Here is a 72,089-nt window from a genome sequence, read left to right as displayed (position 1 = left end):
ACTGGGTCAGACCAAAGGTCCATCCAGCCCAGTATCCTATCTACCGACAGTGGCCAATGCCAGGTGCCCCAGAGGGAGTGAACCTAATAGGTAATGATCAAGTGATCTCCCTCCTGCCATCCATCTCCACCCTCTGACAAACAGAGGCTAGGGACATCATTCCTTACCCATCCTGGCTAATAGCCATTAATGGATTTAACCTCCATGAATTCATCCAGTTCTCTTTTAAACCCTGTTATAAAAACAGGGGCTGTGCTTTTGATTCCCTATCCAGCAGCTCAGGGATTGTAAACACTAACGTTATGGCTGCTTCCTTCCTGCATTGGTATGCTGCTTCCTGGTGTATCCAAGCAGGGGCAACCAGAATCTTTTACTAAAATCCAGCCTCACATATTTTAAATTGTGACAGTGACTTTCACCAGATTAACTACATTTGAAGTTGCAGTCTGTGTTTATGGTGTCACAATTAGTTTTTGCAAAGAGAATTATGATATCACAAAGAGACTAGGACTCCTGTAGGACAATGGTTGATGAATTCTTGAAGAATAGAAGTACTGTTTTCATGCAACTATCCCTAGTACTGAAAGAAAAAGAAAAAATATCAAAAATCTTATTTGTGAACTGAATATTTTCTAAATAGAATTTACAAAATTTCTAATGAGAAGTTTGCAGAGCTTTAGTAAGGAAACATTTTTAAAAATCTGGTTTTGCTTCATACATTGGTAAAAGAATACTTAAACCTTACCAAAAAATAGTCCAAAGGTCAGGTTTCATGCTATATGAATATATTTCATGCATTTGGAATCTTGCCAAGAGTAGCTTTAATTTGCACATCACACTTTCCCCAAGATTTGCTGTTCATTGCTTTTGTAAATCAGTGCTTGTGGTTTGCTTATTTGAAATTAATCTTCCAATTTTTCTCCTTCTCAGATCCCCTTTAGATTTTTGTAGCCTCTCTTCTTACTGGTCAAAAATCTTGTATTAAAAAAAATTCCAGATGGGACTGCTAATTTCATGAATGTTAAATAGGAGGCTTGTGTTTTATCACTTTCCAATGTATCTGAAAAATCAACTATGAAGGAAGTAAATCTTGAGAGAGTAGGACCCTCAGCTGTTTATTAAATAGTCAATAAAATGAGTACTTCCCAAAACTCTTGAGATTATGTTAAAGGATATTTTAAGTTCATCTTTACAGGGTTTAGTTTAAAAAAAAGCTACCTGTTAAAATCATATTTAGTTATATTGCCGGTGTTTGGTCACAGTGTCATTTATGATGTAATTTCTACACTTTTTCCTCCAAGTGATATTCTGTAACCTGTATTTAATTCATCACAAAAATGAAGATTAGAAAAAAGTGAACTACTCACTCATGCACTTCAGTGTAGTCTCTCTGAAGGCCTGAAATCTGTTTTGTAATTAAACTGAATCATGTATTAGCATAAAAAGTTACTGATGGGATTATCATTCTAGTAGCTATGCAGTTTCTATCTCATAGGTAGGTTTGTTAACATGATATACAAAATAATATAAAAATGGAGTGAAATGATCAATTTATTCTATTTAAGTTTATGTGAAATTACTTTGGAACACTAAATTGTCATTATTGCTATAGAGTAAAAATAATTTTCTTACTTTTGGAGCCTATAGATTAAATTAATACCAAAAACAGATATTAAATTCTTCAAATCAAGTGATGAGTTACAGCACACTATTGCAACAGTTGGGGAGAACAGGATGGAGCTATCCCATGCCACTAAAAGGCTTAGCATATTAATAGCCCTTTGACACTATCAGTCATTCAACTGCAGGACTCTGCCATACAGAAGAATAGACTACTCAGTGGCAACAGGAAGCACTGGCAAAGCAAAAGTAACATTAATTCCCTGTTAAATGAAACTGAACTATTGTTTTGAGATACATCATATATGAAAACAGTTGCCTACTTAGGGTAACTTTCTGTTACATTTTGCTTAACTAAGATAGTTTATCAAATTTAATTTCAGCAAAGATATTAGTATTGCAACACAACTACAACCATTTAAACTCACATTTAATCTGAAACAGAAAATGGAAGATCCATATAAATCTTTTTTTCCGGATCAGTATATCAGGGCATCCTATGTGAGTTCAGTTTTAGCCAATATAAACAGTTAAGTTATTCACACTTGACTCTTTTGATTCAAACATTAACATGTCAAAACTAAATCAGGGAGGATATAATTGATCCATGTGTTGTAAAAGCAAGACAGGCACGGGGGGAGAGGGGCAGAGGGGGAAGCTGGTGCCGGTGGATGCTCTGCACCCACTAATTTTTCCCCATGGGTGCTCCACCCCGGGAGTCGGTGCCTATGCCAGACCATGGATGTTGCTGCACCAGGGAGTGCCGGATTAGAGAGGTTCAACCTGTACTTTTTCTATTCCTGCTTCTCAGTGGAGCAGTCACTCAGGTGACAGATTCATTAGGTTGTAGAATTACATAATCTTTGCCCCCTGCTAATTTTATGTATGTATTTATTATTTCCCCTCCAGTATTTAGTCTGGTTTCTAAACCTTATTTCACCTACTATCTTTTGTTTAAGTCATTGTTTCAAAAGGGGGAAATATTTATTTCGGGGAAATTACCTTTTTTTCCAGGAAGGAGGGAGAAACAGGTTTAAATGAGGGAGACTTCAACAAAGAGATTTGTGCAATCCCTATTGTGTCTGTGTACTCTTCCCATCATTTCAGATAATTTAATTACAAACAAACAACCCATCTCATTGAAATTACTATTCTCACTTATTTTTTGTTCTTATGCCATCTAAGTATAGTGGAAAAAACAGACAACTCTAATACTGTAATCTAAGTTACAAATTTATTTTTTCTTCATATACAACATACTAAAATGTCACTATTACGCTCACATTTGCTTCTTTGCATTTTTATTTATGTTTGAATGCCCTTCCTAATTTTCATTTCCCATTATAGTTGTATATCAGTTTTATATTGGGAAAGAGAAGAGTTAAAATATCACACCACTGTAATAAAATTGCCCTGGTAAGATGTACATATTTCAGTGGCCACAAAAATTGTTATGAGAAACATTACATAGGGATATCAGAGTTTTGTGTTGGGGGCTGGGGGGGAGAGGGGGAGGGCTGTGGTGTTTTGGTTTTTTTTTAGCTTATCATTTAGCTTACCTAGTGCATTTCCCAGATGCTTAGTTTCAGAGCCAGCCTGACAAAATAATGGTTGTTTTAGCTTTTCCTGAACAGTAGCTCTGTAACAATAACATGGAACTAATAATTTTCAGAGCTTTTTGGTGTTTCCAACAATTCATAGTAAGCCATAAAGATTAATTTTTGCATTGTAATTTTCCTGCACGAATCGTCTGCCCAGGTTTCCATATGGTTTTAGTTTAATGCCCATGAATCTTTACCTCTGTTATTCCTTGCTCCCTTTTATTGGAGTTCACTGGAGGAAATGCTATTAGATGTTTCCTTTTTTGCAGGAGAGGTGGTTGCCTTGAGAAAAGGGAACACGTGATGAAATATAAGAATACATTTCTTAATAAAATGGACACTATATTTAAGTTCTCATGAGTTTGGACTACAGAGAGAGTCATGAGACTTCTAAAAGATAACACAGACCTCCAGAAAAAAATCCTATAATTTTAATTTCCCTAGTTGGTTCTGATCTTTAGATATGGGAATCAATTTATATCTATTCACAGGTGGCTCTTTAAAGAAAAAGGTCACCATTAAAAACAAACTTTCCCCCCTGTTGTTATGAAATAAATACCAGAGTTTTGCAATAATTGAAGTATCTTCTTTATTCACAAATTCTGAGATTCATAATACACAAGTGCGACCAATGTCACATAGTATAGGAAAAATGCATAAGAATTCCCATTTTACATTCTCCCTCCCTATTCCTGTGCCTTCCAAAACACTGGTTACATCTATTTCAAAGTGTTGAAACCTTATATTCTGTGGCTATAAGTGTTCAGTCTCTAACTTAGAAAAAAGTCTGCTAATTGCAAAATTATAAAGTCCATCCACAAAATCAACAGATCCCAAGATTATCTAATGAACATGATAGTTTTATCAACAAGGAAAATGGTTAACTCACCAACAAAACACAGTTTCTGGGATTCATATTCAGCTTTATTTATCCCCTACTGATTTACTACTAATTCGGAATTTCAGGATTAAAGTAAGAAACTTCCTTTTCCTCTACTTTGAGCTCTGCCTGGAACAATAATCTTTATAACCATCTCCATCAATATAACTTTCTCCTTTAAAGGTCTCCCCAAAAGGGGAAAATTCATGGTTCAGTTCCTAACTTTACTGTGATTTGTCTGTCACCTCACCAGATTCAAAATCTTCCATCACAATTAGGACTTCTGTATCAAGCTTTCCCTTTCCTTGAATGCCCACAAGGTTTTGCAAAGATGGCTTTTCAATGAGAAGACCAGGGACAAGAGGATGAATTCCACAGAAAGCCAGATTTGGTGAATGAGTGTTACTTGCAGGCTATTGTGCTGGTAAGTAACATGTTGGGAGGTAATCACTGGATATTATGGTCTTTCTTAGTGTCTCATCTACATATCAACTTCATGGGACTTGAAGCCTTTTTTACTAAAGCTTTCAAAAATCTGACTTCTGGGTGTAGATTTCTTAGTATGGCCTACATTTCTGCCATTTGATATGTTAGCCACTTGAATTATGTAAAACAGTCTTTACCCCTGAGTCAGCAAAGAAAAGATTTAGTGTTTGGATGTCTGCAACATCCAATATCAGCTAAAGCTGAAATACTCTTATGCAAAAATACGCTCTAAACACAGACTTTCTTAGGAATGTTATTATTCGCAAGTTTATGTTACCCTAGTCCAATTTAGTTCTCAGTTTGGTATTATTCTTTCCCTTTTCAACAAATCACCAGCAGCCCTTTCTTTGGCACAGGCCATCCTGCGTTCCTACAGTGAAATTAGCAAGAGAGGAGTCATGGGGAAGAAATCTCAGAAGGATTCCCTTGCAAAATATCTGCCTATCATTCCATTGAGGGGAGGGAGGATTTTTTTCTCATTCTGCAGAATAGGCTGCAGCGTGTGTCCACAGATATCCAGGAGCGTGCGCAGATCCTGAAGGTACTCCTCTGTGTGAAAGCCCTATAGCTTTGGAATAACTCTGGCCCCTGACATCCCCATCCTGTCATTAGGTCTTAACTGCAGAAGCACTACCATGGACTTCCCATACCCCATCTGCCTTCCAGAAAGGGTGGGTAGAGCTGGCTGAAAAAGTATTTTATTTCCATGAAAAATGTTGAAGAGAATTAGTTTTTATATTGTTTGGTTAAAATTTTTGTGCAGAATTTTTTGGGTTTTGTCAAAAAACAACCCCCCCCCAAACATTCTCAGTTTCCAACAACTGAAACACCAAAAACATATAGCTTGTCAGCTATTAAAAACATACTTGTTTGGGGTTGGGGGGAATAGCTTTTTGTAAGAAACCCAAAAATGTAGACAAAAATGAAAATTTACTGAAAAAAATCCATTTAATCCAAAAGCCATTTTTTCTTTAAAAAAGTTTTCATGAAAAAGTTTTGGCCAGCTGTAGGGATGGGTGTGAGCTCCATGGAAATGACAATACAGCCACTGGCTGTATCTTCCTAGGGCCTCTGGAACATTCTCCACAGGATCTGGAGGAGATGGGGATGGTACCACAAAGGCCATTGACCCCACCTCCCAGCAGAAGGGGAGAGATCTATGTGCCTAGTGCCTCCTCCATCCAGCAGGAAAACAATTAGGTCTTTGTTTGGAGGCAATATCCAGACTCCAGACACAGTTATAGCAAATGTCTTCTTTCAGTTAGTTCCAATGGATTAATAAATAAATCTTAGTGGATCTTAATTCTAAAACTAACCTCACAAATTCAACAATAAACTGTGGAAATATGCTGGTTTCCTTCGTATCACTTCATCTTTTCTAGGAGGGCCTCATATTGTAGCTCCATTTGGAAAGGCTAAACCCATTTTCTACATACGTAATCCAATCGAGTAAGAAGCTGTAAAGGCAATAGTGGAATGATGAAGTATTTTCATCACAGTTGTCTTAATCCTTAAATTATTTTGTGTATTATATTATATATATATTTTATATATATATACATATATTATATGTGGGAAGCTATCTATATATATATATATATATATATATATAATATATACATATATTATGTAATATATATATGTATGAATATATATATACATATATTATATATGGGAAGCTATCAATATATATATATAATATATACATATATTATGTAATATATATATGTATGAATATATATATATATACATATATTATATATGGGAAGCTATCAGCTTTTTCTGGCCTTCTCTGTCATATTTGGTTTGGAATTTGGTGTCTAGATCCTTTTTGCAATGCAGAAAGGATAAGTTTAAATTCACCCTTTTAGGATGAATAATACAATGAATGTGCGTAAGCAAGATACAGTCTTAGTCTTAGTTTAATGATGGTACTGTGGGTATCCTGATCCTCTCATAGTAAAATATAAAAGTGAAAAGGTGTCTGGTCTTGTGCTGCTGTCCCATATCTCAGGTACACCACCTGAAGTGACTTGAGATATTGTTCTGCCCTAAGACTTATCTTTTACACTGGATCCCTTGTACCAGTCTTTCTCAACCCGGGGCACATGTGCTACAGTGGTACACAGAGGTCTTCCAGGGGGTACATTTACTCATCTAGGTAGTTGCCTAGTTTTACAGCAAACTACATAAAAAGCACTAGCAACGTCAGTATAAACTAAAATTTCATACAGACAATGACTTGTTCATACTGCTCTATATACTATACACTGAAATGTAAGTAAAATATTTATATTCCAATTGATTTATTTTATAATTATAGGGTAAAAATGAGAAAGTCAGTAATTTTTCAGTTATAATGTACTGTGACACTTTTGTATTTTTATGTCTGATTTTGTAAGCAAGTAGTTGTTGAGTGAGGTGAAACTTGGGGGTACACAAGACAAATCAGACTCCTGAAAGGGGTACAGTAGTCTGGAAAGGTTGAGAGCCATTGCCTTATACAAAGGGACTGCAAAAGCCCCAATTTTGTATTCTGTGCTCCTAGGATTAATTCAGCCTGAAGGACATCTCATTCTTCAGCCTGTGCTATGTCCGTTGACATTTTTAACTGACCAACCATCTTCCTTGAAGTACAGAAAACTCACCACTTCTATGGCACTTTCACTGTATATCTTCACTGCAGAGTTAGCCTGGGCTCTCACCCAGGTGTTGCCTTTAACTCACCTCCCACACACTCACAATAACCTCTCGCCGAATTTTAACGGTGCTGTCACCCGGGGCAAGCTGGCAAAGCTGAGGATATGGGTTACAGCCTTGATTCCACTACTCAAAGGCTGGTAACCCATCCACTTTGCAATGAGGATACAGGCTAAATAATCCTCATCCTCTAATGCCTTCCCACAATTCCCCCCATATGCCCAGAAGGACAGACAAGTTCTTCCGCAATTAATTGGGAAAGAATCATAGAGTGTCTCAACTTACTGCAGCACAAAGAACCATGGGATATGCCCCCAGAAGTCCTAGCAACACATATGGGGAAGCACAGCACCAGTGAGGCCGTAGAAACTCAAATAGGGCTTTGCTGTGTGGCTGGTCGCACCTAGGCTATCCTGGGTGCAGATCACCCATAGAATTATAGAATCATAGAATATCAGGGTTGGAAGGGACCTCAGGAGGTCATCTAGTCCAACTCTCTGCTCAAAGCAGGACCAATCCCCAACTAAATCATCCCAGCCAGGGCATTGTCAAGCCTGACCTTAAAAACTTCTAAGGAAGGAGATTCCACCATCTCCCTAAGTAACGCATTCCAGTGTTTCACCACCCTCCTACTGAAAAAGTTTTTCCTAATATCCAACTTAAACCTCCCCCACTGCAACTTGAGACCATTACTCCTTGTTCTGTCATCTGCTACCACTGAGAACAGTCTAGATCCATCCTCTTTGGAACCCCCTTTCAGGTAGTTGAAAGCAGCTATCAAATCCCCTCTCATTCTTCTCTTTCGCAGGCTAAACAATCCCAGTTCCCTCAGCCTCTCCTCATAAATCATGTGTTCCAGTCCCCTATTCATTTTTGTTGCCCTCCGCTGGATGTTTTCCAATTTTTCCACATCGTTCTTGTAGTGTGGGGCCCAAAACTGGATACAGTACTCCAGATGAGGCCTCACCAATGTCGAATAGAGGGGAACTATCACGTCCCTCGATCTGCTGGCAATGCCCCTACTTATACAGCCCAAAATGCCATTGGCCTTCTTGGCAACAAGGGCACATTGTTGACTCATATCCAGCTTCTCGTCCACTGTAACCCCTAGGTCCTTTTCTGCAGAACTGCTGCCGAGCCATTCGTTCCCTAGTCTGTAGCGGTGCATGGGATTCTTCCGTCCTAAGTGCAGGACTCTGCACTTGTCCTTTTTGAAGCTCATCAGATTTCTTTTGGCTCAATCCTCTAATTTGTCTAGGTCCCTCTGTATCCTATCCCTACCCTCCAGCTTGTCTACCTCTCCTCCCAGTTTAGTGTCATCTGCAAACTTGCTGAGGGTGCAATCCACACCATCCTCCAGATCATTTATGGAGATATTGAACAAAACCGGCCCCAGGACAAACCCTTGGGGCACTCCACTTGATACCAGCTGCCAACTAGACATGGAGCCATTGATCACTACCCATTGAGCCCGACAATCTAGTCAACTTTCTATCCACATTATCGTCCATTCATCCAGCCCATACTTCTTTAACTTGCTGGCAAGAATACTGTGGGAGACAGTGTCAAAAGCTTTGCTAAAGTCAAGGAACAACACGTCCACTGCTTTCCTCTCATTCACAGAGCCAGTTATCTTGTCATAGAAGGCAATAAGATTAGTCAGGCATGACTTGCCCTTGGTGAATCCATGCTGACTGTTCCTGATCACTTTCCTCTCGTCTAAGTGCTTCAGAATTGATTCCTTGAGGACCTGCTCCATGATTTTTCCAGGGACTGAGGTGAGGCTGACTGGCCTGTAGTTCCCAGGATCTTCCTTCTTCCCTTTTTAAAGATGGGCACTACATTAGCCTTTTTCCAGTCGTCCGGGACTTCCCTGGATCGCCATGAGTTTTCAAAGATAATGGCCAATGGCTCTGCAATCACATCCGCCAACTCCTTTAGCACTCTCAGATGCAGCGCATCCAGCCCCATGGACTTGTGCTCATCCAGCTTTTCTAAATAGTCCTGAACCACTTCTTTCTCCACAGAGGGCTGGTCACCTCCTCCCCATGCTGTGCTGCCCAGTGCAGTAGTCTGGGAGCTCACCTTGTTCGTGAAGACAGAGGCAAAAAAAGTATTGAGTACATTAGCTTTTTCCACATCCTCTGTCACTAGGTTGCCTCCCTCATTCAGTAAGGGGCCCACACTTTCCTTGACTTTCTTCTTGTTGCTAACATACCTGAAGAAACCCTTCTTGTTACTCTTAACATCTCTTGCTAGCTGCAACTCCAGGTGTGATTTGGCCGTCCTGATTTCACTCCTGCGTGCCCGAGCAATATTTTTGTACTCTTCCCTGGTCATTTGTCCAATCTTCTACTTCTTGTAAGCTTCTTTTTTGTGTTTAAGATCAGCAAGGATTTCACTGTTAAGCCAAACTGGTCATCTGCCATATTTACTATTCTTTCTACACATCGGGATGGTTTGTCCCTGTAACCTCAATAAGGATTCTTTAAAACACAGCCAGCTCTCCTGGCTTTCCCTTTCCCTTTCCCTTTCCCCCTCATGTTATTCTCCCAGGGGATCCTGCCCATCAGTTCCCTGAGGGAGTCAAAGTCTGCTTTTCTGAAGTCCAGAGTCCGTATTCTGCTCCTCTCCTTTCTTCCCTGTGTCAGGATCCTGAACTCAAAAAGAAAAGGAGTACTTGTGGCACCTTAGAGACTAACCAATTTATTTGAGCATAAGCTTTCATGAGCTACAGCTCACTTCATCGGTTGCATCCGATGTTCTGGCCAGGATAAACTTCAGAATTGTGAAAAGTAGTTTCCTTTAAACTCCTTGTGTGGAAGGAAAGGAGTACTTGTGGCACCTTAGAGACTAACCAATTTATTTGAGCATAAGCTTTCGTGAGCTACAGCTCACTTCATCGGATGCATACTGTGGAAAGTGTAGAAGATCTTTTTATATACACACAAAGCATGAAAAAATACCTCCTCCCACCCCACTCTCCTGCTGGTAATAGTTGGGCCCAACTTGATTATCATACACATTGTAAGGAGAGTGATCACTTTAGATAAGCTATTACCAGCAAGAGAGTGGAGTGGGAGGAGGTATTTTTTCATGCTTTGTGTGTATATAAAAAGATCTTCTACACTTTCCACAGTATGCATCCGATGAAGTGAGCTATAGCTCACGAAAGCTTATGCTCAAATAAATTGGTTAGTCTCTAAGGTGCCACAAGTACTCCTTTTCTTTTTGCGAATACAGACTAACACGGCTGTTACTCTGAAACTTGTGTGGAAGGGATCTCTATCAATGGTGATGGCCATATGAATTGTGTTTCCAAGTGTACTAATAACAAGTTCACTTCTTGTTATACAAATAATAAGCTATTAGTGTATTAATTGAGTACATTAATATACTTGCTCTCCCCCACCCTGATTCCACCTTCTGATTTTCCAAGAAGAATCTCCCTAGTACAGTGTTAATAAAGTATGGAACAGTTGCCTATGCATTTGCTGGAAAATTAACATGCATATATCATGTACAACTCATTTGTGGCTTTGATTCATTTCATTCCGTCACCCATAAGTTATGCAGTCAACCCCTAAACCATAAAAATAAGTATCTCACAGTCAGCATACTGATAAAATACAGTGTTGTCACTTTAAACATATGAAAAACCTGAAGATTCCATAGCACCCTCACCCATTAGTGGGTCATGAACACCCACTACACCGCTTTTGGTTACCATTCTAGATTCATTTATATTTGTGGAACTTAGGCCCAAGTACACTTCCCAGTGTCCAGCCCAAGTAGCTGGAGTGGACAGTGGGAGGATGCATACTTAGCAGGAAGAAAAGGAATTCTTATCTTAAGGCCACTTACTGATTGTGGAACAACTCCGAAGCAGGTCCCACTGCCTTCGGAGAAGAAACAGACAATGCACGCAATACAGTTCTTCTGGGCTGCCCAATCCCCCCACACCCAAGGCAATGAACTTCAATCCCTGCATGCCCCATTTTTCTATCTGGCCACTCCTACCCTTGTATTGTGGAATTGCACCAATTCCAGTGCTTTGTTTTCTGTTGTAATGATATATTGCAGCATATATTTAAATGTGGTTTGGGATGGGAATTTATTCATGGATATCACAATTCACAGGATATTAGGATTCACAATTTCAGAGAAGTAAGTCCTGTGCACACTAGTAAAGCTTTAAGGACCTGATTTCCAGAATTACGTGCATATTGTTTTGCACCTAATTAGCATGAGAAGTCACTGCGGCTGAGTGTGCAAATCAGCTAATTGTACATGCAAATTGCTATTTGTGTGTCTAACTGAATCTTTAATTACTCAATTTTCATTTGCAAATTAGGCATGCATTTTTGCATGTGCAGCTGCAAAAATTTGAACTTGAGAACTTTACTGCCTGTTACAAAAGCAGTTTTCAGAATATCAAAATGTCACTGCAAATTCAACTCTTCCCCTTCTCTGGGTCATTTATATATATTTTAAGCACATAAAATATCATAAAAATTTTCATAATCACAATCATCAAGACAGAGACTGGGTGAGCAGATTTTGTGCTTGGTCTGTTACATTTTGCAGACTATTTTGTGAGACTACAGTAAAAGTCTATTGATATGCTCTTATATGATTTGCTACTGTAGTAGAAAACAAAGCTGTTAAAACTTTATAAGCATCCATGGCTTCTTGGTCTTCAGAAATAGCAAATCCCAAATGTCATCTTGGGTTTTGTGGCTCCTGCAGGACCCAGAAAATATTGAACACAGGTCTGGTCTACACTTAGGTAAAAGTGCTACCAGATTCAGTAAAACTGGTAGAAGGCACTTTATAGTGAAATAGTTTATTAGCTTAATTATAGCTTAATAAGCTATAATTTTATAAGCACTTCATACTGATATATACAGCTGACTACATTAGAGTTGGGAGTTGCCACTTTAATTATGCTGCATAATTAAAGCGGAAAAACTTTTAAGTGTAGGCAAACCTTGGTTTCATGGAGCTGCAACACTTTTACAGAGATAGTGCTCTCTACACAGGCATAGCAGTTAGTGTTACCAACTCTCACAATTTTATTACAAGTCTATTATATGTGTTTTTCCTTAAAACACCAGCTCATGGAATGATATGATTAGGTGAGAATCTCAGCTTTCATTTAAAAAAAGAATAAAAGGTTCCAGCAGTCATGATTTTGGAGACAAGCTTGACAACATGAACCTTAAAGCCAACTCCCCACCAAAACCCCAGAAGGCAGTCAAAATAACCCAAATTTTTTTATTTTTAAAAATCTTATTATTTTTAACTCAATTTCATGATTTCTGGAGCTTGACTCATGATTTCTGAGCACTTGTGTTTTGGCAACACTGAGAAAATTGGCTGTTACAATGCTCTTTTAGCATTAGTTTGAAATATGGAGATTCTCGGTGGTTCAGATACAGTTGAATAAGACAGAAGTGAGCTGTAGCTCACGAAAGCTTATGCTCAAATAAATTTGTTAGTCTCTAAGGTGCCACAAGTCCTCCTTTTCTTTTAGTTGTATAAGATGTATTTGTAATAGGATTACTACAGATATGCATTAAAATGTATGTCTTTGAGGATCAGAAGCCTCTGTCCTAAATTGTAGCTGCACTGCTCTTAACGGGGTACGTTGAAACAGACATACATATCTATTTGTGATGGTACCTGATTAACTAAAACTGTCTTGTTTAACTCTGTGCAGAGCACTAGTTATTGACATCCTGGCACTAGTAGATCTGTAGAAAATTTTATGAGTGCAATATATCCTATGAACTTGCTGGAATGAACAATGCTCATGAGCCTCCTCGCATGCCTTGCCAATAGGGGACTGTCCGCCTATATGTGATTGTACACATCTGCTAACTCAGAGATCTAAATGCAAAATCCAGTGCTCAGGGACATCAGGTGGATATCTGATACTCTCTAGGGAAGTTACAGTCCATAAACCATGGATTATTCATATCCATGCAGGTTTATTTCCACTTGTGACAGCAAAAATATGGATAATATACCTAAATCAGTAATCCGTCCTGGTATTTCAATGTAAGTAACTAATAAGTTAGAAACAGTGACATGTCACAACCAAAAATCAGCTTGTGATATGCCTGTCACTTTACTGAGGTGACATGCTACACATTACAAAATGTTTCAGTAGAAAAAAGGACAAGAACATTTTATTGGTGGGCTACGCATGCTGTAATTTGTGACTGTAATGGTCAGATATAGGATATTAGAAATGAGTCAATATTATATCTATTTACTATGTAGTTTTAATATAAACATGCTTGAGCTCTAGGCTCGCTAGGTAAAGTATTCAAAACTGCTTAAGTGACTTAGGAGTCTAAGTACCATTTTCAAAAGTGTCTTAAGAAGGAATTTAGGAGTTGATGTGTCATTGAAAGCCTAAGGGCCAGATATTTAAAGGTATTTAGGTGCCTAACTGTGCAGATAGGTTCCTAAGCACTTTTGAAAATCCCGCTAGGTGCCTAGCTGCATCTTTAGGTGCCTAAATATCTTTAAAAATCTGGCCATCCATGCCTAAGTCACCTTTGAAAATGGGATTTAGGCTCCTAAGAAATGTAGGTGCTTTTGAAAACGTTGACACCTGACAATAATTAAACTCACAATCCCTAAAGAGATATCACTCACAATAAAGCTAACACATCAGCCAGTAAATACAGCAGCAGAACAAAACCCGTCCCACTTTATTCAGAACTCCATGTGTTCAGCCTTCCCCAGAAGCCTTCTCTGATAGATGTGGGTCAGATTTTCAAGCACAAATACCCACACAGATATTGCTTTGTGCAGATGTTACCCTTGTCTTGTATTCTCACTGTGGGATAATTACATGTTTAAAATGGGTATTGAAAAATGTGGCCCTCCATTTCTTGCTTATTCATATGTTGAATGCTCTCCTTACATTTATTAATCTTACACAAAGGTGTTCACAGTTATTGTGTGCCAAAAATATAGCTCTGGAGACACTACTGTTCCCCACACATAAACAGTAAAACAAACAGAGGAATATACAGTGGAAATTGTGTTGTCCTTAGCAATTAACCACTTATAGCCTAATCAATTCCCCTCCTCTTCCTTAACTCCTATTGTTCTTTTCTCCCCTCCCACCTTCTTCCTCTTCTGTTCTTTCCTTTTTTTCTTCTCTCTCTTCTGCTTCTTTCTTTTCTTTTTTTACTTTTCATTACTAGAGTGCTGTACAATGGATATATATATATAGTAATAATTAATAATACCTAGTTTTTTATACAGCACTTTTCATCAATACATCTCAAAGCACTGTATAAAAGGAGCTCAATATCATGACCCACCCTCATTTTACAGATGGAGAAACTATGGCACACAGAGGTGATATAACTTGACCAAGAACACCCAGAAGGCCAGTAAATAGAACTTTGGCATCCTAAGTACCAGTCCAGTCCAGCTGCAGTCTAGCCAATACAGTTAACTAATAGCAAATGTGCCAGTAGATGGCACTCAAGAGTATTTAGCATTGTTCACATCTTTTCTGGGAACAATAAAAATTGTGGCTTCCTCTGTGCAGCTCTTTACATGAAGCTTGTATGTTTTTAATCTCTTTTTCTGCTCTCCCCTGTTTGACCTTTCTTCCCTTTTCCTCTTTTTCTTCCCTTTTCCTCTTTTTCTTTGCCCTTGCCACACTATCTTTTCTACTACTTCTCTATTTCTTTGTCTCCCTCACACTCTGATTTTCAGGTCCCTCTCCTGTCCTCATTTTTTCCCCTTATGCCACTTTCTTTTTTGGCTGAGAGAAGAGACAGTATGAGAACAGCCTTCTAAGAAGGGTGTCCATTAGCTTCCACTAATTGTTCAGAAGGGAGTGCTCTAGGTACTGTACAATATACTCCTTAGGGCTACTCTGGTGAGTAAGGTGGGCAGGATTTGGCCTCAAACGTCTGATGTCTTTAAATTCCTAAGGATATATACCTGATCTTTTAGTTCTAACAAAGCACTGTAATGTGCCACCAAATTATAAACAGGCGGGCTGGTAATGTATTTAAAAACAAAAATAGTGTTTGCCTCAGGAATGGGTCCTGCAGCCTGTGCACCACATATTTTTTCAATAATACGATAAAGACTATGCTTTTTAAATTATTTTTGATTTACAGTATCCATGTGGATGAGCTCAAAATGCAACTGAGCATGTCTCCAGACAGATTAATTTTATTATATATAGATTTCCTTTATAACTAAGCAAAATGTAAACAAGAAGTGGACATGGGCTGTAAAGTCCAGCTCTAGATGCAGCCATTCCTCAGGTTTGGAGGGGTACAGATTTGGGGTTCCACATAAGGCCCTCTATAGATATAGCTCCAACTGCACACTTCAGATCCAGATAAACTACTTTCAGCAAGTTGGGAGTGAGGGTTTAGATACAGGCTTCTGGTCTGGGCCTTGGTTTGATTCACCCCAGCGGACGCACGTGGATGCAATTTGCTATATTACACTCAGTGGAACACAGCTTTCAACTGCAGCTGAGAATGCCTGGGACATTAAATGAATCATCACAGCTCCCAGACATACTGTTCTGCCCCATCTACCCTACCAGTCTTACACACTTGGTGGGCTTTGTTTGGCCACCAATCTTTGGGATACCTGCTCCACCTCACACCCTGGAATAGGATTGCAGGCAGGTTGAGTCACTGCACACTACTTAGGACAAACTTTCCACTGCCACAGACCGCAATCTGGGCTCTGCTTGCAGAACTTAAGGACTAAATCAATCCAATATTTAAAATGTTTAAAAAGTAGGAAATCGACATGACTAGCATTAAATTAATTTATTTCTTTGAAGGTTGGATTGGGATGTGCAATTTATTTTAGTCCCTCCCCCCTTCTCATGAACTGAGTGAGAATGTTAATAATTTTAAGTCAAATTCCAAAAGAAGAAATGATGAAACGTTCAATTTTGAAGTCTTAAGCAGATGACATATTTGTAGTATACATTCACTACAAAATTAAGTACAAAATCCCGTTACTCCATGTGCAACAGTTTGTAACTTGGCTCCTTCTTTATTCCATCCATTTCATAAGTATTGCAGTTTTGATGGGGCCAGTGTGTAAAATAGAATTTTCAATTGCCCTGCTTAAACCATCTATCAGCTGAAAAGTATTGTGTGAAACATTATCCATTATTTCTCAAAGTGTCTCTCCTTGTTTTCTTTTGCGGTCTTTGCTGTCCTGACCAGTTTAGGTCTCATTCATTATTGCCTCTCTTCCACAATTATTTTCAGACTTAACAAATTTGTAAAATTGAACAATTTCCTTATTTTAAATTACTTATTTCCACTACTTGGTTTCTGTCATAAATATAAAAGGACGGGTAAACACCTTTAAATCCCTCCTGGCCAGAGGAAAAACCCTTTCACTTGTGAAGGGTTAAGAAGCTAGGATAACCTCGCTAGCACCTGACCAAAATGACCAATGAGGAGATAAGAAACTTTCAAAGCTGGTTGGGGGGAGAAACAAAGGTTCTCTCAGTCTGTGTGTTGCTTTTGCCGGGACCAGAGCAGGAATGCAGGTCAGAACTCCTGTAAAGGGTTAATAAGCAATCTAGTTAGATATGCGTTAGATTCTGTTTTGTTTAAATGGCTGAGAAAATAAGTTGTGCTGGAGGGAATATATATTCCTGTTTTTGTGTCTTTTTGTAACTTAAGGTTTTGCCTAGAGGGATTCTCTATGTTTTGAATCTGATTACCCTGTAAGGTATTTACCATCCTGATTTTACAGAGGTGATTCTTTTACTTTTTCTTCAATTAAAATTCTTCTTTTAAGAACCTGATTGCTTTGTCATTGTTCTTAAGATCCAAGGGTTTGGGTCTGTGTTCACCTATGCAAATTGGTGAGGATTTTTATCAAGCCTTCCCCAGGAAAGGGGGTGTAGGGTTTGGGAGGATTTTTTCGGGGGGCAAAGACAGTTCCAAGCGGGCTCTTTCCCTGTTATATATTTGTTAGACGCTTGGTGGTGGCAGCAATAAAGTCCAGGGGCAAAAGGTAAAATAGTTTGTACCTTGGGGAAGTTTTAACCTAAGCTGGTAAAAATAAGCTTCGGGGGTTTTTCATGCAGGTCCCCACATCTGTACCCTAGAGTTCAGAGTGGGGAAGGAACCTTGACAGTTTCTTTGCCTTTATTTATTTGTTTATATTTTAAAATACAAATTGGAACTCAATTTTGTGTTTGAATTTAAATGTTCCGTTAACAGTATGCAGAACAATGCATGTATTAGGACTGGCTGGATCCTGCATTCCTTGCTCATCAAAAACTCAGAGTGAAACCGGTGGGACAATGGGCTATATAAGAATGCAGGACTAGGTCCCTAAACTGTAAGGAAAAGAAATGTAAAAGAAAGAACACTTTATGTTTCTCTGTGAAAGTCCATACTTCATCCTTTTGTTTGTATTCAGCTGCTCTTGTGGAACGGTGCATGCACATTTTTCTAGTAAGAATTGTTTATTATCAGTTAGTTATTTCTCCTTGATCTTGGAGTCCCCAAGATTCAGGAGTTAACATTGATTTTATTTTTAACCCTCATTCATATAGCACTTCAGTTTAACTAACAGTTTCCCATTTAGACACCATGTTGTCACGTGCGGGTTTGAGGAACAGACTTTCCCTCCAAGTGATACTCACAGTACTTTTCCCTTAAATTTGACATAGAGTAACAACATCTTTGTCTGCTGGAATATTTGAACATGTGATCTTCCCTCTGTGTCTGAAAGCTTGTTTTCATTGTCAGAATACTATACTGTCATCAGTCTCACCTTTGTGCTCTGCCATCTGTCTAAGGACCTGCTTAGCTACATATCTTGCCCTGTGACCTCTGTTAGCAATGTTTCTAATTCAGAAGTCAAATGGTGGCATATTTTAGTATCTTCGAAGCCATTAAATGGAATGTTTTTACACTGGCTATCCTTTCCTAAGTGGCATTCTTCTGGTTCCAGGTGCCTCTTAAATAAAAAGTGATGGAAATTTAGAATCAATTTGCCTACATGAAGTTCAGCAGAAGACTGATGGAAGCAATGTTTGTTTGAATACAACATTCCATGGTGCTAAGAGGTCCATTTGGATCCTAATGGGAAACAAATTAAAATTGTGCTTATGAATATAATCGGCCAAATTAAGAGTAAATTGACCATTCAAGCTAAGGATTAGATCCTGCCATGTGATACAGTGTTTGGTGCAAAATCAGACTTCACAGGAGAACAGTGATTTCTTAACATGCAGCCTTGCTGTGCAGCTTACATTCAATGTCTGGTGTTTCCTGAATTACCTGGAAGAGAATTTAGGCCAAAAATTTCAAACCTAAGTTAGGTTTCAGAGTAGCAGCCGTGTTAGTCTGTTTCCGCAAAAAGAAAAGGAGGACTTGTGGCACTTTAGAGACTAACAAATTTATTTGAGCATAAGCTTTCGTGAGCTACAGCTCACTTCATCAGATGCATTCAGTGGAAAATACAGTGGGGAGATTTCTGAATCCCCATTTAAACACCTCAATAAAAATGACACCTATTTTCAGAAATGCTGAATATCTACAAATCCCACTAGAATCAAGGGGAGATTTAGGTGCTTTTCATACATGAAAATATGAATATGTGAATTAAGAAGCCTAATTTTAGGCACTCACATTTGAAAATTATAGCCATTTTTAAAAAACGGATTATCTTCCAACTTTTTAGCATCAAAGTCCAAAACTCCCCTCTGTTTTCTGTCTTCTGACACATTTGGGGGTGTTCTTCAATCTTATGGCAAAATTCAAGTAATCCATTTGAAGATTAGGAAATCAAAACAAGATATTTATAAATTACAAGAAAATAAGCTATGCAACATGGCTTTCACCCCAAATCAATCTCAGAGCTGAACATCATGACCTTGAGTGACTTAAATACACCTTCGGTTTCATGCCTGATCTCTCCAGTATGTGATGTTAGAAAAGCTTTATTGGCCACATGGGTGGTGGGTGAACTGCAGGCTCAGGGAGGCTAGCCTCCAGCCCATCCCGACCCTTGTGCCCAAGACTGCACCCCTCCTGCTCTTTCCACCACCGGAGCCCAGAGCCCCCCAGCCCTGGAGCACCAGGTAGGCGGGTGACAAAACCCCCAGCCCCGAAGCACCGAGCTGGCAGCGCAGCCCCCAGCCCCGGAGTGCCAGGCAGGCAGCACATGCACTGGCTCCAGCTGTCCACAGTCCCTGGCTGCAGGCTGGCCACTAGCCCCCAGCCACAGCCCCCAGCCCAGGGCCCAGGCCACAGGGGAAGAGCTGCAGAGTGCTGGGAAGCAGGAGGGAGCATGGGGGGCGGAGCATGGGTGGAGTCACACAAGGTTGTTTGGGGAGGCTCAGCGTCCCCCGGCCTTTGATACCCACCGCCCATGATTGGCCATATTAGTCAGGAGAGGTGAAGCCATGAGTTATTCAGGTCATCCCAAATGAGTGCTAACAAGGCCTTCTTAGCATCAAACACCATTATGCATTTATGTATGGAAGAAATGTTATTTTAGAAAATTCAGCGTTTTAAAAGTGTTTACTAGTACTATTTTTTTTTCATATCCGTCTACCTGCAAAAGCTGTCTTAGTGATCAGGTAAAGGCGGGCCTCTGAATTACAGAGATATCAAAATACAAATGTAATTACTGCCTCTTTACATCAGGGAGTTATGAATTTAAAGTCTGATACCTTGTGAACGCTCAGGTCTTCAAACAAATGTTATGTTTCAGCAGAAAGCATGGACTCCTATCTCTTCAAAGTGATAATGTACTGATGTTTCTAGCCTTGGTTATTCATGATATGTTAAAATGTCATGGTCTAGAATACAGCACTGTATATTGAAATTTAATTTCACCTGATTCCCACGTGGAGGGAAAGAAGGAAGCATTTTCATGTCAGATTCTTTTATAATTGAAAAAAGCTTGGCCGCTGTTTGAAATTTTTTGAGAGATTTGGAATATCTGGCTGAGGTGGATTAGTGAGCAAAGTGCAAGGAAAGAGGCAAAAGGTGCTACCGTATTATATGGTTCTTGAATTTATCCCATGGATGTAGATATAAGAAATATATTTCATGTTTAGCAAAACCACTCACACTTACAGTCCCACACATATACACCTGCACACAAAAACAAACATGGGCGCCTGATACTTATAATTAACTTTCTCATGGGCCAAACACCTCAAATTTAGGGTCCTAAAGTTAGGTGCCTAAATCCAAGAAGTAGCGTGATATTGTTTAGGTGACAAAATATGGATTTAGAAGCCTAACTGCAGAGATCCAAGTTGTACATTTTGGCCCTACTGACTAAAATTGCATAGTCAAACTTTAAGACACCCAGAACTAGTAGCCAGCCACTTTTGAAAATTTGAACCTAAGTGACTTTCCCACAGTTACTTTGTGAGTCAATGGCAAAGATGAAACTAGAACCAAGAAGTCCAGACTTCTGCTTCATTACTGTAACCAGTAGACTACACTCTCTCTGATTATGTTCAGTCAAAATTCTTGTTTAAAACTAAAATAAGAATATAGTCTTTTTATTTTGTCTTGTCAGAGGTGAAGTAGGATGCACCTTAACTGAATTTCCAGAGAATTTCCTTTCTCGTCTCTGATCATTCTAGGTATCTATTTTAAACATTTACTTCTCCTTATATTATCATGCTTTTTTTTCTTGAGAGGTTACAGATGTAAGAGTTTGTAATGATTACATCATTACATGACTAAGGTGTCCACATGTCAGGCAAAAATGTATGAGATATAGCTTTATATTTTTCTTCTTCGGCGATTAGGCCTTTTGCCTTTCTCTTCTTAGTCAGACATTGTTTCTGATTGAGTTCCCTCCCGCCTGCTTTTCTTTTCCAAGTGATATTATCTTCAGTGGAGCAAAAACCTGCTCACCTTACTAGCACCCTGCCGCAGCCTCCATCTTCTGAAAGGACTATTTGTCTGGATAAAGTGGAGGGGGGAAATATCTGCTATTATTTTTAAATTCTACATTACTTAAAACCAAAAACCCATCATTTTTTATTTCTTAATTTACAAAAGGAATAATTGATATGTCCCAAACAAATGAAAACTATTCTCTAAATTAATCCTAAGAGCAGGGAAACTGTAGAGCTAAAATATTATGGAATATAGGGGACTATTGGGGTGAGCAATGAGATCAGGAACTGGCTCTTAGTTGTGATTGTATTTGGACAGTGAAGACTTAAAACCATTGAGCCAAATAATTCTCTCAGTCCCCGATTCAGAAAATTGCTTAAACACATGCTAAAATATATTCCTATTCAGCAAGGCACTTAAGCATGTGCTTAGAATGGGGCCTTAGTTGAGAGCACAATATAGTCCAGTGAAGTTACTTGAAAAATGGATTCTGGTCCATGCAATACTAGTGGAAATTACCATTGTTGTTTTTTCCTGCTCAGTTCATTGAATAAAGTTTACAGTGTTCTGAATATATACATTTTATGGATATCCACCAGGAGGATAAGATACTGGATTAGCTCATTAAAGGAAATCCCCTAGTGAACTTTACTTCTGAAAGCAAATCACCTTCCAGAGATACTATGTCCGTTGCATTTTTTCCCCCATGTTCTGTGATTATTGTTCTGGTTCTTCTCTTTAACTTTTGTTTGGTTAACTTGAACACCTTTGAGTGTTTGTGTTTGTCACAAACACAAGTTCCATCACTTGACTAGCGATGGAGCTTCAACTCAGTGCCCCAGTAACATGGCATGGATCTGAAACTTAGTAGGAATGTAAATAGATAGTCAAACCATCCCAGAAAGATGCAAATTAAAGCAGTTCAATTAATGACAAACCTATCTCATTACCATAGAGAGAAGTTAAAAAGAGATATCTATTCTCATTCAGAAGTGTATACGGATTTACAATTATTTGCTGTCAGTGCACTGGCGACACTGATCAAGAAAATGTATTTAGCAAGCTGGAATTATAAGTGTTGTGGATACTGATTTTCAGTTGAAAGCTGTGTCCTTGAACAACTCCACTTCATCCCAGTGACATTCACAATTCCCTTTCCCCTACCACTCTGTATAACAGGGACAAATCTCCCCAAACCCTTTACAACCAGTAATTGAGGTCTGCACACAGGGAAAATTCAATTTTTTTCTATTGTGTTCACTCATCATTTATTTACAAATACACATTATAACTTTTATATACATTGCACATTTACATGGTAGAAAAGTACAAAACTATATATTTAAATGAATTTATATTTAACTCACCATGTTTGAAAATATAAAATTGCATCAGAAAAAAAAGTATTATGAAAAGCAAGAAACTTGAACTGATAAAGCTTTGATACACCTTTTTAGTGACAGTTTAAAAGAACTTTAAAAAGTGGTATTGCAGGACCATCTTAAAGGAACCACCTGATAAAGCATTTATGTAAGTTACAAAAAATAAAAAAGAATAAGAACGTTGTTCTCATTATTGTTAGCCATGTAGTTATTAACAACCTTCATAATTCAATTTCTTTGGGTCCAGAATTCTTATAGTACAGTATAAATGCTCAGCACACTGAGAGCATGTCAGTACATGAAGTGATTAGAAGCAGAGAAAAGTTAAGTGGAAGAGGTGTCCTTAAAGATTGCCTCACTGCACCCAGAAAGTATATTTAAATCAGCGCCTTTTGGTCAGTCAAGATTCCTTGTAAACAAAAACCCGAGGGATCATTTATGTACAGAAGGGGCAAGAAGAAAATCCAATAAATAAACATAACAGAAACTGACATGCAAGTTTGTGAAAGTGGAGAGGAGTTAACAGCAGTGAAAAGAAGAGATGAGAGTCATATGGGTAAGCTCTAAGGAATGGACTTTTATAGTTTACAAAAAAAAAAAGCTTTACTTTACAAGCAAGAGACCTCACAATAAATAACACTGCTCTTCCCGTAACGAATAAATTTCTTCAAAAAACAAGGTGTACAGTCAACCAGACATTTTATGTATAAATTATAAAACATGACACAGTATAAATAAATGTCTACAAGACTCAACTATATGTATACTTTTCTTTCTCCCCAAAATAAATAAGCATACACTTATTTACAGTATGGACATTGATTTCTTGCCCAGTGGCTGTTCCAATAGTGATGGAGGTTTTACCACTCTAGAATGGAAGATATAGGAAAGTTGTAGTCCGGGTCTTCATCTTCCTCTTCTTCCTCGGGGTCTTCATTAATGGCTAGATGGGGGAATACAGGGGAGCTGTTGTTTAAATAAGGACAACAACAGCGCAGAAGCAGCTCAGTGCATGTTTTCAAAGCCCTCTGAACAGCCATAATACAGCGTTGCATTTTACGTGACTTGTAGTGAGATGCTCTTTGGCATCTGCTGTTATGTAATATGGTTTTTTATACATAAGCTATGAAGTCATAATTGCAGAAAGTTCTGAAGAATCAATGGCTCAGGTTTTATTGGCAGATTCCTGAAATCAGATAAAAAGCGCTCTTGTGTTCTAGGTTTAACTGCTTTGTGTCCTTCATTCAGAGTTAGTAGAGGCAACTGCTCTAAGACAGCAGCCCATGTGCTAACAGTAAGCTTGGTTTTTTGGATGGAGTTAGGATATATCCAAGTGTTAATAAAGCAAACAGCGAAGCACACACAAATTAGGAAAAATAGCTAGTATGATGCTCTTAGGGCAACCCCTTGCTGATAACATGACTTTTCCTCAAAAAACAGGTATCTTGAAAGTGTCCAAGCCACAGACCGTTGACTATCTGTTGCAATTTACCAATCACACACATGTGTATAATATATATTATATATATATTTCTAAGGGAAAAATCTTTAAATGAAATTCTCATTTTTAAAGGCATAAGTCTTCATTACCTAGGGATTGCCTTCAGAAGCCTTAAATGTCTGCAAGGTTTAAAATCTCACTTACAGTTGCAAGATCCAGAGTGCTTTACTTCTAAAAGCACACCCATGGAGCAGGCTGCTTCTTTCATGGCACACTCGCTTGGGTAAGTAGTGTTATCGCTGGCACAGACTGCTTCATCTGACTTGCTTTCAGGGCACAGCTCATCACAGAGGGCACATCGACCTCTGCCAACCTTGAAATCCCACAAACATTTCTTCCCAGCACTGCACTGGATATCTTCACAGGATTTGGCTTCTAAAAATACAAGATACCAGAAATGAGTAAAGCAGAATCTCTCTTCTCATATATCAAGAACTCATAGGAAAATGAATATGAAATTTATGGGTAAAATCCTTCTCACTTTACTCAAGCACATAGTGCATTTGGAAATCAATGGGTCTGTGTGTGGGGGGAGGTGGGTGTGGAGGAGCAAAGCAAGCAGAATTTGGCCTCAGGCAGGTGGAATTAAATCTGCATATTGTAAATGACCAGGTCCTGACCTTCTCTGATTGAAATCAATGGGAATCCCCTCTCCCCAGTGTCTTAAATGGGAGGTCTATAATTGGCCAATTAATTAAACATTTCTAAATTGATTATTTTTCAAGCTAAACCTTATAAAATAGTTGTTTATGTCATTAAAATGTTAATTCACCACATGCTATCACAATGGAACTAGATTTGAGATCTTTAACTTGTAAAGATAATTTTTCAGACATGAAGTTACCTGAAATGTGTATGATAAAAAGAAACATATTGTGGTGACAAACATTGTTAAGAATAACAATTAATATAAAATACCAGGTTGTTTTGAGGTTATTTTCTTATCTTAATCCACAACAGCACTCCCCAATCACTACAAGATTTTTTCTAAGAGGGAAAAGTTATCAGATGTATCTGATTGACATTAAATAACATTTGCCAAGACCTCTTGAAGACAAATGTTTCCAAGAAACCAGTTCAGCTGAATGTTGAGATTGTGTTACTCTGTTGTCATATCATAATACATTTGAGGACCTGACTCCAGCTCCCATTGAAAACAGTGTCAAAACTCACACTGATATCAAGGATTGAACCCTCTGTCCCCTCTTGGGGCCCAAAATCTTGCAGGTTTCAGAGTAGCAGCCGTGTTAGTCTGTATTCGCAAAAAGAAAAGGAGGACTTGTGGCACCTTAGAGACTAACAAATTTATTTGAGCATATTTGTTAGTCTCTAAGGTGCCACAAGTCCTCCTTTTCTTTTTGAAAATCTTGCAGGTGTCCCTCAAGTAAAATTTCCCCCTTTTCTTTAGTAAAAACTGAAGGACTGCACAACACATTCAGTTCTAGGAAATAATCTGCATCAAGAAACCCTTCTACAAAATTGTGAAACAATTAGTTATGAAGAACTATTCCCCTCCCCCCATAAGCACCCCCAAAGAATGATACCTACTGATACATTTTCCCTCGTAGGCTAATCCAATGGATCTGCCCAGTAGGCAGGTAGCCTTTCTCAGGTGGCAAGCACTAGCATATGTTATTCCATCATTCCCACAGAGATACTGTTCAGGGGAAGTAGGCTCCGGGCAAATCCGATTACATGTCACACAGTAGGCATTATTAGTTTGATCAACCACACACGTGGAACTGCCTGGACATAAAACATCCCTGCAGGTCTCTGAAATAAAGACGGAAACACACAATGATTAACAGGAGATCCAATGCCTCATACAGGGAGTGAACATGTGAAACAATCAAATGACACAATCAAAGTCTTCAGCAGCTTTCCTCATAAAAAGGCCACTGGGGAAAACCTTCACATCTCAGGGAAGCTGGTGTGAACACAGTGTTTCATGGCTGTGGGGGATTCTCAATTCAGCTATGTTCTTGTCGGTTGAACGTGGTTTAGTGTTTGTCCCTCAGTATTTGAAACATCATCTTGTTATTGTGGGAAAGTACGTCAGCTCCTCCTCCCTACATTCAGACACACCCTGTGGTATTCGGGGGACTTGGTTAGATTTGTAAACCTACTTTTGCATTTGCCCTGATATTGGACTTCAAGTTCGGGTTGCTCTTTACATCTGGCTTTGAGGAGAGCACACTCGTTCCTGTAGGTTTTCCCATCTAAGCCACACACAGGACCCTTCCAAGTGACATTAGAGCAATCCGGAGCACAAACACACCGAGGTTTGTTCTTCTTGTTCATTTTACATTTCTTCCCAGGTCCACAGTCCACGTTCTCACACGTTTCTAAAGGGGAGGGGGGTGGAAAGAAAGAGGCAACATTTTAATACCTCGTCTGCTCATCAGACTTCGTATTAATGGTGTTTACACAAACACCGCGACAAACCCCCAAGGCACAAAGGGAGCGAACAAGTTCCCTCCCCCCGCCCCGTCCAGAAAACAAAATGTGGGGTCCTGAGAGAGATCCACCAAAAAGGAAGATCAAACTGCTGGTTTGCACACACACATCTATTTCACCACGCAGAGGCTAGATCCCTTCCCCTTCTCACTAATACAGTGTCCAAGTCCGGGCATTTACTTTACGGGATGAGCTTTAAAATCCAGATTGGAGAGTGGCATAGGGAAACACTGCTGCCCCTGCTGACTCCATCCCGGCCACCGCCATCCCCTGCACATACGGGTTCTGAGCACTTTTCAAACACACCTTTGCATGGGATACAGTTTGGGGCACCACCGTTAAAAATCATCCACTTAAAAAGCGTGTTGTCGTTGACGTCTTCTTCAGTCCATGAAGTGGTTAGCCGGCCCGTTTTGCAGCACTCCTCCTTGCTCAGATCAGTCTTATAGAGGACCTGGCAGCGGCCGTTCTTTGCCTGCCGGAGCCAACAATTCCCAGCTGCAAGAGCGAGAGGGAGAGAGAGACCCAGCCATATCAATGTCAGTTACCAGTGACCCAGACACAACACGTGCGGCTTGCATTGACTTTTACTAGACTGTTTACTTTTATTTGTCCCATTTCATAACCTGCAGCTACTCTGGAGCAATAGGCAGCGCTGTTTAAATAACCTGATCGGAACAGGGCAAGGCAGTTTTCGGAGGTATTTATTCCATGTGTAGACCAGGGGGACTTGCATGCGCGTGACAGAGGTCTGACAAGGATGTGCATTAAAAACCAGGGGTAAAAGAAAAACACGTTTGCAAATACTTTTTTCCCCTTCCTCAAAAATTCTGTACAACATTGGTTTAGAACTGCCCAGAGTTTCAATCCAGGCCATTTTACAATCGGCAAGAATTGGTAACATTTGCCTGTTAGCAAAGTCTTTCGAAATCTCGAAAGGTTGCTGCTGCTTCCCTTGAGAAATGCCTTTTCTTTGCTGAAGCAAGTTAGCTGCGATCCAAAGAAGGGTGACCAAAGTAAACAAAAGGCCGGGGCACAGAAATAGGAGACCACTAGAGAGTTTACAAACCAAAAATTATAGGTACCGTCTCTTCCGACACAGTTTCATAGGGAAGTGCACTGCACGTAAATCGGATAGAGATTTGTTTTACTTGTATCTCTGCTGTTGATGGATTCAAGCCAAGAACATTAGTCCAAGCAACTGCCCCTTTTTTAGTTGGAGAGTTTTGGTTGGGATGAGCCTCTCGTGAATAACCAGTGTGACTTCTAATAGCAATTGATTCTAATCCAGCAGGGGCTAGATCCGGTTTCCTTACTCCAATGGGAATTTTCCCGGAGTGAGAAGTGCAGGATCGGCCTCTCAGATCGATATATATGGGGAGACGGTGGAGGGGGAGGATAGCCCCCCCCCCCAAGCAATAATTGAACAAACAACACCCTTTTGAAAATCAGTTTTCATGGATCAAAAGAACGATAGAAGTCAGTTTTGAGCGCCTTACAGTTGCCTTCACAAGGTTAACCTATGCATCCAGCTCAGCGAAAAAATATTCAGTAAAAACCATCAGTCTAACTCGTTCAGGTTGTTGTCGGAGCGGCATCAAGAAAAAAAACTTCAGTAATCACCCGTGGAAAAGACAGCTATTACATTTTCTGTTTGTTTTGTTCGCCTGGGACATGTATTTAAACACATTCTCCAGTTGCAGCAGAATTCACAGCCCAACAAAATTCACTCACAAATGTGTATGTGCGCGGGGGCCGGGGGTGTCCAAATATTGAAAGGATAGCCGGAAAATGACTAATATTAGTGTCTGAAAATGTCATTTGTGATCGTGGAACTCACCATCCCCACCATCCTTGCAGCCAAGCAGTCGAGAGGAAAATCTAAGCTACATTGCAACAAAAACTTTGAGCACCCATTGGGACTAAGCAAGATGCTGTGTGGGGCTGCTGTTCATTCATGCTGCATAATAATAATAAATAACAATCATCATCATCATCATCGCTGCTCTGTACTATGCATAGCAGTTTGAGGGGCCGATCAAAAATATCTCTAAATGTCAGCTCCATACATTTGTGCAAAGCTGTCCCATTTATAGTTAATTTGCGGTCCCATTCCTAAAGCCGGTCCCTTGTAGAGAGACGTTCAACAGGAGAAAGCTAAACATAGAGAAAAATATAGAAAATAAAACACATCTACAAATAAACAATCTCATCTTACCCAGTCCTGTGTGATCTTCCATGAAGTGGCACAGAAGCATCAGGAATAAAAGCATGCCCGGGTGGATTCTCTGATTTAACATCCTCAGTATACCAGCGAGTGAAAGAGACAGAAACAATATCAAGTGGAGCAGAGAGAAAGAGAGAGAGAGAGAGAAAGACAGAGAGCACTAGTCAGTCTGCTTATGATCGCTCTATTGAATGAACGTCAGCCTCCCAAAGCAGTCTCTCTTTAAATCTATAAGGGGGTCTTAGCTGTCTGCGGTGGGCGGTCTCCTAATGTGTGTGTGTGTTCGGGGGTGGGGAGATTTAAAAAGTTCACTGTGAATCAGGTGACATTTTCCACCTTCTGGAAACCCTTTCCAATTATCTGGTTTAGGTGCATATACACATTCTCTCTCTCTCTCTCACTCTCTCTCTCACTCTCACACACACACACTCACGCACACACAGTCTCACACCAAATCTGCAAGAGGGAATCGCTGGAGTTCTTTGCGTAGTAACAGGAAGGAGGGAAAAAACAGAATGGTAACTGGAGCTTAGAGAGAGAGAGAGAAGAACTATCCACTCGTGTCATTAATACCAGGAGGCGCGCACGCAGAGGAGCTAGGGGCTTTAACATAATTTATAGGACTAAAGCAAGAGCCATGTCACTTGACTGGGGACGGAGAGGCGCGATCCTTTCCCCTAGCCCCCCACATCATGGCCAAAGGAACTTGAAAACAAAACTACAACCTGATCAGCATGCGGAAATGTTTTCGCTTCTTGTTAGAAGTTCTGGGGCTCAGCAAAAGGTGATGAAGTCTCTCGGGAGATATGTTGTTGTTGTGGTGGTGGTGGGGTGTGTGTGCGTGTGTGTGTGTGGGTGGGTGGGTGACATGCCCACTCTATGGTTGTGATTAATAATAAATCTACCCCTAACACCTCAAACAGTAGTTAGGTGTCTGGCGCACACACATCTCCCGCTCCGGGACTGGTCAAAAACAAACAAAAGTTTAATACCTGGGGTTTTACCCAAGTGACAATCTTTTCACTGGGAGCGCCTGGAGTATAGACCGGAATGGGGGCGACGTAGGCGGTCTTCTTTCAGAATAAAAAAGGTTGCAACATCGATAATGAACTTCTAGAGCACTAGTTTACTGAGCACAGTCTGGCATTATTCTTCCCCTTAGAAAGTTGGCGGTCTCTCATTTATAACATTTTTTGGCACCGCTGAATGAAACTGAGTAGGCGATATTTCCTTTTATACAAAATGATTACTTAACGGAAAATGGTATTGTTTATTCAAAAGCTGCCTTTTTAATTTCGATTCTTTCGCTGCTCTGAGCCACCAAAGCACAACAGACAGCAAAGTATGCAGACAAAAATTCTTGGACACTGCCAGATCATTGGGATTCATGCGTAAATTCTACCGATTCCTCCCCACCCCTTTCCCAGTGCCCTTAACCCCCCCCCCCCCAGCTTTTATTCTGCAGGCTTTTCCCCTACTTCCCCCTCCCCACAACTGCAAATAACTCAGTGATAACAGATTTTTTTCCACCAACTGCAGGAGATAGTGCTAATCTTTTAATAAAAGATCCCATTACAATGGGATCTGTCTGGACAGACTATAATAGATCCAGAAATACAGCCGTGCTAATATTAGAAGACAGTTGTTTGGGTGCCTCAGACCGGGGCCTGGGTCCTGCTTTGAAAGTGAGCGTGAATCACAATGTCCCATTGCACCACCTGCAGTCACACACATTAAGAAGCAGACTGGTAAATAACTGACCTCGCTACAATTTGAGTTATTATTATTATGATCATCACCGTGAGCAGGCCTGGGGCATTTTGATTGCTTCAGAAGCTTTTTGGGACTCCACATCCCTTGTTAATCTTTCCCCAAATCGGTGTCACTCTCCCTCTTTCTCTCTCTCTCTTTCTGAATCAGCATTAATGCAGGGTTGTTTAGTGCCCTCTAATGGCAGACGACATTAACAATTAATAGCAAACACCCTTTATTCAGGAGCCCCCGATAAACGGCTGATTTCAAAAGCTAGATTTCCTATTGAAGGGAGATGGCTTTGATTCTTGTGTTGTAACATGCTTTGAAAAGCGTGGTTTCTCTCAGCTTCCCGGAACAAGGCACAGGGAACAAAAATATGGGGATAACCCTCACCCCCGGAATCAGCCTTGTTAAACAGCAGCGTAAAATTCAGGTACAACTTTAACCTTATTCCATCCCTGTGTAGTTAGGAAATAATACAAAACTTCCAGGAGATGTAAAACTTTCATAGGTCTGGAATGTTTCACGGGGGTCCATCCATTCCCCATTCCTACCATTCATAAAGACACAAGGAGTCTCTCTCTCAGGGCTACGTCTGTGGCGGTGAGCTGAGTTCTGCTAACCTTTCACTAGTGTGCCTCGGATCCATGACATGAATTTTGGGGGGTCTCAGCTTAGTCCCAGTGGACACAGTAGTCCACATAAAACCACCTCGGCACACATAATTAAGCAGTTTGGCACCAGGGGCAGACCCAAGACTGAATGGCCTCTCACCAAAGTGAGGGTGGCCCCTCCAGGTCAGGTTTGGGGTCATTGGCAGGGCAGTGTGGGAAACACAAATTGCTGATGCCTCTGTTGCCCTTGTGAATAGGGAGCTCCCTATTTGTTTTGTGATACAGACACATGCTGGTTTTTTTCAGCTTCACCTTGGATTTTTATTGATCTGTCAGATAAAATGTTTATACTGATTCTAGACAGTGTTTGTTATTATATTGGGGCATTATCTGGCCATATTCCTGGAAATGAGTCCCATGATGGGTCAATAATGATTGCATATGTGCCTCATATGTGCATCATCAGGAGATCAATATGATTGTGCTGGTATGGAGACTTGTATCCCACCTGTTTTTTGACATCACATAGAAACAGCTGCTGTTTCTTTTATTGTATTGTCTTTTAAAAATGTTAAATATTGGGTCTGTACATAGCTAAATGTCAGGGGTGCATTGTTTAATCAAAAGGCTTTTTTCGTTTATCTGTTTGCCTCTATTCACCACTTTTCCCCCTTTTTTGCTGTGCCAACAAGTAAATATAAATGACAGAAAAGGCACAATAGGGCCACTCTATAACTGAATTGTCAGGACACAAAAAGACTGCTTTTCTCACACTGTCAGTTTTAAAAACTATCTTCTTCCAAGAAGTTTATAAATTAATATATGTTTTTGGATTTGGATCTAAACTTTGCAGCTGGCCCCAGTCTCCAAATAAAACTAAAATATAATTAAGTTAAAATGCTAGATACAAACGTATCAAACTTTAGAGAAGTTCAGATTTAGCTCTAGATTCAAATACACTCTTGCAACGTGGGCCCATCTCTGATATATGTAGGATATGTGTGGCTGTAACAAAATCTATCTATATAGCACAAATATTATGTAAATATTGACTAGCCTGGCTCTGAGGGCAGTAGCAGTAAAATTCTGCCTGAGGGACAAAATAGTTCTTGAGATTCACTTTGTGTAACATGTACTATTGAATAAACTATTTTTGTCATTTATTGTTGTGGCCAGTCAGTATTCATTTTATTAATGTCTTGGGATTTTCTCTTGCTTTCTCCCAAGACCCACTCTCCTCACAAAGTAGCAGTCTTCATCTTCTAGTGAGAAAGGGCCCTCCTCTAGGCCCTTTCTCCTAGCAGAAGCAGATGTTTTGGGAGACAGTTTTTTGGGGGTGTGGGTCAGAGTCTGGGGCTTCACTCAGAAAAAGTAGTCTTTGGGAGGGGTCTGGATTTGAGAGTAGGCACATGTGAGGGCATTTTCTGCCACATCTCCACCAAGAATTCAAGGGAGGGGAGGAAGAGGACTCAAGTATACTCCATTTTCCAGATGGAGATTTCTAGACTAGTTGACTTTGGTCTGCCACAAAATCAGTAGGTAGCTGTGCTCAGCTGGGTGCCTTCTCTTCCTGACAGGAGACAAAGCCAGTCAGCTTTCCACCCCTGGCTGGCTTCTTTGAAAATTGCTTTTGCAAAAGGGAGGGTGCCTTTCTGAAAATTTACCCTTTTCTGTAATAAGTTCTCTTCTCTCAAAAATATGTATGTAAATAATTTTCTAAGCACCATTATACTATACACTCGATAGGAATTTATTTTTCTCACTGTAGAGAGATTCACCTCAGCACAGTCTTCATTAGCTATAGAATTTCACAAGCTGCTTCTCAGAGAAATACACAAAAAGAGTTATATTGAAAGGGTGCATTTTTATAATTTCTTGTTTGGCCAGGCCTTTTCAGGTTAAAATAGACTCTTAATAATGCTTAGTCTCACACTGTCTTAAAAAAGTTCAAATATTACTTTCTCCAAGTACTGGATGTACTTTAAGATAGAGTTCACTTGTTTCTTTAATGAGTGAGAATTTGTGTACAGAATTTATACTTGCATGCTACTGATATGAAATTTATAATTATATTTCTAACTAGACATGGACAAGTACATTGAAAACTTATTTTTCCAAAAGCTGAGAGAAAAAAAGTATGTGGATGTTAAGATATTAAACATTTGATTATATAACAAATAGAAATGTATTTACATAAGATATATTAATGCGGCTCCACTGATTGTGGTGTAGTCATTGCAAGAGTTAATGTTGTAACTTGATTCTAAGCCCCTATATTTCCACTGTATTGTATTGTACGTATTCATTGTGGACTGTATTGTTAAATTTCACCTGTAATATGTTTAAAAAGTACGGTTTACTGTGAATATTCTACAGAAATTACTTTCATGGACGCTGTGTGAAGTATGCAGAATAGTTAGTACACATAATACTATGAATCGGCATATATGTATAATTATTGTACAAAAATGTACAATATAATACAAATGTATTATCTGAATAGAATGTGATCACATAAGTAAAGACTGTACCATAATGTGTACATACAAGAGACCATGGTTAAAGTTGCAGGGTCAGTTTTAACTTTGGCATTTCCTCAAGTCTCAGTGTTTAATTGTGCAACCACAATGCTCATTTAAAAAGTTATTTATGTTTAATTTCTAAGGGTTTTTTTGTGTTCAGTTGTTGTTTTTGTTGTTTGTTTTGTTTTTTGTTTTCTAAGAAAAACAGGGAGTAGGGAAGAGAAGGGAAGAGAAGAAACAAAAAAACTTCATAGCTTGGCTGGTTTGGAAAAAGATGCCAATCAAGTGTACAAGATCCATAATCAAGAACTATTTGGCAACTATTTGCCATCCTTGACCAAGGCCACTGGAACTATCCTACTTGGAAAGTGCATCCAGTTGGTTTGGAGCACTTAGGAGGAGAAAGGAATTCAGTATGCACAACACATCCTTTCTTAGATGTGCAGTAAGTAATGTTAGCAATAAACTCTATTACATAGGCTCAGCATATCTGGATGACACCACAGGGCCTTTATTAGCCCGGATGGCTCCTGTTGTGTATGTGGTTATTCAGGAGCCAAGGGAAGAATAAGGAGGTGATTTGGCTATGAAGACTGCCTGTGACCTTAAATATAGGAAGTCTCTGGTGGTGTGTAGAACTTTAACAACTGCGGTGACTGTGTGTGTGGTTAGCAGAATGCTTTGTGCAGACAGTTAAAAGGGCACGTGAGCAGGTGGCATTCCCATTCTAGTAAAATAAAATCTACACATGTTGTATAAGGTCAAACTCACCCCCCTTCCTGGGGTTTACTGGTAACTCAGAGAGTAATAACAGAACCGTATGTCCCTATGCAGCATTGTAGATTCTGCAACCCTGAAGGCCATAAGAGAAAAATTAGGGTTGAACCCTATGACCATGTATCACAAACTTTCTTTTCTCATGTCAGTCAGTATGGCAAACAAGCCCATGGAAAACTCTGCGGAGTTATTTCTTAAATTTCAGTTACAAAGAGATCTGATTTGATTAGACCAGATTTAAGAAAAAAGCTAGATGAAAAACACCACAGATTAAAAAACCAGCTACAAAAGTTTCAATGGTTGTTACACCTCGACCAAAGGTTCAAAATTACAGAGAAAATGAGAAGTGGAAACAAACAAATAAACAAAAAACATCGTGAGAAAACAACATAGCGGGTGAAGGGAAATGAAGAAGGCATTGCTCTGCTGTTTCTCATCTAAAATGGTTCAGAAAATAAAAAGGAACTGAAATGGATATTGGCCAGGCAATTTCACTGAAAGAGAACTGCTATCCTCTTCCTGGAATGATGACGATATAAGTGGGGGTGGCAATACTGCAACTGAATCTCAACATGAAAATGTTACTGACGATGAATCTGAATCTGTAAAACTAAATGAGAAACTGAAAATGTAAATGACGACAACTGCATTCTCTGACAGGCATTTCTGACCAAAACTGCCTCCGAAAACAGTGAAGCCCAGATCCTCACAACTTGTTTGGCTCCTTAGTGCTGGTCAGGTAGGGCAAAGCAGCTGGGAAGCTGCCATAAAGAGGCAACTGGGGATTCCACTTGTGTAGGAGAAGCCCTGGATGGGATAAAGCCAACATAGCCAGCTGTTTCCCACCCACTGCCCACCAGACACAAAGGAGGCATGTCAAGAGAGTGGCAAGAGCAGTCACTGGTAAGTGGAGCAGTCCCTAGGAGACTATTCCAACGAGTGTAATTTAGAGCTGCCCTCAGGTTAAGTTATGTTGGATCCAAAATGACCCCCACCCAGCTCTAGGATTGGGGATCTGCCATTCTCTTCTTAACTCTGCCAAGCAGAGCTTGGCCACAGCTGGGATACAATCCCAAATTTATCATTTTAAAATTACAGACAAGCAAGCCTGTATTGAGCTTTAAGCATTGTGAGGGCTGCATGGGAGTATTGTACTTTTAAGGTCTGGAACATTTTGTGTGGCAGACTTCAAAAGACTTGTCAGTTGGCAGCCAATTGCTGCTGGAGCTGGGCTGGAAACTCAACCCAAGATTAAAGTGGTGCGGGATGTAGTGTACAAATAACTACTGTGAAATTTCAATTAATTTTTGCTGTTATTCATTTTTTCTTCTTGGTAGTCTAAATCAATGTAAAATGCATATCTGATTAATTGGATTTGTGGAGACACATCATTTTCTACTCCAGTTCATTTCACTGTGGATCCTGGAATGAGGTTAAAATGAGGATTTGACTGGTATACAGACTGCAGAACTGCATCTTGGTGAAACTGGTTGGACTGAATGACTTCTTGTCCAATATAGTTTGCAACTACTGACACAGGTTGTCTTGGGTGATAGCAATGTCCAACCAGATGATGATTTTTCTAGGCTAGTTCATGAAGTTATGGTCATAATGGCAACCATGGGACTATTTCTGTCTCAGTGCATAAACAGAGTGACAATCTCTTGTTTTTCAACTGGGATTGGAGGTGTATGTGTATTTGAGAACTACAGCCTTGTGATGGATTTCATTGTGAGGTTTGAGTTCACTTTTGCTCCCATCCATGAATAGGACTAATTATAATGGTTTACTTTTAGAGATTAATGGAACCAGATGCATTTCAGAATGCTGTTTAGCCAGTGATAGTTTAGTGGGACATTATCATCATCTGTTGTCCTGAATTGTGTATGTGATAGTGCCTAAATGCCACCTTCTCTTTCATTTTTCTTAAACATCATCTTGGTGAACAGACAACCTGTGACAGAAGAAGTGGGATGAAAAGAGGCTAGAGCAGACATTATGATTTGAATCAGACTGATTGTGCCAAAGAATTGTTGAAATGTTAAGGTAATGGTTGTGATGGAGGCAAATAAAAGTGTCTTCTCCACTGTGGCATTTATGAAGAACAAATCAGGGGGACTCTTCTAGGTGATGGACAGCCTGGTTTGTCTGCTTGCACACAGAATCATGGGTTTCCATCTACTTTGCGGACAAGGCTGCTTTGATTTAGACTGGATTGAAGGTCTTCACGCTTGCAGGTACGTACCCAGGTGTATATATGTGTGTGTGGAGGGGAGGAAGGTAAATGCAATCTTTTCTCCACTTGTGTTTTGACTACACTTGTTCATGGTAGTCCTGGAGGTGTTTAAGGAGTTTTGAACTATTACCTGTGATTTAGACTCATGCCCTTCTTGCTTGGTAAAATCTAGTGGGGTGGCATTAGATTGGTTGTTGTTGGAGATTATAAATTCCTCCCGTTGGGTTCTGAAGCATTGTTAAGACTCGGGAAGAAATCAACTCTTGATGCTGATAATCTTGACAGTTATCACCTGGTCTTAAATCTTTCATTTTTTAGGGAGTTTACCAAGAAGGTTTTGGTGAAGCAGAACAACCATGAAGTCTTTAGATTTCCTTACTCTTTCATTCTGGTGTTAGGCCTAGATTTGGTAGACCCAACCAAAATGCCAACAGACTCCATCAGTGGTTCTGTTGGCCTTTAGATGCTGAAGCTACAGATTCCTTCAACCTAATCCTATGAACCAACAGCTTCAGAACCTGTACACCAATAGACCCATTGGTCTGTTCCAAAACCAGTTGTCAGTGGAACCACTAGTAACTGATTTAACAGTTTTAAATGGAATTTCCAGTAGGGAGACCTGAATATGATGCATTCCTATTGTTGATAATCTGTCAATGGACAAAGAGTGAACATATCTTTTGAGTGTTTACAATTGTAACCTTGTTAAGGTAAGCTTTTATATTTCATATCCTAAAAAAGGATAGCTCTTAACTATCTTGAATCTTTCTTTCATTTCCTAATTTCTTTGTATTGAAATAAATTGTTCATAATGCACCAAATTTTGAAATACATTTTTATTTCAACATTTACTGCGTCGTCACTCATGTATTACACAACTTTGTGGTTCATCAGCATTTTGACTACAGCTTATTTTAAAAAAAATCAGTGCTGTTGCATAAACAGCAGTAATTTACATTTAGGAAATGAATTTGTCATCACAAATCAAGGAGATTATGTTATATTAGCTAAGTGGCACAGAAGGTAACCTTGGTACTGAGGTGTACAGCGATGGTGGTCTGAGAAGCTCCTGAAGCAAGCCTGCTATGCATTATTTTGGGGTCAAAAAGACAGTTTTGTACTGAGAGACGAGATGGGTGAGGTCATATTCCTTATTGGATCAGCTTCTGTTAGTGAGAAAGACAAGCTTTTGAGCTTACACAGAGCTCATCTTCAGGTCTGGGAAAGGTACTGGCTCCAAGTCCTGTATATTTCCCATTTTTTGCCTCCAGGTCCTACTATAATGGAAGAATCTCTACAGCAGAGGAGAGCATGGCGCAAAGGGCACCATCAGTGTGTGCATGAAAAGGTCACAATATCACCCAATATTAATAAATTAAAGGCTAAATCCTGCACACTTTCACTCGGGTGAATGTGCTTACACTAACAATGCCATTCAGCGGGACTACTTGCATGAACAAAGACAACATATCTGTGTAATATTTGGCAAGATCAGGACCCAATATTATAAGAACAATAGTAATAACTGTTGTCTAGAAGGCAGCTCTTTAATTCTCGCTAATTCCCTTGTGAGGGAAATAACTAAGTATCTGACTTGAGACATCTGCTCTTGTTAGCAATGGTCTCTTTCCTCAAGGCCCTTCAGTAACGTCAACACCAAGTGTTCATAATTCATGAGTGCACATAATTATGAGACTGGCTTAAAAATCATGAGAATTTTAAAAAATAATGCATTTTGCATTCGTTTTCCTTGCCTTCTGGCTTCTGAGACTCCAGGGTGCACTCAGGTCACGTATTCCGCACAACTAGGAGGGCTAGAGACTTCCTTTTTTTAAACCAAAATCTGAGATTCTCATGCAATTGTTTGATTTTAGCAGCGGGGGGTTTTAAGAAAAACTCTAAACATCACAAGACTTATAATAAAATCCTGACAGCTGGCAACCCTGAACTAGGCCTTAATCCTGTGAGGTCTTTGCAGGTCTCTGCTTCATGTAGAATCAGAACAGAATGTGCAATAGAGGCCCACTTTGTGGAAATGTGATCTACAGTGCAGATGACACAAGAAAACTTTTCTCCATGTCTAATTTTCATCTATGTAAACTGAATTTCCTCTCAGAGAGGAAATTGCAAGGGCAGGTAGCTGAACAATTAGGTTTCTGTATTTAAGTACCTTGGGGGCAGGTTAGTGGCAAATGGAGAAATCTACAGAGAATTGCAAGCAAGACTACTGAGTATGGGTGAAGTCTGGTGCAAGATAAGTGGAGTGATGTATGATAAACGAATGCCCAGACTACTTAAGGGACAACTATACTAAACTATAGTAAAACCAGCTCTACTGTACAGATAAGAGACACAACAACTAAAGAGAGGCACTGGAAAAGACTTAAAGCCACTGAAATGAGTTGCTTGAGGGACATGCTGGACCATAAGTGGAATGATGTTCTCAGGAGTGAGACCGAGGTCTGTGGTTTCAGGGAGAAACTGCAAGAGAGAAAGCTGATATGTACAAAGGATGAATGAAAGGAATCCTGTTAGGGAGGCATTTGTGACTAGAGTTCATGGATGGAGGACAAGAGTATGGCCAAGAAAACATTGGATAGACTGTGTATGGAGGGATGGAGTGGATATGGAGCAAGCATTGGACCAGCAATGATCCTTGGAAAAGGCCTATCTGGCGACCCAACCCCAGTTAGCTGGGAAAAGGGAAAGAAGAAGAAATAGCTGAACAATTAGGTCTCAGTAAAATACTGCATGAGAACAGGAATCAAAACAAAGTAGTACTGTCCGGATACTGTTGGTGATCATCAGATTATGAGAGGGAAGCTGAGCAAAGTTGAGAAAGTAATTCAACAATTATACATTGTGAGGCAATGAAGAGCAATAAGACAAGTACTGGGAAAGTGTGGGGAAATCTGGAAAATATGTTTATTGAAGTAATGTTAACAGCCATGAGTAGCTTCTTTGTATCTGCTGGGAATTCATAAAATGAGCGACCTCTTGAGGACCAAGAATGAATTCTATCAGATCAGATCCTTCTCTTTAAACATCTTCAATTTATATTTTGCTTGCTTACCAAGAAACAAAGAAGAACAGTATAATGGGATGTGTAAATGACCTATTCTTTCCTGTTTTCTGAAAAGACCTTATTCACAACTGAAGATCTCCACTTACATTTCACAGGCATAAATTTGGAACAAAGCAGAAAAATGTCTGAAACCAAAAGAATGGTCTGAAATTAAGGCCTAATGTTTCAGCAAAACCTTTAAGGACACTTTATTAATACATTACACTAATAAAATACAAATCTTTAAAACATGTCATTCTTTAGTTTTAAAGGCAAGTAATAATTCAAAGATGAAGAAGTAACAAATCTAGGCCATATGTACGAGAGACATTTTAATGTCAGACTCAGCGTGCTATTTGGCTCAAAATTTAATGCCTGAAAACCACATGGTTAGCTTTGGAATACTGTGTCCTGAAAGTGAAGTGCCTTGTTCTTCTGAGGAAAACAATAGTTTACCAACAAAATAATCTGGAACTCCTGGGACCACTTAAAATTAAATAAATCTAATTTTAACCTGTTTTGTTTAAAGCTACATCTCTTGTTACTCTATCACAGGACATAACCTGGGTGATATTGTAGTCTTTGAGTGGAATTGCATTATAATGATGCTGATTTTATTTATTAGTTATATAGAACCATAAACAGAGGGAACAAAATCCTTTTTCCTACACTGATGATCTTAAAATCTAGGAGTCCAACCCTGGCCAGGATCAAACCCCATGTTAGAAGAGATACAACTGACATAGGGAGGAATGATAACAGGCACGGGTAGGAGTGGGATTCTGAGGGAGAGTTACACAGTACTGTATAAGACGATGGGGTTATTTGTATTTGGTGAGGAAACATTGTCCTGATTCCTCTCTTTTTAATCTAAATTTGTTTTAGTAAAACTGGCAAGCCTGAGTGTTGTATGTCTGCACCAGTGTCCAGCTAAAGAGCTGATACAAGAATAACTTCAAATCTAATCTCTCGCTTTTGGGTATTATGAGGGCATCCGTCTCCTTGGCATCTAAGCACTAATCCTACACTGCCTGCTACTGAACAAAATATTTCTAAATCCTTTTTTAGTGTAGTAAATATTTTATCATCAAGAAGGGGGTCAATCAGAAACACTGACACTTCCAAATAAGATCTCACTTAGCAGTTTTATTTTCTTGATGTATCAGTCCAATGTGCTTTCTTGTTCCACTGGCACCAAAATTAGGAAAAATTGGAGGAAAAAAATACCAGAGATTTGAATTAGGGAAGACGCAACATTTATCATTTTCATGCCTCATAAATAGTACATGCACCAAGTACTACTGAGTTTAAAAACCTAAGGGAAAGGGTTTGAAGTTGGCATTATGCCCACAGTTTTGGAAAATGAAAATCACAGATGAGGTTTAAACAATGCAGACTGGCCTAGGACTGTCACTACAGGTCTGTTCTATAGGAGCCACCCTATAGTGGAATTGTATAGGATTTCAGTCTCTGTGTTTATACTCTCTTTGTGTAAAAGCAGCTATTAGTACATCATTGGCTTCCACAAATGTCTGTTGGAGGATGTAAGAGCTCTGAGGCTCTTAAGGGTATGTCTACACTACAATTAAAAATCCGCGGCTGGCCCGTGCCAGCTGACTCAGTCTCACAGGGCTTGGGCTAAGGGGCTGTTTAATTATGGTCTAGACCAGAGGTTCTCAAACTGTGGTCCGTGGACCAGCATTGGACCACGAGCTCCATTCAGGTGGTCTGCGGATAGTTCCCTCTAAGGTGTGCACCTGGGCGGCCGCACACGAGAGAATGAAGTAGAGGCGTGGCACATGTAAGTGAAGATGCACATGTAAGTGAGGTGGTGGCCTTGGGGAGAATAGGGGCTAGGTGGGAGGGGGCAGTAGGGTTAGAAGAGGGGGTGGGAGGAATTTGGGATGTGCAGGGCTGTGGTGGCCAGAGAAAGAGGCGACTTTCCCCAGCTCCAGGGCTGCGGCTGCTGGGGAGAGACGGACCTCCTTCTCAGGCACAGCTCGGGGCCTGCTACGGCAGGGGAGAGAGGGAGAGAACCCCTCCTTTCCAGCCCCAGCTCAGCGGCTGCCGTGGCAGGGGAGGGAGGGCACATCCATTGCATTAGAAAGGTAAGACTACTGATATTAAAATATGAGTTGTGTGCTTTTATCTGTAGAACAAAAAAGGTGAATGATTATTGTTTTCTTTTTTATGGTGCTTTTATCCAAAGCACTTTACAATAGTTAGCTAGCGGTACAAACAACATTTGGAAAGATCATTAAGTCTACCGAGACCCTCAGCAATTTTCAAGTGGGCCACGAAAAAAAAAAGTTTGAGAATCACCGGTGTAGACATTTGGACTCGGGGGATCCTCCCACCTTTCAGGGTCCTAGAGTCCAGGCTCCAGCCCAAGCCTGCACATCTACAATGCAACTGAACAGCTTCTTAGCCTGAGCCCTGGCCAGCTGCAGGTTTTTAATTGCAGTGTAGACATACCCTTTGTTGTTTATTAAATACCTGCCTCAGAAAGGCAATTCACTTGGTGGTGGGCAGGTGGCAGTAATGTATATCCTGTGGGTTTTGTTAGAGAGGAGCAGTTTTATAATCAGCTAGGGTCCATAGGAACCCCACTGGCTGAGACTTTGAGAGAGGTGTGCTGAACTGGTGCATCTCTTAGGTGACTTGGCCTGCCCCAGCCTAGTTAGTGCCTACCACTTTCTGGGCTTCGTTAGCTGGCCCACTAATGGTGTACAGCTTCTCTGGGCAGACTTTCTGCTGCTGCAGCCTGAGTTCTGCTGGCTGTCTAGAGAGATTTCAGAGTAGCAGCCATGTAAGTCTGTATCCGCAAAAAACAGGAGTATTTGTGGCACCTTAGAGACTAACAAATTTATTAGAGCATAAGCTTTCGTGGGCTACAGCCCACTTCATCGGATGCATAGAATGAAACATATATATATATATATATATAAATATACACATACAGATAAGTTGGAAGTTACCATACAAACTGTCAGAGGTTAAATAGTTAAGATGAGCTATTATCAGCAGGAGAAAAAAAACTTTTGTAGTGATAATCGAGATGGCCCATTTAGACAGTTGACAAGAAGGTGTGAGGATACTTAACATGGAGAAATAGAGTCAATATGTGTAATGACTCAGCCACTCCCAGTCTCTATTCAAACCCAAGTTAATGGTATCTAGTTTGCATATTAATTCAAGCTCAGCAGTTTCTCATTGGAGTCTGTTTTTGAAGCTTTTCTGTTGCAAAATTGCCACCCTTAAATCTTTTACTGAGTGGCCAGAGAGGTTGGAGTGTTGTCCTACTGGTTTTTGAATGTTATGATTCCTGATGTCTGATTTGTGTCCATTTATTCTTTTGCGTAGAGACTGTCTGGTTTGGCCAATGTACATGGCAGAGGGGCATTGCTGGAACATGATGGCATATATCACATTGGTAGATGTGCAGGTGAAGAACCCCTGATGGCGTGGCTAATGTGATTAGGTCCTATGATGGTGTCACTTGAATAAATACATGGATAGAGTTGGCATCGGGCTTTGTTGCAAGGATAGGTTCATGGGTTAGTGGTTCTGTTGTGTGGTGTGTGGTTGCTGGTGAGTATTTGCTTCAGGTTGGGGGGCTGTCTGTAAGCAAGGACTGGCCTGTCTCCCAAGATCTATGAGAGTGAGGGATCATTTTTCAGGATAGGCTGTAAATCTCTGATGATGCGCTGGAGAGGTTTTAGTTGGGGTCTGAAGCTGACAGAGAGAGAGAGAATCAAGTGTGTTCCATTTTCCTGAGAAAACACTCAGAAGGCAATAAGTTTATTTAACTCGATTAGTTGTATCCTAAGATGTAAAGTAAGCAAAGAAAAATCAGGTTTAAGGACTGTAGGGTTGAAAGATAATTTTGGATTGAAAATCTCTGCTGTTTTTTGGCCATAGGAAGCTGGGCAATGGTGATTCCTATCATATTAAGGATCTTGGGGCTGATTCCTTCTTTAAACTGCATTTGCTGACATTTGCTGCATTTGCTGACATCAAATACTTCTTTGGCTCCACCTCCTACTATTTTATCAGAAGACCTTACATTGGTCATTTCTTTCCTGCAGTAGTTTCCTTTTCCCAGCCTGATCCAAGGAAAGATGGAACCTGAGGTATGCAGATCAGCCACTTTCCGGAAATACCTGTTACTAGTCATTAGGCATCATAGTTGCTGCTGGATTTAAGGCAATACAGATGTCATGCAGAAATATGAAACCAAGGAACAAGGATTTCTCTCCCCCAAACCTACAGATACAACATATTGATTTGTATGAATGCACAATATAAATTGTACAAACCTTGCAAGAATCCCTTTGAGAGTCTATTCAAGAATCTATTGTCAATGGGTAATATACTGCTATAAGAAGACTAAGGGGTAAAATACTGCTCTAAAAGAGCCTGTACTGTATTGCTAGACTTTATTCTCAAGAGAAAGGATGGAACTGTGTTAAGGCATAGCCTGGGAATTAGAAAATCATGATTGCTATTCCTTGTGTCATCTTGAGCAGAGTCACTTTAAGCCACTTTGAGCAAGTCCCTTCATTTTTCCTTGTCTCAATTTACCTCTCTGTAAGTGCACTAAAATAATACTTATCTTACAGCATAGTTGTGTTTTGAGGCCAAATTCAGTGGTGTTCATTGATGTCTTCATCAAGGTGCTATGAAATTGTCAAGTATTTTGAAAGCTGTTTTAAAAATCTGGCCCTGACTATGAGCACTGAGCCCTTGAAAATCTGTCCCTGACCTTTTCGGAAAGTCTGCCCCAAAGTGTATAGCATGCACATATTGGGATAGCTTTTGGGGGTTACATATTCATCATTGGTCAAATTGAGCCCTTCTTCATTTCCTTCATTAGAGGAAGACATATAGATGTGCCACCACAGGAGGAGCCCAGAAAAGGAACTACGACTCCAAAGGGGAAGAAGAAATATGTGCCAGATCTTCACCTGGTGCAGATTATATCCCTCCCACCCTACCAGCTCTGCTGGCTGTGTTTTGGAAGGCGCAGTCAAGATTCTGCCTATGCCTTACTCCTCCATAACCATTCCCTCATCCACTTGCTTGTTGAGGGAGTTAGCAACAGCATGACGCCTCCTTTTCCCACTGTTCCTGAAGCCAAGATACAATGCAGCCATGCAGGAGTGTGTGTGTGTTGATGTTATTCCTTTTATTTCCCTGTGCAGCTGTGTCAGGGCTAGCCTTGAATCTATTGTTATATGTCCTCAGCTCTCTTTAATCTTCAACTGACACACCAATCCCAGCATTATAAAGGTCTGTAACTGTGTGTTGCTTAAATATATTCCACTCTTCAGGAAGAATAATGCTTTCCTAGTTCATCCTAGGGAATTTGGATTCTGGTAAACTCTATATACTTGGTCAGCTGTGCTTTCTTAGGCTACTTTGCACTTACAGTGTTTCTGACACAATATATGTTTTTAAATTTTTGTGGGTATCCTGGTAGCAGCATCCCAGTGCCTAAGAAATGAGAGAGACTCGGGCAATGGACAAACTTGGCTGATGATATGCAACAGCTTATAAACCGAACTACATCACAACTAGCGTTTAGCCAAGGTCTAACTCCCTCTCTGCTCAAGCTGAACTTGTAAAGTGATCTATAATAACACCATCTATTGATTCACAATAAAATTGCACACTTTGTGCCAAACCTTGCAAACAATGCAAACCTTACTCTTTAGTCTGTTGTATTATTTTAAGCTGAAATGGGCTCAGACCCAAACTCTAAATCCAAACCTCCTCAGACTTGTACCCAGACCTGGATCTGAACTATGTGGCTTACACCTATCTCTAATTACACAGATTCTTTCCTTTCCTATGGAAGATGGTGGAGAAATATCACAGCCTGAACCTTTTCCAGACTGTGTAAAGTATTTTTTCCAAGTCCTGATAATGATTCTTCATGATATTTATAAACATTCTAAGAGATTCCGGTTCCTGATTACTTGCGTGATAATTATACAAAAACAACCCACCTAAGCCTAACACAGGACCAAGATTACGTTAGCTGAGTAGACTGTTCTTGAAAGCAGTGACTCATTTACAGAACTGTGTTCCACAATAATTTATAAACAAGGGAAGAGAATATTGTCAAGGAAATTGTGGTTAACTGGATTTTCATAATCCTTCCTAGATAGAATGATGTGGGATACATTAAACACAGAAAATCTAAAGAGCAGGAGATGTTTGGCAGTAATGAATCATACAAACTAGGAGTCAATGAAACCTGCTGCATAATCAGATTTCTTTTATATATACACATGTATAAACAAAAGATACCATTTTGCATGGTTTAGTTTGAACAAATGAACAACTTCAGAGCTAATGGAGTATCATATATGGTTGTGATGAGAGATGCTTTACAATACTGCAGAATAATTTTACACAGAGAGTAAATCCTACTTGCCTTCCTTATACTAGAAGTGTAAATAAAAGCAATGGGACTATCTGCATGAGGAAGGTGAGAAAGATTTGACCTATCATCTGATATATGAAGTATCTTTACATTTTATTATCACATATAGCTGAACAGGAAATGCAACTTGTTAATGCCAAACTTATGGAGAACAGGAGGGGAAAGAACAGAGCAGCACAGAATCTTTCCTAGGTGCCTTATAAAGATATTTTTCAATAAACTAATAAAAAGCTCATGGACATAGGTGCAGATTATAAATTAGCTTGGAGGCAGGTTTTCTGTGTCTGGTAGGGAATCAGTGCCAACATGTATTCACACACTGTAGCCACAATATACATACTAAAGTAAGTGCCAGTATTAGAAATAGACAACAAATGCACGTAAGATTATGACGTTGGAACATATTTTCTATCTACTGAAACCAAAACTGGAACCATAAATACTACAGCTGGAAGATGCTTGTATAATCTTTGATCTTAGTGGGTAAACCACACCATTAACATCCCGTCTCAGATGTTTGGATTGTATTAGGCCTACTTCAAAATGTACACATTTAAAAGCTTCTGTATTTCCAGTTGTGACTTTTTTTCTGCTCTCTTCCCTTGTTTCCCTGATTAAAATAATTAAAACTGGGGGGAGGGGGAAAATCTTATTTATATATACAGGAACACAGAAATTGCTATACTGGGTCTGATCAGTAACACTGCAAAGCCAGTATCTGTCTCTGACATTGACCAGTACCAGATGCTTCTAAGGGCTTATTTACATGGCCTGGCAGTTCACAGTTCGGACTACAGGGGTGTGAATAGCAGTGCACACCACAATGCTGCATTATAACTCCCCTGTGTGGAGCCTATAGGCACAAACTGAAAAGTTCCTAGTTCGCATTAATGTAATTCTCTTTAAACAGGACTACATTATTGCAAACTAGGCACCTTTTCACTCACAACCGCCGCCTCCACACAGGTGAGTCACAGCGCAGCATTTTGATGTGCACTGCTGTTCACAACCCTGTGTCTGAACTGTGGGACAGTGTAGCCATAGTCTAAGTCATTTTCTGGCATACAGCTTCTGATGACACAAACAATGAGTTAGAAGATTGGGTAAGTGATGTAGCCACTCTATCACGGCAGCATCATCTGAAGATGTCAAGTGCATCCATCCACCATCAAGATGATAAAGAGGGGAGTCCATAACCAGACAGCACATTCTTTGTTCTTGAGCTCCACGGGGCAGCATAGGGAGGTCAAGAAAGAAACCTACCTCAGACTATGGCCAGTGTCAGATGCCTCCGAGGATGGTGCAAGAAACCCTGTAACATAAAATGAAGTACATTTCGAATCTTTTTTAAAGCATACTCAACTCCTTGCCTCAATATCATTGTGTGATAGTGAGATTCACAGGTTAACTGTGTGTTAGGTACAAAACTGTTTCCTTTTAACAATTTTAAATGTGTTTCCTTTTAATTTAATTTAATTATCTCTTTGTTTTGTATCAGGGAAAAGTGATTATTATTATTGATTATGTTTGTTACGGTAGTGCCTACTGACCAATCTAGATCAGGGTCTCATTGTGCTGGTCACTTTACAAGTTTGGAGTAATAGACAGTCCCTGCCCCAGAGATCTTACAGTTTAAATAGACAAGGCAGACAAATTGTATGGGAAAGGGATCGAACACACAAGCCAAATAGTAGCATCCAATTCACCTCTTTTATACCATTCATTATTTTACTGTCTGTGCGTTATCACGGCTGGTTTTATTTATTGCTAAGATAAAAAGTCCTAATTTTTTTAAATGACAGAAGTCTTGCCCTGCTTCTAATCAGTTTTGTCACCTGTCTCTGGAGCCCTTCTATTTCTGCTAAATCCTTTTTGAGATGGCGTAACCAGAATACAACACAATATTCAACATAAGGGCATGCCACTCATTTGCATAATGGCATTATGATATTTTCAGTATTATTCTTTATAACTTTCGTGATATAATCTAACATCTTCTTTACTTTTTTGGCTACCAATGCAATTGGAGCAGATGTTTTTACTGTGCTGTCTACAATGACAGCTAGGTATTTTCCTTGAGTGGTAACTACTGAGTGTGTCTGAGTAGTCCAGATTGCACTGTCCTATGTACCTTACTTACCATATTATTACAGTACTATTATTTATTATCTGCCAAGCAAACAGTAGGAAAAAATGAAACAACTCAGTGATTTTCTCCACTGGTCTTTGTAAGTAAAGATGGTGGAAGGCTTTCCCCATTTTAAGACATCAGACATCTGGACCTTTTTAAGTATTATATACTGTATTATTAAAATGTTCTTTTGTCAACTTTGGCTACGGAGAAATTTCCATAGACCGAGAAATGGCGATGGAAAACCGAGTCTTGAGAGGCTGCATAATTATTACATAATCCTCAGCTTTCATGTTTATCTTCAGACTCCAATTATGAGACAAACACTTAAGCTTGTAAGCTGAATTCTGAATTTTCCCTTTCCCTTTTTTGGAGCCCTGTCTGAAAGATAGTTAGCGATGCTTTCTGCAGTGTCCACTAAGGGAAGACTGTCTTCTGACCCTGTTTAAACAGACACTTTGGGTAGTTTTACATGTAAATAATCTAAATGACTTTGGCCAGCAGTTTCTAAGGGTAACGAAGCCCTATTGTTTGTGGAATAACAACCAATCTAAACTTATTCATGCTCAAGGCTTTTGCCATGGCATATAAATGTCATATGCACAGAGAAACATAATACATAGCAAAACATAAGATAGAAAATATTTGTGGAAGAGGTTATATCCACAGGAATTTAGGACACATATTTCTGCAAATACCATTGCATTTGTTGTCACAATATTTCTGCTTTTTATTTTTTTATTTTGTTGCAAGAGACATTTATGTACCACCGTGTTTTACTGTGAAAATTATCTTAGCCACAGAATCTTATGCAATGCCCTTGGACAAGCAAATAAGCAACTGATGAAATCACATGCCTACTATACTGCACCTGCACATTTTCTCTTTGAGGCATGAAAACGAACAGTTCTCCAGACTGAGCTGGCGTCCAGGCAACAGACCTGTACAAAATGAGAAAGTTTGAGGGTTTTGTGTGAACTTTTATAGCGGATCAGAAGAAAGCTGTTTGGCACAGGTGTTTCTGTAATTGTGATACACTGGAAAAATTCAGTGTTCAAGAGCACTTGCACTGCGGCTACAGCTGTTTTAACTCATACTTCTACATGCCTGGTGTGGTGTTTTAGAGTTAACACACTTGGTTGTGTAATATAAAACAAGTAGGAAGGAATATTAGCTTGGCCAAGGTGGGTTTTTTTCCCCCCATTTATTTTTCTTTAGTAGAAACTCCATTGGGGGCATGGTTGTAAAATTGCAAAGTAGCTAGGAAGGGAGAATGGACGAGGCAACCAGCAAAACCTCCCACCCTCTCTTGGAGTCAGTCACCCACTGACACTGAGGCTCAATGGACCAGGACTTCTGTCCTGCTGTCATCCCCACTCCCCTGCAACAGGATGCTCAGGCTCAGAAAGAGTGGGCAAATCAGGCAGGGGCCTTTATCCTCTTTGCCACCTTGGAGGGACAGACCATTTAATTATTCTTTCGCTCCCCAGATGGTGGTGGTGGATTTTTCTCTTTCCTGTGCTTAGAGGGAGAGGGAGAGTGTTTCAGCTACAAGACCACTGTGGGTAGGTCTACGCTGCAATTAGACACCTGTGGCTGGCCTGTCCCAGCTGACTTGGGCTCACAGGGCTTGGGCTAAGGGGTTGTTTAATTGCAGCATACACATTCAGACTTGGGCTGAAGCCCAAGTGCTGGGACTAGGGTTGCCAGGCATCTGGCATGGGAGATGTGCTATAACATACAAAAAAATGAGTCTTTAATTTAGATTTAAACTAATCTGATTCGTCTGATTTTCCTGATTCTACTCTCACCTACCTTGGTATAGCTGTAATGACTTCAGTGGAATTATTCCTTAGTCATATTGCTATAACTGAGGAGGGAATCAGCCTCAATAACACCAGCTGAATATGGTCTCAGTAGAAGATTCTGCTCTACGTCTCAGTGGTGAGAAATGGAGGAAGGATGTACTTTACAGATAGATTTAGTTAAAAATCTACTTTAGTTTTTTTGGGCTCTGATTCTCCCCAATAGCCAGATCCTCATTGGCTTCAACAAAGTTATGCCAATTTGCATCAACTGAGGATCTGGACTGGCCCCTTGTCTCAGCCATGTAATTGTAGGCCAATCAAGAGCTAAACACAGTAAGATTTCCAGCCTTCACAATATCTGTCTATAATTGTAACTGTACCTGTAGCAACACTTGAAAGGCTTTACACAATGTGTCTGGGGCCTTCTTCAAAGGCTGCACCTGGCTAAGTGGTGACCCCTTTTCAAGAGTTCACAGTGCTTGCCATTGCTTTCTCCTTCAAAAGCTCCCCATCACTGTTGAAACATCCCCTTCAAACATGTTTATGTCTTTGGAGATTTTGTTCCTCTTTGAAACTTTTCCCATTGTTCATGAGAGGGGATTCCCTTCATGTTAATGAAGTTGTGGGTCTCATTTGGACGATTTCCATATCAATATCATGTTCCAATTCAAAGATCCCTATGTTATAAAGGAAGACATCACCCTTTGTAAGATTTTCATAGTGCCTGAGTGTGTCATTTCAGGGTTCTATCCCTGTGTGGGAGTTGAGGTCTTCTTTAAAAGATTTTCATGTCTTCTAGGAGTGGATCTTGGAGTATTATCTTCCCTAAAGAACTGTCTTGAAGGGGAAAAACTCCTCCGTACCAGGGTAGTGTTTCTTCTTCAGACAATGTTTCTGCATGATGCCATCAATCTTCTTATAGTGTGGCGATAGCATCTTATCACAATACATGAAGAATAACATTCTTGTGCCATTTCTCTCTCATGATTCATACCATTTGTATGTGCAATTCCAGCACAGTAGGAACTTGCCAAATGTATGTCAGACATCTTTACAAAGGTAGAATATTGTTTATATAAAATAGGAACAGTTGTTTAAATTGTTGTTCAACAGACATCTTTTTATCAAACCACCACTCTTCTATATTTAAGGATCATACTGTTGGATGCTGATTAATTGTACTTTCTCACCTCTACTAATAAACAAGGAGATCTATAGACCAACCCCTCTGCATGGGTTGGATATTTTATTCCTTCCTGGACTGGAAATGTGTTATTTTCTATTCTTATTCCTTTAGCAGGCATGCATATAAAAAGACTACCATTTATTTTATGAACGTATGGTATAGTGCACACATCTGTTCATTTAACTGTATTGTATAGTTACACTACAGCTGTCTTCGGGGTTGAAGTCAAATCAATTCTGCAAACCAAACCTCTCCCCTTTTGCCTATTTCCTTTTCTCTTGTTTTTTTTTTTTTTTTTTTTTTTTTTACCCCCTGTGGCTGTCTCATAAACTTGTTGGATTTAATTATTTAAATTCTTGTTTAAAGTTTGAATTCACTGCCCGGTGAATTTCTGGAGAGTAGCATAGCAAAAAAAAAAAAAAAGACAAAAAAAGTGGATTTTAAAACAGAAACCAACTTGGATAATGAACACTTTGTTTAAAAATACAGTAGTCCACTAATATGTATACGTCACTTCTTTCCTAACTATTTTTTCCTAATGAAACAATATTTCACAAAGTAAAAACAGCAGCTTATGTTACAATCATACAATAAAATCAAAGATAACTACTTTGTAATTGGGCTCATCACTACTCAAAGACCTATGTTGTAAGAACCTGGTCTAGTCAAAAGTTGTAATAATACTTAGATATTTGCCTATGGGCCCTTGTAAAGTGAGGTATCTGTAGCTGACCTTGCTGTCTCCTGTGTGATCTTACTTATAAGGAAAATCCTGGAAGAACCAATGAAAAGCACAGCAGTGATGTCAGAGAACAGAAACTTGACCTCTTAGATGATTAGCATGGTATGAATACTTTGATACTAAGACAGCGAGACAGGAAGATTTCAGATATAAGGAATATCATGGAAGAAGGGATGCAGATGAGATCACAAAAAGAATCCAAATGGGACAATTTGGAGGAAGTTTTATATAGTTATAATAATAATTATAATAATACCTAGCTTTTATCAGTGCTTTTCATCAGTAGATCTCAAAGCACTTTACAAGGGATGTCAGTATCCTTATCCCCATTTTACAGATTGGGAAAGTGAGACACAGGGAGATGAAGCGACTTGCCCAAGGTCACCCAGCAGGTCAACTGCAGAGGCAGAAATACAACTCAGATCTCCTAAGTCCCAGTCTGGTCTTCTATGGACGTGGAAGTAGGCATGAAGGGAGAAGGAAGAGCAAAGATGTAGATATAGGGGGGCTTATAAAGCCCTGAAATTGTGGGAGAGAAGTTTAATTGGATGTAGAGGGTAAGGAGAATGAAAGGATTTGGTGAGCAAAGGAAGATGATTTTGGCATATGCCCTTTCAGTGGAGTGAAGGCAAACAAGATGAAGTTCAGGGAAACCAGGCAGAGATGACTCTGTGGTAGATGGGGTTTTAGAGGCAGGAAGGAAAAGATGATATTTTAGGTAAGTTACAGAGAAAGAATCAATAGGCCAGAGCAAGAGTCTGCCTACAGGGGGGTGGAGAAACAGGAGCTGAAGGTGGCATAGAGATTGAGAGCTCTAGTGATGAGAGGGATAGTAAAGTGTATCCAGAATGCTTTTATGCATCCAATAATGGCAAAGGGAGAAAGAAATTAAGAAATTTATGGCAAAGGGAGAGAGAAATTAATGGGTGAAGAGAGATGTTTTCAAAGATATTTGAACCAAGAGAGATGAGTATGTTTATTTTGTAAGGATTATAAATTCTGATGGCAGGTTAGTCACCTGCCCATCCTTCAGCACACAGGAAAGTTAGGGAGTACCAGAGGGTCACAGCAAAGGGAATAGAGCAGTGTCTTTCGGGCTGCTGCTTCCCTCCCATGCATATGGGTAGGTAGCAGGCAGGACTTGCTCTAACCTCAGAATGCACTGGCCAGTGCAACTGAGCAAGGTGGAGGGAGAAGTAGTCTGTTACTGGTATAAACTAGTGGAGATCTGATCCATTGGCTAGCCAATGAAGTCAAATAAAAGACTCCTATTGAGTTCAATGGATATTTGATCAGGGACAGCAACTTACTTCTCCACAGAGAAGTCACTGTCACCTCTATGGACAGCCTCTGGGGTGGTGCATCTACATATCACTCCTTATTTATGGGCAACTGTAATATTAGAATGTATCCCTCTAGCATTAGCCTAAGATAGCTAACATAGTAAAGCCATGTACTTTAGTGTCTGAAAGCTTGTGTCTACAATAACTTCTCAGAAGTTACCTCTATACAATAAAACACTTATTAAGACAAAAAAAGCAGAATTTTAATAAAAAAAGTAGCAGAAAAATAGTGAGGAACATTTTACATTGGTATTAAAAAAACCCACACCAGAGTCAAACCCACAAAAACATCCAGTCCATGGGAATTACCAACGTCCAGTAGTATTCTCGAACACAATGAATATTACACAAAACATTTGTTTTCACATGTTTAATTACATTAAAAAGTAATGAAAAAATAATTTGCTTTTATGCAATTACTATCAGTCTGTAATCTAGAACCTTTTTCTGTATTTGAATGTTTTAATATAAACCAGTCATATTGGGTTAAGTAAAAAAATATGCTCAGAATGAAAATAATCCAAATAATGTGCCATGTTTTCTTTTACAAGCCTCAAATAGCTTCCATTCTACTAACAGCTTTATATCTTTATGAATGTATATAGGAAATGTTTGTAGCATAATGATGTAGGGTGATTTTTTATATCACGGCATGGACTGTATTCTGGTGCTTTGTTAGGTATATTGTACCGTTCATTATGCATAGCATTCTTTAAAAGTCCTACTGACTATAATTTTGGTTTCTTAGTCAATATATGGAGGCCCTCTGGTTTTAGGTTTTATTTATATTGTTTCTTACATTTAGATTAAAAAAAACAGGTAAAACAATTGTGCTAAAATTCTGGTGTTTTCGCACAAAAGAGGTATGCTCTATCAACCATGTTTATGGCCTGGATTTTTAGAAAACTTCACATCATAACTGAGTATGCCAGTGACCAAAGGAATGTTTAATGAGGCATTTGCACAGGCTGTTACTGCAATGGTGGGCACAATCCCTCTTCAGAGTACAGGACAGTCATGCACTCTTCTGAAAATCTATACCTGTGTTTTGAGAGTATTAACAGTGAAGTTTCAGAAGGGTGGCCCCCCTCCTGTGAATGTAAGCTATCTGCATTTTCAGGCCCACGTCTGAAGTGCTGGCAGGAGCCTGATATGCTCATTGTATCTCCTAACTGAGTGCAGGTACAAATCAAGTAGTAAGAAGTGCAGCTATTCATATTTGTTCCTAGTGTTCATTTTTAAACACAAGATATGCCCAGTATAAATCCCTTCCTCAGAGCCCGTCATTGGATGCTTCTTTGGGGGAGATTAACAGAAAAAAACACCTGAATCTGAAACATTGGCCAATGGCCATATACATGACCCATACTCGATTCCTTCTCTCATAGATATTTGACTTTTCATACAAGAAGTCCAACAAGCACTGCAAGGCTTCATGGTCACCACCCGCACCTCTGAACAGAGAACAGCTGATTGGCTAGCTGAAATGAAACCAGGTAAGAAAGTGGTAGTGCTAGTGAAAAGAGGAAGGAGCTTCAAAAAATTAATTCAGTAGAAGGAATCTGCCTAATTACAATAAAATGGTCAGTAGTTTTGGGATCCTTCTGGTCTCCTCACTGATCTGAAGATTCAAATAGTGGTGGCCTCTAGAAATGCCTTCTTTCATTTGTATCCGAGTAGAAGACTACACCTAATTCTCAATAGATATGGATTTGGCCCTGTTTTCTGCTTCAGCTGTAGGTGGGATCATCAGTAAGTGTGATGCTATTCAATAGGGATCCAACATAGTGGCTGAAAAATTTGTGTAATGGCACTGGTTCCGTGTTGAAGAACAGATCCACTTTATGGTCTTGTTGCTAATCTTCAACACTGACAATGGGTTAGGTCTCAGCTACTTGGGAGACTAATATTCTCTCAGTGACCGGAATGTTCCATAACAACTGCACTCTTCTAGAACAGTGAACCATTCCAGCAGCGATAATGACTGCGGGAACCGTAGATAGAGCTTTTTCAGTGACCATCTCAAGGTTTCGAAATTCTTTTCCTCAAAACATCAAAATGGCATTGAAGCTTACTGCTTTCAGGTTGTAGTATAAAACTCATCGCTTTGTCCAAATAATTAAAACGAAACAAAACTCCTGATACCTAATGTCAACACCCCTCTCTGCCATCAAATAGTAGGGAGAGAGAAACTTTCTGTTTGTTTACTTTATAAGGCTGTCAGCTACTATGGTGATGAGAATAGTATGAATAGAAAGGTGGCTAAAACTGAGCTACTATTTATACTCCACATAACAGTGTTTTGAAGATTAATTATGGTGATGTTAACATAACTAAGGTTGGTGTCAGCCTTCTGTTATTTAATTAATTTTTGTAACATGCTTTGGGAGTCTCAGAAGAAAGAGGCTGCAGTATATCGATTGAGTGAAAAGTGTCATTATTACATTTATTATTTTATTACCTTCAACTCGATCTTAATAAATGGGATAGCAACGTTCATGTAAAACATTCTGTGCTTTGCAACATGACGTAGGATTATTTTGTCAAGCAACTTTCTTTTTTCCAAATTAAAAGCTAATTACCTTTCAAGGCTTTCATTTTTCTTCTTTGTCTTTTCACTGAGTGAAGGCAGGAAATCAATCATGATTCATACCATTTTGGGGTGTGCTGCTTTCTCTGACGAGTTCTGATTACAAAGCTGAGCCCACTTGTATAACCAAAACATCACATAGGATGTTTTCCACTTCATTCTTTTATTAATCACTTCTTAGTTCTTGTAAATAGTCTACACAAGTACATCCTCAATACGTCATAGGGACTCCAGTGAGTAACTGGTGGTTCAGCTGTGAGAAATGTCGCTCATGAAATTTTTATGTCTTTTTTCATCATCATGGTGCTTTCTTCACATTCTATTTAATTTGTCAGAGGCAAATGTTTTGACTTTAGAGCCTTGATGCCAAACATTTATTATTTCCAGTTATTTTAAAATATATTTCTACTTCTAAAGAGGGACTAGCTCAGTGGAGAAAGCTATTAAAAACCTGAAAATATATATAGAAAGAAATCTATTCAAGCAATATTCATCCCTTTGATGAAGATTTTTAGTATTTATTGGAGATTGTTGATATTTCAGTAATAGTTTTCTCCTTCTCAATCCAGCTGCTCCTTCTGCCTGATTTTGCAGAGAAGATATAAATCCTGTGTTCATTACATCACAGTTAGTTCCCATGGAAATGTATTTGTGATAGCACAAATACAACAATTATGATTTCACTGCAGGATCAAATAAGAGGAGAAAATATGTTGCCAGTGAGAAAATGTTTCTTTAAAAATAAATCTATGTAATAATTTAAAAAGGTTAAAAATTACTGGTTTTACCTGTTGAATGAGCACCAACAATATGCTGCACAGATGTGCTACACAATATGCTAGAATGAGACATTCCTTGCCCCAAGGAGCTTACAACCTGATTTAGACAGAAACATTATACAGCAGGCATAAAATACACCTGGCAAGAATGCAGACTTGAAGCAGAGGCCAGGTTGATGACTGATCATCATTGAAAGGCTTGGTGGAAGAGCTGTATTTAACAGAGGGGTTTGATAAAAGAGAGGATTAGCTGGAGCATTAGCTGGAGTTGGGCCATTGGAGCTGCAGGCACTTAGCACATCTCAGAAGCAGGTGCTACAAGAAGCAATTTCAAGCATAAAGGGAAGCACAGAAGAAGTTCCCAATGGCGTAGAGAGAGAGTGCAAAGGAGGCAGCTAGGAGTGGGGTTTGTACAGAGCAAAGGGAGGGAGAGCACGAGTATGTGGAAACAAGGGCAGAGTTGTAACCAAGTGCAGTTGAGAAAGGCTTTGAAGCAGAGAATGAGAAGTCTGACCTCAATGCAGAATAGTCAGGAAAGCCAGTGGTTCAGAGGGGAGTGATGTGTTTCAGAGTTTTGAGGGAGGAAGGTTTGGAAGAAGCATTTTAGATAATCTGGAGCTGAGGAAGATGAAGAGCAAGGAGAGTGAGAAGGAAGAGATTGCAGAAGACAAGCTGTGAAGTGACCAAGGCATGAGCAGGGAGGAAAAGGACAGATGTTGAAGATAGTGTAGAGGAAAACCAGCAGGATTTGGTAGGTGCTTGGAAGTGAAGGGGAGTCTCACAGAGACAGAAGGGTCGGGGGAACAGAAAATGACTCTAAGCCTGATTTTCATCTCACACTGCTGTAAATGAGGAATATCTTTAATGAAGCCAATGATTTACAAACATGTGAAATTGGTGTGAGACAAGGTAACTGTATTTGTGAGTCCAGGAGATAGGAAGGTTACTGGAGTGGTTGACTATGCTATTGAAAGGAGCAGGAGAGAGGGTTTGGAATCAAAGACAAGATTTCAACATACTGAGTTTGAGATGATAACAGGACATCCAAGAGGAGGTTTTGGAGATGGAGATGTTATTGTGAGATTCAGTGGAGGGGGAGAAGTTGGGGTGGGTCAGAAAGTAGATTTGGGAGTAACCAGCATAGAGACAGTAACTAAAGCTATCAGAATGACTGAAGTCACACCATTATAGACTTCAGTATATGCAGTTTTCTGGCTTTTATTGTGACTTTAAGTTCTGGAACTCCCTTTAAGTGGCAGAGTTCAAAACTAGTCAGCTCAAAGTCTGTTGAAGATTGAAATTGTTGTACATTAAAATGGCAGAATAGTAATATACATACATATATATACTTATGGCGCCTTCCCACCCTGTTCCCTAATAGGTTCATTGCAAGGCCCCTGTCTCTGGGTTGCTGTGGCAGAAGCTTTCCACCCTTGTGTTAAATGACTTCCATACCACTACAGGATGACAAAATCTTTGCAATATTCCCCCCACCTTTTAGACAACTGATATAGAATATTCTGTCACTAATTTCTAACTGCTGCCTGGCTTAAGCCAGAGATCATCCATTACACCATCAAGGTTTTCCCAGGTTCCATGCAGTATTCTTACCTCCACTAGCATATTGGGCCAGATCCTCAGCCGCTGTAAACTGACAGCTCCATACATTGCCTTAGATGTAGCTATGCCAACGTATAATGGCTGAGAATCGCATCCATTGATACTACTTAGTTGTGCATATTTGGAGTGGCTCTGCAGCTATGCCCTCCATACACTAAAGTTATGGTGGGGATAGGTGAAATTGTAGTGAAATCTATTCTGTTATTATTGTAGCACAGCCTTGCAGAATTATGACAATTTACCAGTCCAGACACACAAAACATGCTTGCCTGCCCTTGGTTATGAGGATGATGCTAATGAAAAAAACAGTGATAGTCCACTTCTCTGTAAAACAAATAAATAAATACATAAAATTTAATGTTGCAAGGCTGTTGTAAGATCTGTGATAAACAATGTTTTTAAAAAGCATTTATTATACCTGGCCACATGTCAGTAACACATTCAAATACTGACCCAAATCATTATTAATTCCTTTAGTATTTTTGTAATAATATTAACCATGATGAATTCATTTGTTACTAATATGGATGTCATAAGTACTTTATCAGATTTCGAACTCAATTCATTATTAATTATATTTACCATTATTTTAAAGAGGTACCCAGATGTTCTTATGATAGAATTAAGGTAAACAATGACTGATTCTTGGAGGTTATGATTAGAGCAGCTCTACACAATTTGACAAAACCTCATATGCCTTTAAATATAAAGCACCTGCCAAACCACATGTGCACCAGACTTCTCAAATTCCTCCTCACTCATTACTGCAGAAAGGTTGGTATAGCAGAGACCTAGCCCATAGTTTAAAAGTCAGTATACAGCAAAGTACATTCTTTCCAAAACCAGGCATATTTCCTCTTCAAAAACCACAGATTCTGTAACAGCAACTTGTAGTCAACCACTGGTTCTCTGATTTAAATATTATTGTCTTACCACCCTCAATTTTTTTCAGCTGGTACATTACACTCTGACACACAAATAAGACGTTACATACAAATGTACTGGTTTCATTCAATCATAGATGTTAGAGATGGGAAAGGCCTATAAAATCATATAGTCTATAACCCTGCTAATGCAGGATTGTTCCCTACTTTAAATTTAATACTGTTTAGTCCAGTCTAATTCTGAAACTTTCCAGTGATAGGGTTTCACTACTTCGCTAGGGGAACTATTCCAAACCTAATATATCTCATTATCAGGACATTTTTCATCCTAATCTTTCTTTCTTTCTTTCAATTGCTGCAGACTTGGATATCTGTGAACTTTTATAATGTTCTCCCCATCTCCTATTTGCCCAAGTTCCATGAGCTAATCTAATGGAGTTTTACAAATGATTTAATAAATATTGGACAACCCCGTTTACAGAAATGACTGGGGAATATCTGAAACCTTTAGCTAAATGAGTTTTTGGATGTTTGGGTGAAGCTGGAGTGGTCTGCTAGATATGAAAAGGCTGCTCCCAGTCCCAGAAAAAAGTGAAAATGAGAAAGACAGCTGCTTTGCTAAGCTTAAGCTCTGGACCTTACTCTGAAAGCTAATTGAACACCAGACCACTTTGCAGTCTGGCTGACTTTAAAGGAGCTGTAGTCTCAGCCCATTTGCAAAGCCCATTCTCATTCAGTACAATCCCAGAATTTTCCTTAACTGGAGTTTGGTGTAATGGGAAAATATGTATCATCTAAGGAGGGTGAAAATCTCCTTTGAAAGAATAAGGGGGCAAATCCTGGCCCCACTGAAGTCAATGGGTGTTTTTCCATTGGCTTTAATAGAGCCAGGATTTCACCCAAAACATTTATGAATAATACCCCCATTAGCCAAATTAGAGCTACCTGTATAAATGCTATTTGCATCTAAAAATGGATAGAACTCCTAGTGACTGAGCTGCATGTATTTTATTTTACTGATACCTAGAACAATTTGTTTTCTCCAACATTGCTTTGCCTTTACTACAATCATTAAAAGAAGCACTTCCACTTTCATGATGATGCTGTTGTAACTTATTCACTCTTATACTAGTTCATTCACGGAAAGCGAGAACACCAGTTGTGAGGAGAAAAAATATCATAATCCTCTAGGAAGGAAGGAGGGTCACGTGGCTACAGCACAGGACTAAGAACAGGAGATCTGGTTTCAGGTTAGCCTTCCTTTGTGATCTAGGGTAAATCAGTGGGAGTTGTGGTTCTCTGAAAATAAGGTCAATTTTATTTTGGTGCCTGCAAATGGATTTCTGGTCTATTCTATCCAGGTTTTCATAAAACCTCATCACTATAGTCTCTGAACACCTTCCAATGGTGCTCTAAGGACACGATTTTTAAAGGTATTAGGTGCCTAAAGATGCAGATAGGGGCCTAGTCAGATAGGGGTGGCAGAACCGGGGGGAGGGTAAGGGGAGCTAATGCCCCCACAATGGAAATATTGTGGGAGTTCAGCCCTTGTGTAAACTTGCACATTCCCTGGTGTAGGGCGGAGCACATGGCGGTGAGAGTGGGATCCAGAGGGGCTGGAGTGGCCACCATGGGGCTTGGGATAGGGACAGGGAACAGGGGCTAGGGTGGGCACCGCTGCACCCGCTGCACTGGGGAGCAGGACACGGTAGGGCTGGAATGTGCCTGGGAGCAGGTGGGAACCTCCAGGGACCTCCTTCCCACCTCAAGTCAGCACCTTGCCATACCCTGGCCAAGTCTCAGTACCTCCGCTCACTCCTCTGCCTATCCCTCCACCCCTGGCTTCTGCCCCCGGAGCTGGATTTTCAAAAGCACCTAGGCACTTCATTCCCATTGAAATCTTTTAAAAATCTGACCCTAAGTGACTTGCCTAGCATTTGTCACACATTGCTCTTCCTTCCTTCCTTCCTTCCTCTCCCCAGGAAAAATAAAATATTTTCTTTTTATTTAATACATTATACGTGTACTGTGCTATGGGTCTATAGCAGCAAAGGCAAGGTGGAAGAAATACAGCAGACAGTGGTGAGGTTTGTAGTTTAGGAGTCCTTTATTGCTGACCTGCTGTACTATGCTATGCTGTTTTGTACACTGTGCTAGGTATATATTTAAGGAGGCTTGGGTTATTCAGTAATGGCCTCATGACTCCTGTTAAGGCTTTTAAAACGAGATGCTTTCATGTAGCATGATGCCACAATGCTGTAGCAAAATGGTTGTAGTTTTATGCCTCTACATGTTCACCCCTTCCCATTGTCTCCAAGCAATCCCCAAAGAGAGACTTATGGGGGGGGGCTGAGAGAAAAGGAGAATGTACCAAGGAGAAAACTAGACCTGTGTGGGAACAGGATTTTCCATTTCATGGGAAATTTCAAAAGTTCAAATTTTTTTCTATTCCGCAACTGACAAAACCAAAACCAAACAAAAATAGAAATTTCCTGTGACATGATATTCTGGAAAAAAAAAATTTGGGGTTGATTAAAACATTTTATTTAGATAAAATCAAAGCATTTTATTCCAATTTAGACCTGTTAAAATATACAAGGAATTTTGTTTCGAAAAGAAAAATCAAAACTTCTGTTATAAGTTGTCAAAATAGGACATTTTCACAGTATTGAAATGCTTCATTTCATTTTTTTAAACAAAATTTCATCACAATTGATGTGTTTTGTCAAAAACAGTTTTGACAAAAAAAATCTTGACCAGTTCTTGATGTAACACTCCTTTTTCCTTGTTCCTTGTCTGGGTTCATGGGCACAGACTCCCTCCCATGCAGGCAATCAAAGGGAAACGTAGGGCCGAATTTTATTGTACTATAGGTTTTATCTTGACACTTATCATGCAAAAGAGCTATGTAGGTAACCCATGTGATCAAAATCAGCAAAGTGTTCTTTGGGCCTGATTCTCTCGTACACCAGTGTAACCATTGCTTGAGATTTATTTTGATGTAAGCAAGAGGAGAATTAGACTGCCTACATTTACTCCATGTTCAGACCAATGATTTTGGGTTTAGTTGTTGGAGATGGCCTGTGATATACAGGAGGTCAGACTAGATGATCTAGTGGTCTTTCTGGCCTTAAACTCCATGACTCTATTTTTAATAGTTATAAAATATTAATTCTTGTTTTATCAATACAGTCAAACATTTTTTTTATAGATGGGCCCAAGCCAGGACACCACATCTAAGTGTCCTCTGTTTCTGAAGAAGTATAGATCTGAACTTTAAAGTTTGTATCTATCTCTAGTTTTATGTTATACTTCTGACATGTAGAAAATGTTAGAGAGACAAGGTGAGTGAAGTAATATCTTTTATTAGACCAACTTCTGTCGGTGAGAGAAACAAACTTTTGAGCCACACAGAGCTTCAGGGCTTGAAAGCTTTTCTCTCTCACCAACAGAAGTGTGTCCAATAAAATATATTACCTCACCCACCTTGTCCCTCTAATATCCTGGGACTGACATGGCTACAACTACAATGCATACTGTAGAAAATATGTCAGAGTCTCAAACATAAAAGCCTCATATATAATACAGGTATGTCGGAATGTAATGAAAAGGCTTTAACTGGAAGCTGAAGTTAAATAATAATACTAGCATTATATTACTTAGTTTTGGAACTGATGTATCACTTTATATTCTACAGCCCAATATACATGTCTAATAACAAAGCCCTAATCTTCTTAATAAAATGGCCTTGTTATTTATTGTTGTAGCTCAAAATACATTTCAAAAATGTTTATCAAGTTCAGTTCTAATGATGAAATATGTGGATCATTCACAACTATTACGTTTAATTTTATTTTTCAAAATCTACATTTCATCTCACCACAAAATCATCCACTCATAGTGTTCTAGCTGAACCATTTTCTGAAACCAGGCTCCACTTCCCTCTGTAACACGCAGTGACTTACTGGGACTGGCTAAGCTCATTCCCAAAAATCTCCTGGGCATTAGCATTAAGAATTCTATCTGCACTGGGCTCACTGGGAACCTAACTGAACTCTTTATGCAGAGGGAATGCTTATGGCAATGTCTTTATCTCTTCTGCTGGGACACTCACTGGCCCATGCCTTTTTTTTTTTTAAATTACATTTACTAACTTTTGTCTTAAAAATTCTGGGACTTTTTTTCAGGCCAAAACCAAAGTCAACCCCATTGAGCCCTCTTTTGTTTCTTTATTGATGGTCCTGTAATAAAATAGAAAAGGGTTTTCAAAAATGTGTTTGTTATTATATCTTTATCCTAATTCCTCCCAAACAGGAGATGGCTCTGAGTGGTCTTAAGGCATGGAAAGTTCCTAAACATCTGAGGGAGTTAAAGGAATTAACATTGCTTCCTAAAATACCCAGCCAGCCGTTCTACTGAAAGAAAACAAAAATAAACAAAATGCTTTAAGAAGTCAGTGGTAATAAGAACCTTTTCTTTTTTATTTGCCCTTACTTCATCCAGATTTTATCCTTCTCCTTCTTTCCTGATCAGTGAATTATCAGTACAAAAGTTGCTGAAAGAGCAGCCTGGCTGGTATTATCATTTAGAAAACACCTTAGTGCTTTACTTCAATAAACTCCTGGGGTAGACCCACAGCTGTGGTGAATTGCTATAGCTCAATGGAGCACCCAATTCTTTGACACTATGAAGTTTAATGAAATATTATGGACTAATAATACACTTATGTTATCCTGTTTTATCTTCACATAGTGCTCATTGCTAACTGCTATAGCTTGCCTGTGTTCTGGATGTGGAATTTCCATTGAAGCCAAGGGAAGCTTTGCATACTAACTGATGGCCTTGTGTAAAATTTAGAGAATCACCAAATAGATCACCAGAAATTCTGATATCAGTGTAACCACCATGGTTCAGCAAAACAAATACAAATGGGAGGCAGATCACTGCTTTAGTGATCAAACCACAGGGAACTGATGTTTTTCCCTGTTAAATTGAATGTATGTTATGCTTAGAGTGGGGCAAAATGTACAAATTTCATCCCTCGGGTTAATCTGAACATTTTACTTGGTTTTAATCCCTATAGGATTATAATCCCTATAGGTTTTTCCCACCTGACACCAGAAGATTTGCTTAGAGTTTTGAGTTTGAACAAATCCAACAATAATATCACCTATAAATCTGTAAACAAACATGACTTATATGGCATTTCAGCATGACATGATTCAGCAATATATTGAACTGCTTTATGTAAGCAAAGCCACAAATGTCATACCAACATTTTAATGGAACATTTCAAAAGTACATTGTATTCTTTAGTATTGGGTTGATATATTTTTTAAATTTAAAATTTTGTCTCTGTTTTGTTTTAGGCTGCAACAGAAACAGAGTTGGCAAGCTTAAAGGTACTTTGTGTAATCTTAGCTTTCCCATGCTTGGTGCAGGACCTATTGAGGCCACTTCCAGTCCTACATATCTGTGATGCTGTGATCCTCTTTTCTGGAGGTCAAAACACCACCTCTATGATGGACATATCTTCTGGTCCACTGACTGACCTTATGTAGCAATAGTGCTGTAATATTCTATATCCCCTTTCATTGTGCTGCAATCCACCTTTGAATTGCTAACACTGTAAATTCCTCTAATCTCTTTGAATGCTGAATCCCTTCTGGCAAACCCCAAAATTTGTCTGTCTCAGATCTGGGTGTTGAAAATTCTTTACTGGGACAAAAAAGTCCTAGGATTTCTACCCCTCTGCTCTAATGATGTAGTTTTTCATGATTTAGGTGCATGCCTCCCATTTTAAAGGCCTGTGGCCAATGAGTAAAAGAATGAAGTCCCAGGTCCCAGCCCCCTTTCCCTGCTGTGGTGTCACCAGAGCAGGCTGACTCAGCTATAGCTTGAACTCAGGTTGACCTCAAAGTTCTCAGGCTGGAGGAAATAGTTAAGTAACAGCTAAAACATACAAACAGGTCATCTATCCTATCTTTTTTACTATATTGTTTTGCTCAGATGTGCAATACTTAGGAGCAATCAAGCATTTCACATCCACCCAGGAACAAATTTATGGCTTTAAAATGAATAAACCTGCCTGTGTTCTGGATATTTTTTTCTCCCATTGATTGAAGTACAAAACACATGGAGAGCAGTTGTCTAGCTGTAGCTTTTCTGTAGGATTGTTATTTGGATACTTATACCAACGTTGTCTCTTGCCTTATGCACCTTTGCAGGGGAGTAAGGGGGCATAAAGTTCCTGTTTAATCCCCTTCACATGTGACCACATCATCCTATGCAACTGGTCATCAAATGGATAGGCAGGAGTGGGGAATGGTTGGGGTGACCCACTGGCTAGTTAGCACTAAGTGGGAAGTAACCTTCTTTTGGCATTTGAGCAATAGTAAATTATATCACTCCCATATAAGCGGGGAAACCAAGGAAAAGCCTGCTTCTGTAATTAGGCTAGAATTAATGATGACATTGACATTGAAGTCAATGGAGCTCTGTCAATGAATGCCAGCTGAGGAGCTGGTCCAGATTGTTTAATTGATGGCATATATGTCTTAAGTCATTATCTAGAAAAAAGTAAACCGGTCACTTCTCATGAATTTGACTTTACATTTGGGGGTTAGAGTGCCTACAAACATTGTCATACTGGCAGCTCTGGACACTACACAACAAGTACATTTTTCAGTGTGTTTACACAAGTACAACATATACTGTGACAGTGCAAGCTACACCACACCACCTCTCCAATGTACCTCAATCTCAATCTGGAGGACTGGCTTTAAGGGTAAGAGTCTCCAAATTCATCCAGGCTCTCTGCTGAAATTGCCTAAAAGAATGCAACTTTTGGTCTCCTTGCAGGTTATTTCAAATCACACCACCTCTGAAGAGTGCTGTATACAAAACATCAATAAATACTATGACTAGTTTCATGATGTGGACACTTTTCCAATGGGAAGTTGACTGAGATTGTGCAAAATGTAGCCATCAGATAGTAACAATTTATGATCACCACGAACACGGGCCAGATTCAAAGCAGCAATCTGGAGCTGAAAAAGTATTAACAACATATCCTATTGCTAAGCCACTGAGACATCAGTCCCTGCTGTATTTCAAGCTTATTTGCTAAATAATTTGAAACTTTTGAAAATTCCACTAGGCACCTATCTGCATCTTTAGGCACCTAAATACCTTTAAAAATCTTTCCCAAAGCCTCCTATCCTTCAATCCTCTAATCCTTATACCTGGGTGGTATACAATAGGGTTTCATTCTGGTGTAAGAGCCAGCTTGCCCAGATCCCATTGCAGGATCAGGGCCTCCATAAGTGAGTACAATCAGAGAAACACGGAACACACCATCAACAGGGAATCCTTCTCTCAGCTGCCAAAAGTGCAAATCTGGAAGCATTACTCATGACTCAGAATTACTCATCATCCAGACGTTCTTCACATGTGTTGCATATACTTCTTGGGTGGAGGTTTTAAAAAGATGACAGGAAAATCTGAATCCTTCCTGGGGCTCACTGGAAACTAAAGAATATTACACCGATTATTTATTACTCTTGAATACATCTCAAGCTAAAAGTTATCCATACAAAACATCTAATACAAATATAATACAGGGTTCAAAGTAAACACACACACACAAAAAAGTTCGAATAGCTGAATGTTTGTAGTCACTGAAGCTGTGGTGTTGGAGAAGTTTTATTATAGTATCTTCAGGACAAACTTTAAGTTTGTAAATATTTCATATTACATTTATCTACTTTAAGGATATAAATGGGCCTCATTGCCCTAGTACGTCAGATCCTCACCATACACCCCTGTTAGGTTATTAGAATCATAGAATCATAGGACTGGAAAGGACCTTGAGAGGTCATCTAGTCCAGTCCCCTGCACTCATGGCAGGACTAAGTATTATCTAGACCATCCCTGACAAGTGTTTGTCTAACCTGCTCTTAAAAATCTCCAATGATGGAGATGCCACAACCTTCCTAAGCAATTTATTCCAGTGCTTAACCATCCTGACAGTTAGGAAGTTTTTCCTAATGTCCAACCTAAACTGCCCTTGCTGCAATTTAAGCCCATTGCTTCTATTATCCTCATGTTGCAGATGAGAAACTGAGCCACAGAACAAAGAATTGAACTGAGATCCTCCCAAGGCCCAGGCTGGCTCCCTAACCATTGGACCATCCTTCCTTTGTAGGAAATGTGCCCTTCTGTAAAGCACAATATAGACCAAAAGGCTACATATGTCATGTCAGTTCACACCAACTCAATCTGAGCTGTACTGATACAGACATAGGAGCAGGGGTGCTGGAACAATTTTTATAGTGGGGGTGCTGAGAGCTATTTAACCAGACTGTAAACACGGTATATAATAGAAACTACTTCAAGCCAGGGAGTGCTGCAGCACCCCCAGCACCCTTAGTTCCAACACCTACGTATAGGAGAACATAATGATTTTTTCTCCAGTTATCAGGAGATATATATATATATATATATAAAAAGACAGGGATATATGTATTCAGCATAACACAGCAGGTGTACCACTTAAAAGTGTTAGGCCTGGTCTATGCTCCACGATTGGGTTGTCGGAAGCTGTCTTGTGTCGACCTAACTGTGAAAGCGTCTTCACTTAAATTTGGCTCCTGCTGAACTAAGTGCCTCTCTATGCTGATTTAATAACACCACCTCCCTCATCGGCATAGAGTCATGGTCAATTTAGTTAGGTCATTGCAGTGTTAGTACAGGCACTGGATTACTTATGTTGACTGTTACTGTCTTTCAGGGACTGTCACACAATGCTCCACACTGACAATACGACTTATACAAGCACTCCTGGTAAAGAGACACACCGCCAACACCAGGAGCCAAGAGTGCACATGGCCAAGCGATGTAATCATTGTGGTGCCTGTAGGCCGACATAAGTTAGGTCAATGTTATTTTGTAGTGTAGACATGGCCTTACTGTCCTGAATATAAAGAGTCCCTTTTTAAAGGAAATCTATGAAAGTCAGAGTAAATTTCCCGTCAAGTAATTATGCCATGGACTTCTCTGACTGTATAAACATATTCGTGGGATTATTGTCCTCCATGGCTGACATACAGTGGGACAAACTGTGCTCTCGGTTATACCAGCGTAAGTCCAGAGTAATTCTGCTGTTGAGTTACTTCAGATTTACATCAGGGTACCCAAGAGCAGAAATGAGTTTATTATGTTTAAACCAGACTGATTCTTTATAAACTTTTTCTGGTGGGAAGTTTACACGGGGATAATGTGTTTTAAACTTTGAAGAGTCATTCTCTATTTCAGTTACTTGGTGCACAGATAGTAGTTTTAACAGTTTTGGACTTTCATGTGATTTTATGATTTTTGGGTTTCATCCAACTGAAATTACTACTACTTGCTATGAGAATGGTTCTCCCAGTTACATAGATGGTCACCATGTACTATGCATAACAAAGATCTTATCTTGTATCAGATGAGTAAACCTGAATCGGTGGCTAGGAGCACGTCCTCACCTCCTGGGCACCCCCTTGTCTCTTTTTGCAGCATTGCATAGGGTCTCTGGCACCCCCTATGGGGCTCTCCCTCAGCCCAGTAATGGCCTTTTCCAGCCTTCCTCTTCTCCTGATTCCCCATCAAGGTGTTTTGTGGCTTGGCTCTCTAGCCAAGCAAATAAAAGTCTAGACCCCTTCCAGCATACCAAGAAAAAGTCCATATGAAGGTCCAAACAAATCTTCAAACTAACACCCCTTCTGCCCTTCTTGGGGTCCACTGTAGTTCCCTTGTTGGCCCTACCTCAGGGCTTCCCAGCAGGGGAACCTGCCCCTGTAATGTTCTTCCTCTGTTGTTTCCTGTCTGTTAAATCCTATCCCAGGGCTTCTCTTTGCCAGAGAGATCTGTCTCGTCCGCATTGTCTTCCCAGTTGAGCTCCCTCAGTCTACATATAAGTACGACCCTACCAAATTCACAGCCATGAAAAACACATCATGGACCATGAAATCTGGTCTCCTCCTGTGAAATCTGGTCTTTTGTGTGCTTTTACCCTATACTATACAGATTTCATGGGGGAGACCAGTGTTTCTCAAATTGAGGGTTCTGACCCAAAAGGGAGTTGCAGGGGGATCACAAGGGTAGGGGGGTCATGGTATTGCTACCCTTACTTCTGTGCTGACTTCAGAGCTAGGCAGCTGGAGAATGGCAGCTGTTGGCCTATCTCTACCTCCTCTGGCCAGGAGCAGAGCATGACTAAGTGGAGTACTTTCCCTTGCTTCACAGGTGATGGGGGTAAGACCCATCACATGTCCCGCCCAAGTTAGTACTCATCAGGGTACTCTCTCTGAGTTATTCCAGCTCTTCCTGTTAGTCATGTACCCAGGCAAACAAATGGTTTTTGTTATCTAACACATTTTGATAATGTTCTTTCCAGTATTCTTTGTCTTGTAGGTCTATTTGAAGGGCCTCCTCTGAGGTGGATAACCTATCCCAGAGTTCCCAGATCTGCGTAGTCTCAAATGCTGTCCTGGCCTGCTGTGGTTGCCTTTGAAGTTATGGGTTAGGGTCCACAATCACGGCAGCTTCTCTCGTCTCCTCACTCAGGATGTCTTTCTCCCCCAGATTTGCCCAAATTTTTCTGTCCTGCAGGGGCCTGCTTTTGGCCTCCAGAGGCTGAGGCCTCATTGTCACATGGTTTCATGGTTCACAATGCAGTTAGCACCCGTTCGAGTTGTTGCTGAGAATTCTTCTCCTATACCAGGTCTAGCCTTGTCCAAACCATTATAGCTCTTGTTTTGCTGCCTCCTCCATTATTTTCTGTTGTGAGGCTTTCACCTCTTCCAGCTCCCAGTTTGCTTCATGTGACTGTGTCTCCAGGGCTTGTAATTGACTTGACGTCTCCTGTTCAGCAATCCTAACCAGCTCCATCCAGTCCATTGACTCCTCATCTTCACTTCTGGGCCAGCCCAACACCCTATGTCTGAGTGAGGGCGGCTTATGGTCAACTGGTCCAAGTGGTACGCTTTCTCAAAATAGGTCTAGGAAATTAGGCCAGTCCCTGCCTATAATTGCAGGCCAGGGGAGGTCTGTTATCATGATGACCCTCAGCTTGCTCATCTGACCTTGTAGTTCTATCTCTACCTCTGTTGTTGGGTAGACGCATAACTCTCCATGTACATATGAAGTGTATACTCGGAACTTAGGGCTGTCGATTAATCAGTTACTTCACGCGATTAACTCAAAAAAATTAATTGCGATTAAAAAAATTAATCATGATTAATTGCACTGTTAAACAATAGAATACCCAATTGAAGTTTATTAAATACTTTTGGATGTTTTGCAACATTTTTATTATATATTGATTTCAATTACAACACAGAATACAAAGTGTACAGTGCTCACTTTACATTATTTTTATTACAAATATTTGCACTGGAATGGTGGTTGAAGCATCAAGGAACATATGAATCTTTAGTGCATCTGGCACGTAAATATCTTGCGATGCCAGCTACAACAGTGCCATGCAAATGACTGTTCTCACTTTCAGGTGACATTGTAAACAAGAAGTGGGCAGCATTATCTTCTGCAAATGTAAACAAACTTGTTTTTCTGAGTGATTGGCTGATCAAGAAGTAGGACTGAGTGGACTTGTAGGATCTAATGTTTTACATTGTTTTATTTTTGAATACATGTTTTTTTTGTACATAATTCTACATTTGTAAGTTCAACTTTCATGATAAAGAGATTGCACTACAGTACTTATATTAGGTAAATTGAAAATTACTATTTGTTTTTTTACAGTGCAAATATTTGTAATCAAAATAAATATAAAGTGAGCACTGTACACTTTGTATTCTGTGTTGTAATTGAAATCAATATATTTGAAAATATAGAAAACATCAAAAATATTTAAATAAATGGCATTCTGTTATTGTTTAATAGCACGATTAACTGCGATAAACTTTTTTAATCATGCGATTAATTGTGATTAATTTTTTTTATCGATTGACAGCCCTATGGGAAATGCTGATCTAGTCTCACTGGTGGGAGGTTACTCCACGAAACTAGTGTTTGCTCACACCCTGAGTCAATGAGTTCTCTCTTTTTCTGCCAGCCACTGCAGCAGTTATCTGGTAGACTGGGGTATGCTCCCTACTGAGAGAACACCCCAAGCCACTAACTTGGCTTTAGTACCAGTCCAAATGGCTGCACTCTATGAGCAGTCTTTTCTTATATGACTTGGTTGGCCATACTGGAAACATACAAGCTGGTTCTCTTGACCAATTCCCAGGTGCCTTTCCCAGGTACCCCGTAATGACTGAGGTGCTGCTATCTCCTCCAGTGTCTTAGCTATAGAACTTTTTAAAAATTTGTCTCTCAATGTGTCCCCCTTGCCATCCCAAGTTTTGGGGTTCTCTGTCACCTTGCTTCCCTCAGAACCCTTGTTTGGGTGATTTGGCTTTATCAGCTTTTATATAGGCCTCCGCCCCTGCCACAGACTCATCAGTAAAAGCTGGCCACAACCTCCAGACCCAGCATTAGGCTCTGGTAGGCAAGACCCAAAGGAATTTTTCTAGAACTTTAAGATCTACCACCTTATTAGATGCGTTTGCCTTGGGTTGCAACCATCACATTGCTGGGTCTCATAAACATTGTGCTGCCACTGTAAGGTGCACCCCTGGGAGAAAGGCTCTGCCATAAACTGGTGGCAGTATGCTTATGGGGTCAGTTCCAGTCTATCAACAATGGCCTCTTTTACAGATTTGTAGGACCTTGCCTGCATGTCAGACAAAGCTCAGTAGACCACCTGAGCTTCTCC

At 39.7% G+C, this 72,089-nt stretch overlaps 1 protein-coding gene across 2 annotated transcripts; it reads right to left on the bottom strand.

The window, feature by feature from the left end:
- Nucleotides 1-22,556: 22,556 nt before the first annotated feature.
- Nucleotides 22,557-28,958, bottom strand: FST (follistatin). 2 transcript variants are annotated; one of them, XM_074953939.1, is made up of 6 exons: nucleotides 28,759-28,958; nucleotides 26,847-27,038; nucleotides 26,210-26,428; nucleotides 25,632-25,856; nucleotides 24,228-24,458; nucleotides 22,557-23,768 (listed from the first exon to the last, which is right to left on the bottom strand). In XM_074953939.1, coding segments are annotated over exons 1-6 (951 nt in total). In that variant the 5' UTR covers nucleotides 28,841-28,958; the 3' UTR covers nucleotides 22,557-23,766. The 2 variants fall into 2 exon arrangements, with proteins under 2 accessions (XP_074810040.1, XP_074810039.1); XM_074953938.1 differs by having other exon boundaries at nucleotides 22,557-23,525.
- Between the last annotated feature and the right edge of the window lie 43,131 nt (nucleotides 28,959-72,089).

Source organism: Natator depressus, chromosome 5 (assembly GCF_965152275.1).
Source record: "Natator depressus isolate rNatDep1 chromosome 5, rNatDep2.hap1, whole genome shotgun sequence".
Lineage (NCBI taxonomy): Eukaryota > Metazoa > Chordata > Testudines > Cheloniidae > Natator > Natator depressus.
Note: the sequence above shows the minus strand (reverse complement) of the source record. Positions and strands in the feature narration are given on the sequence as shown.

Excerpts from the sequence above, each read along its gene's own strand:
- FST (XM_074953938.1), bottom strand. The coding sequence starts at position 28,840 with ATGTTAAATCAGAGAATCCACCCGGGCATGCTTTTATTCCTGATGCTT. Across the intron at positions 26,429-26,846 it reads AAACTGTATCCCATGCAAAG|AAACGTGTGAGAACGTGGAC; the intron begins GTGTGTTTGAAA and ends CCTCCCCTTTAG. Across the intron at positions 25,857-26,209 it reads ATATCAGGGCAAATGCAAAA|AGACCTGCAGGGATGTTTTA; the intron begins GTAGGTTTACAA and ends TCTTTATTTCAG.